Here is a 72,089-nt window from a genome sequence, read left to right as displayed (position 1 = left end):
ACCGCCGAGCATATATTTCAAGGGGTCCATCAGGTGCCCCATGCTGTCAGGGCCACCTGATGGATATGCATTATCAGGAGGCCCGGTCAGCGCTGAGCGCTGGGCGCTTTAACAGCGCGACCGAGCCTCCTGTGATGACATCACTGCTGGGAGGAAGTGACTCCCGGGTCATTCCTCCCAGTTATCAGAGCCCGCCCGGGAGAAAGGAGGAGGGGTTGCCCCCCACTGGACCCCAGGGAAAGTCACAAAAGGTAGGAAACAGGAAACATTTTGTATATGTATGTGTCTGTGTCTCTGTATGTGTGTGTGTCTGTGTCTCTGTAGGCATGTGTGTCTCTGTGTGTGTGTCTCTGTATGTGTCTGTGTCTCTGTATGTGTATGTGTGTGTGTGTGTGTGTCTCTGTATGTGTGTGTGTGGCTGTGTCTCTGTGTGTATGTGTGTGTGTCTCTGTATGTATGTGTGTGTGTCTGTCTCTGTATGTGTCTCTGTATGTGTCTGTGTGTGTGTCTGTGTCTCTATGTATGTATGTGTGTCTCTGTATGTGTGTGTGTCTCTGTATGTATGTGTGTTTGTCTGTGTCAGTGCGTATGTATGTGTCTGTATGTGTGTGTCTCTGTATGTATGTGTCTGTATGTGTGTGTCTATGTGTGTGTATGTGTGTATGTGCTGGGGGGGCAAGGATCGAGGGAGAGAGGGGAAGCGAGGGGAGGCGGGGGGCGGGGGGCACGGATCAGTTTTGCACTGGGGCCCCATGAATTGTGTGTATGCCACTGCACCTGCACAAAGGTAGGCAATCTATTAGAAGCACGCACTGTGCCAAAACAAGACTATGTCATGCCTTGGCATGTTGCTCCTGTATTATCTTTTAATTAATGTGTGTGTGTGTTTTGCTGAATGCTGCTTGTGTTATGTAAGGCTACTGCAGTTGCTTTGTAGGGTTGTATTTATATGTGGCATGCATTTTATGTCTGTATGTATGTGGATTGTGTATCATGCTGTATGTATGCTGTGTATAGGTGGACTGCTTGTAGAATTGTGTAAGTGGGTTATATGTCATATGGAGTGTGTATGTAGAGGGACTGCTTGTGGGGTTGTCTGTATGTTATCAATGTTCGTAAGGGCTGCTAGTGAAGTAGTGTGTGTTTGCTTGTGGACTGTATGCAGGGAGTGTATGCCATCAGGGTCTGACAACCATGATGGTAGTCATGGGCCCGGCGGCCCTGGGGGGCTCGGCCACCTGGGCCCCACATGTAGAGGCGGAACTGCCACCGGTGCAGCTGCAACGGGGCCCGCACACTGATGGGACCCATCGGGTGGCCCAAGCATTTAGGGATACCCGATGGGCCCTATATCTCCTTTTTTGTTATTTTTAAAGGGGCCAGATCGCGCTATTACACGGCCACAATGCTGACCGAATCAGCGCTGTGACCGTGCAACAGTGTGACCGAGCCCCTTTAAAAAAAAAAAAAAAATGCAGTCGCAAGTATTGCTGGGAGGAAGTGACGGCTGGTCACTTCCTCCCAGCTCACTCCGCGTAGGAGGAGAGACAGCCTGGCAGTGAAGTGCCAGCCGACTCCCATCAGCCCCAGACACCCTCCTGCAATGAAAAGGCAAGAATCAGGAGGGTGGCTGAAAAATTGTGTGTGTGTGTGTGTGTGTCAGTATGTATGTATGTTAACATGTATGTCAGTATGCATAATACAAAAAAACGGAGCGTGCTATCAACTGCAATATGTACAGTATTTCCAAGTGTACAATCTGGAATAGATAATAAAAATATATAGTGCATACTATCTGGCAACTCCAAAATAGAGATACAGGAGTGTGTCTGGGAGAGACTTAAAGGGACACTTTGTACCCCTAAAGCACTTTAGCTTGATGTGTAAAGAGTTTACCTTTTTGTTCCATTTTACATAGAAATTTACACTTTTATAGATTAACCTTGTTAAACCCCCCTGGCTGTCAATCAGACAACTGGTCCTGTTACTTCCTGGTTTAATTAGCTCAGTGAAGCTCAGAGCAGCTGCCTTGCAAAGACTTCTAATTGAGCTGCATTGAGAAGTCTGTGATTGGACAGCCACAGAAAGTCTGGGCGGGGTTAGAAGGTCTGCAGACAAGATATTTTTAGTTATAAATTCAATAAAAAATACACAATTGAATGCATGCATGTTTTTCTTGGGGGCTTATTTTCTAAACAGTGATTTTGATTGTGTTTTTTTTTTTTTTTTGCATTTGGGCAGTGGAGTGTCCCTTTAAGCCCTTTCTAAACCCATCCTAAAAACAACCCTAACATTTTCTATAAATTACATTGTGACACCAAATCTTAGATTGAATTTAAAACATTACAAAAATCTACATTTATAAAGACCACACCTGTTGTATTAACAAAGTATGCTGAACTAACCTTTTTTATTATTATTATTATTATTATATATTTTTTTCATGCATGTATTCATTGGGGGTATATCTTAAAAGAGCTTGCAAAAGTTTTGGTTCTTATATAAATAATAAGTCTTTCCCAGACCTCCCCTTTTTTCCTGGGAGAGACTTTCTCTGAAGAGCCTCTGAAATCTTCCTCCGAGCATGCGCGCCTGCTTGTAAGCACGTTTCCAGCATTCTGATCTGAGGTCTGTGGAAGCTGATCTGATGTCTAATCTGGTCAAGCAGAGAGTGCCTGACACTTCTGTTAGCTATATTATATTCCCCCTGGATCGGCACTTTCCATTCATGCGCATAGAACCAAAAGATAGCTCCCTGGCGGCCGTTTGCATGGACCAAAACCGCGAATAGACTTCAGGGGGACTTAGCTGTGAATGCTCTGGAACTATTTTCGGCATGAAAACTTCGCAGTTCCTGGTCAGTCCCCAGCGGCACTTAGCTGCGATTCTATGGAACTATTTTCGGAAATTGAACTATTTTCGGAAATGTTTTGGAAATTTTGTGCTTGGAGATAATTGAGTTTAATACGGTGCTTGACTCAATTATCTTCCAGGCATAGGGGATGGATTGACCTATTTTGTATGGTAGTGTACTGGACCTGAGAGCCAATGTAATTGTGTATATGTGTTTACTGGAGTCTACTCTCAGGTCCAAGGGGGAGTGCCCCTTGCATGGGGACCTGTTTATAAAGCCAGTTGTAGCTGCCATTAAACAGATTCATTTTACCCTTCATGAAGTCTAGGCTCGTGTTAGGGGGATTGGAGAGCTATATTTACTCTGGGGATTGCTATATTCACTATACTCCCTTGGATCACAACTCTTGCTCTTGAGGGAGCAATCTGCTTCGCTCTCTGGACTAGGAGAGGTCTACCCACTGGAAGCTGGATCCTGGTCTTGAGTCGAGGGTGGGTGGGTGGAGGACAGCGAGATCCCAACCAAGCTGCGGTGGTTTGTGGTGTTTACGGTGGTTATTGTTTTCCAGTGCGGTGCTTATGGTGCTCGCAAGTACTAGGAAGCAGCGATTGATGAAGGTACCCAGTCGAGGTGCCAGGCGGTCCGTCACAGTGAGTATTGTGGGAAATTTTCTTTGACCACAGGAAATGGAGCGGACTTAAACTTTGGTCAAAGAAGGTCAATCGTAGGAAAAATACATAAGACAAAGTAGTCTCTACTTAGTTTTAAAGAAAACTAGATCAGATAGGAAAAAAAGAAATACAGATTCTGAGAAAGGAAGAGAAGAGGAATCAATAGTACAAAGGTAAGTTTGGCATGACAGTGCCGCTTTAAAGTAATCTGTAATTAAAAAAACAAATAAAATATCTTTGGTTATTGATTATTAGTTGAGATGTGTATGGAAAAAAAAATTCAGTTTTGTAAAAAAAAAAAAAGTTTGTCTAAAATTTGTTAAATGGCAATTTGGTCAAACAGAAATTCATTAAAAAGTTTTGTTAATTGAAGGAATTTCAGTTGAACCGTGTCTATGGATATAAAGGTGACAGTAACAACAACCACCCCTAAAAAAAAGGGAATATTCCAATTTCTTCAGTTATTCTCAGGTCATTAAGCTTGAGACCCAGCTCTCTTTGTCAACACTTTCCCCGGTTATCTGTATTATACATGATTTTAAATTGAATTCCTTCCTAGTGCTCATATGCAAAGCATTTGATGATTGATTGTCTCAATCACAGTACATATCTTCATTGAAGAGAGACAAACATAGAGAGCTTTGAATATGAGCAGTAGGCAGTAGCAAATGGAATTTGTATTTGATATATAACAGGAAGCCAGTGAAAGCAGGATTGGCAAAGGCTATGCGCGTAGAGTAATAAAGGACAAAGAGATCTATTCGGAACAGTAGCAGACGTCCACCGAATGACCAAGTGCCAGTGAATGAATTTAATTTGGCCACCGTTTCGGTCATTCGTTAATTTATTGACCTATATTTGTTTGCAGATTAAATGAACGTAAACTCACTTTCGTTAATCTTTCCGATTACTCAGGAAATAAATGCACATATCTACTTCTTAGGGTCTATTTGCATGTATAACTTGGAGATAGTCTAATATCCAATATGTAGAAGTTAAGTTTACTAAAATAATATTAACCAGAAATCCCAAAACGTACAACCGGACCTTAGAATGACCGGTTTTAACATTAAAAATAGAAAAGTATAGAAGAAGCTGAGGTCATGGAAATAGATGGTACGTAAACGGTTAGACAAGCCAAAGATCAAGGGATACAGAAGTTAGAATAGTCAAAGTACAGGCCAAGTTCAAAATACACAAGAATAGATACAAAGATACAAATAGCGCTCTCTCGGATAAGCAAATATGAAACTACATCAGGACACTTTGAAATATTCCTTATGAGTTTAAACACCCTGAGAATGGTTCTGATTGGCCAATGGCGGTCAGGTGATGTCGGAATGTGCGTGCATGACGCCCATCTGACAAAGCACAATTGCGACTGGAAATAGGGGCAGAACGTTTGGAGCCATAAAAGGCTCTAACTAGCAGCGACTGATGTCTTTCTGGCTTTCAGAGGCGGCCCCTGTGTAGGTAAGGCTGAGTGGAACTGGTGGCGGTCCCACGGACCTCTAGGGAACACACCACATTGCAGCGCGCCAGTGGGTGCAGTGACCGCCCTGCATCAAGGTGCGTCTGTTGGGCGCCATGACAGAGATCACTGTACCGTCTGAGGGCAACATTGTCTTCATCTATTTCCTCTTGCGGAAGACAATCTTTGAGATTCAAACAAATCAGAGCATTTACCAACTGAACCATTTGATGAGCCTTGTTTGATTTGGCTTGGATAACATTATCCATTGAATAGTACAATATTTTCCCTAGTAACTCGCTGTCGAATAGAGTCACATTCTCTTAGGATTTGTCTTCTTATATTTTTATTTTATAACATTTTTCTGGGAAGCCATCAAATAAATCCATCTTCAGTTCTCCTACATCCATCGGCTTCATAATAAATCCTTTTGTTGTCCCTGAAATCTGATTTTATTCTGCAATAAACTGAATCACGTCATGTGTGTGCAATTTGGATTCCGATTTTAAAGTCCTTAAATGTCCATGCAACTGTTTGCGTATGAAAGTTTAAACTCCAGAATCAATTATGAGTTGACCAAGTTAACCAGGAACTGTGGTTCTATTTGAAACTCAACAAGATATTCGAGATTTTCTAAGGCAAGGCCACCAGTGATGCAATAGGTAGGAGGACAAGATGTAATGAGAATTTGGGAGGCCTTTGTATTTCTACATTCCATGATTAACTACACCTGCTGTTCCTTCGCATTTCAAATGCCAAGTGAAGTGATCAATGTCCGGTTTATTATCCACTAGAGTAGAGTGATTTAATTGAGTTCAGTTGATATGGTATATGGATTTAGAATTGACTGGTAGACTTAAAAATAGAACCAGGTAGACATAGCAAATACTGAATATACCAGCGTCTAATTGTCACATTACCTCTTCTAAACTCGGAACTAAAAAATCCAACACACTATTCTCTGATTAAACGTGTGTCTATGCTTTGCGATTGAACGTATCAAGCATTAGAAAGGTGATAATAAAATGATAAGTGAAGTAGAACGTGTTTCTTCAGGACCATAGCCACGAGCAGACACTATCTTCAATGCTGCTCATTGGTAGACACAAGTTCTTCATAGGAATTTGCCCACCTTCATTGTGTATAATTTGGGTTTTATGCAATTAATATATAATCTATCATTGTTATAAATCATGTAGTTTATGTTTTTAGGAGACGTGAAGTTAATACTTGATTCAGTGGTTTGTCCTCTGTAAGGCATTAAATGAAAGGTGAGAGTTTAAAGGGACACTCCACTGCCCAAATACAAAATAAATAAAAATCACAGTTTAGTAGATATGCTTTCCCAAATTATAAAAACACATGACAAACACATCCTTGCATGCCATAGATGTCCTAAAGATATTATTCATTTTCATTTAATTCACTTATTGTTATTTTTTTAAATCAGATTCTTCTCAAATGGAAGCATTTGCTGTTTGAGAAAACTCACTGGTAGAGAACTATGGTTGACAGCCAGGGGATGTTCCCATCCTGTTTTAAGTGCCTTCTTATCAGTAGCGTAACCAAAGTTACAGTTGCCCGGGGCAGAACAAAATTTTGCATCCCCCCATGTACCATTCAGCCCCCATCAACTCTTTTCCTGTGGTTGTAAGACTAATTCAACACATGTAAAGAGTTTTGTTGATAAGGTGCATTACATTTTATATGGATAAACACTCCTTAATGCAATAGAAGAAAAAAATAACTGATGACAAATGTAAGCATGTTTTGTGTGCAGTGTTGGCATCTGAATGCAGCTATATGTTTGTATGTACTGTTGCTATTTGTAAGCAGTGGTGTAGTCGTGTTTAGTGTTTGAATGTACAGTTGGCGTTTGCTGGGTGCACATACCCTACAACACACACAGATACACACTGACTCATACACACAGACATACACTGAAACATTCAATGACAGATACATTCACTGATTTGAAATGTAATCACTGACAGACACACACTAACAGACACACACACTGATTTAAAACACACTCACTCCATCACCTCCAAATTTCCCCTGCTACCTCTTGCCTCAAATCCCCATTGTATCCTTCAGATTGTAAGCTCACAGGTTATCTAGCTAAGCATTTTGTATAAAAGAGCTCCAATGGCTAGATATCAGCTTACAGACAGGGCTCTCTCTACCTCTTGTATTTGTCTATGTATATTGTACGTTGACCACTAATTGTACAGCGCTGCAGAATCTGTTGGCACTTTATACGTACCAGTAATAAAATAAATAAATACCCTCCAAACAATGCAAAAAAATAATAATAAATGAAATGAGCCGTAGCAAACACACATACACACCGACAGACACACACTCTTACTGATTTGAAACACACTCACTGACAGACACACACACAGACAAACACATTTACACATTCCTGAGCACCCACTCCCAATTTAATGTTATTCTTTATTTTGTTTAGACACCTTCTGACCTCTCTACCTTTGGGAGAGCTGGTGGGGGTCTTCTCCCTGGGGTCCAGTGGGGGTCTTCTTCCGGTGGTCCAGTGGCTCCTGCAATCTTTTAGTTCCTCACTGCTCCCTCACGCACTGTTTAGTGATTTCATATTCCGACTCCCAGCATCACCGCAGGGCGTGATAGGGAGCAGTGACGAACTGGAAGATCATCAGTGCTCCATTGCTGCCGCTGCTACCGACCTACTCCATCCCTGGCATGTTTCAGAGTTGACACTGCCGTCCAGGTAAGCAGGTACCTACTCTGCCTTAGTAAATAAGTGCCAGCTTTAAAAGCACCCTAAGTTGGCCAGCCGGCAACTTTTTAAGACCTTGTGACAGGCCATTGGCCCGCTCATCTCGGCTACCCCCATTCTTTGGTGCCGAGAGGAGCGTGCAGGTCAACCTGTTGGATCCTTGGTCTATGACCAACGGATCGGCAGCTTGCCCTTTATGCTGCCGGGTACATGGCCCCTCCCCTCAGACTGCCTGGGGGAAAGAGCCCATCGCCTCCAGTATGCAGCTCTGTCGGGTACAGAGCTGCAGACCATGTGGTAAGTGTCTTGCGACAAGTTACCACAGCAATGCTCTGACTCTTCTGGAACTTGCCACATGGCCTGCAGCTCTGCACCTGGTGAAGTTGCAGACCAACTATCAAGGCCACTGGGCCACCAGGGAATTGATCACTTAAAAAGAAAATCTGTGTGGGAGGCTGGTCACTGAAACACACCCTCCCTACACATTGTAATATCAACATCCCACCATACACACAGTCACCCTCCCCACCACACACACAATCACCATCCTTCCACACAAACACTGTCAACCTCCCCACACACGCACTGTGAGCCCCCTTCACCAGACCACACTCACTGAAACTTGATTAAACTTTGTTTGTTAATTTTGGGTTAATCTAACACCCCCAGGTTATAGGTGTCTTGACACGGACCAGCTACCAGAGCGAGTGTGCCTCCTGATTTAGTAGGTCGCAGTAGAGATGTTGTATTCCTTTCAAAAGTAGTTTAACATTTCTGTAAATTATTTGTGGGCAGAACATGAGAAGGCAATTCGTCACAGAGAAGAATCTTGTTAGGTGTTTGCTAAGATTGTACCTTTTGCCATTCGTGTCAATCACTCCTTATGCACCAAATTTGGTCCAAATAGGAGAATGACAATCTCAAAGCAGTGGTTAGGGGGGGACTCACTTCTGGATTCAAAGGTTAGTATAATTTGGTTGTATGGAAGTGCCTGTCATCTATATGGCTATAGGAACACTTCAAAGGTTAAAACCGAATATTGTTTTTGTAATGCTTGAGTGTTCCTTGAACTTGTACAGACCATACGCCATTCACCAATCATTCTACAATTCTGCACTTTCAACATACCTCATATTTACATTTTCAATAACTAGTAGTCTGACACCTACCCTACTAGAGAGAAAACAAAAGAAGTCGTAGATACACAGAACTGACACACCGTGCAGGAGTTAAAAAAATAAATAAAAGAATCACACAACATAATAATTAACCATAGAACCTGTGCTATGTATCAAAAGTTAAATAAACTAAGGCTACAGTTACTCTATGCTTAATGAGGTATTTCTTTAAAAAAAAAAAAAAAAACCTCCATATTGACAATTTCCTAATTGATTGGTGTAGACCCTGTCCTTCTGGGGCACAGGATACACACGGAATGCCTTGCATTGATTGCTTGCCTGAGTCAGTAGTGTAAACATATCGTCTACAGATTTTGTAGATCTAATGGGGTGGAAACATGCAGTGGACAGGATGGACGGAAGACTGATGCCGTCACATACCCCTCGGTGAAGCTTTTAGGGAATATTATTTTACTATCAGTGATGAACCTGAGACACCAAGGCTGAAGATAAGGAAAATGTATTTTGGGAGTGTGCCTGAGAAAGTCGATGTGAGTGATGGTGTATGATATATATGTAGGGTCAGAGATTGGAAGAAGTTATCTCAAGTGAAGGGAATGTAGTGAGAGGTTTTGAGAGGAAAAAGGTTGCAGGTACAAGTAGTTAAATAATACAAATTATTTACACAGTTCATTTGTTCCCTTGAGGGACTGAAACAGACATGCACACTGTTTGACAACTTTTAAAGGGACACAGCACTGGCCAAATAAAAATTACAAATACCTGCTTAGTAGATATACCCCATTGTGTGCATATAATTATGCATTTGTTTCCATCGGGGCATATCTAAAAGCAGCTTGCTATAACTGCAGATCTCTTGACTGCTGCCTTTGCAAGCCCTCCCCTTCTAGCCCCGCCCAGACTTTCTGTGGCTGTCCAATCACAGACTTTCCAATGCAGCTCAATGAGAAGTCTTAGCAACGCAGGTGCATTTGGCATTTGCTGCCTCTTGAGTTTAGCTCCACTGAGCTGACCAAAGCAGGAAGTAACAGGACCTGTTCTCTTGCAGCGTAAGGTTGTAGCAAGCTAAAGTGCTTTCACGTTCCTTTAATATTTCTTATAATTGTTGGAACTATTTTTACGAGTACTTCAAGATATGAAGAATTAAATCGTCTGTACCAGGACAACCCCCACCTCCAAAATAAACCCAACATACTCTCTTTTTGTGTAGATATTTTGAAGCAAACTAAGCGTTATAAACACTATTGGTATTTGAATACTATAACTCTGCTCTTTTTCAAACTGCTTGAGTGGCTTGACAAAAATGGAGAGCTATAAGTAACACCCACACTTGATCTCTTTGCAGCATCTCCTGCTGAATTAATGTGAATGATTTGCTCAATCATTATCTGTCCAAAGTGTTCAAACCTTGGAAAGGAATAATGGGTGGGTTAACCCAGCTCTCTTAGCTTATCATTTGGGTGACTTTGGATGTATAACAGAAGTGAATATATTTGTTATTACTAGAGGGGTTGCAAAAGAGCCCTTGGACCTTTGGTGCCAAGGAGAATCGTGGCATTTTTCCAAAATGCTCGGTGATAGTTTATCATAACAAGAAAGGGAGTAGGTAGGTTATGGGAAGCTACCAGTGGTGCTCATTCACAGCTACCAATGACACCAGCAAGTAGCAGGCATCTAAAAAATGTACTTAGTCGGTTTTGGCTATTCAAATTGTGCGTAGACGTAGGAGATACATGCTGTTTCCGACCAAAGCTGCTGTACAGATGGCCATTTCAAAGAGGAAAGGTAATCCAGGAGATGCACTGAAAAGATGGTGCACTGGTAATATTGTTCCCTATGAAAATATGCATGCCATTAAATGTGAACTAATTAAGGTAATTGCATCAAGAAACACAAGTACCCACATGTAATAGAACGAAGATCCACGTGCTTCATTAGCAACCTGATCATGGTTTTAAATTTTAGAATGGGAAGCATCTTTTAGACAACAGTATCATTTGCCTGCATCTTTATATGTAGCTCTTCTCCTGCACTTTGTATTGAGTTTTTGATTTATGTAATTAACGGGCTGTAAGGGATCAAAGATACATGAGATAAAGCATATTCATTAGTAAAGTTATGGAATGGGAGCAATGTAAATAATTTATGAGAGTTTAAAATGGAAATTAACGTGGGTCGATTGTTAACACAATGACGATGAACCCAATTGCCACTTACCACACTCAAAGGTTGAGAGGACATCAACAAGGTTATCTGCTAAAGTGAATTTCAAATTTAAGTGGCACTGTCATGCCGAACGTACCTTTCCCCAATCACTCCCTCTTCTATTCCTCTCTCAGGATCTGTTCTTCTTTTCTGATCTAGTTTTCTTTAAAACATAAGACAAATTATGGACTAGATTGTCTTATGTATTTTTCCTACGTTTGACCATGTTCGATCCAAGGAGGAGGTTAACTCTGCTCCATTTCCTGTGGTCAAATAAAATTTCGCACAATACTCACCCTTCCTCCGTGATCTCGCTTTGCTTCATTCGCTGTTCGAACGTCCTGTAATATAGACAGGACGCCCGTGAAACTACCGAATTTCGTCCTAACAGAATGAGTACAGTTTGTCCATTCATGATAGGACGAAATTCTGTACTTTTTGTTCGGTTTGGAATTTCATTCGAATGAATGAAATTCTGATCCAGTCAGTGCCGCAGCTGCATCTTGCAGCCGCTTAGTAGATAGCTCCTTAATTCCCACGGTATTAGGGAGCCATCTACTAAAAGTCTGAAAGACCAAAATTGGTCTTTCAGTCTACTTTACTAATACTAAGTAAAGATGACTTAGTATTAGTAAATAAGTCTACTAAACAGTGAGAAGCCTGTAGCTGCTCACTGTTGTAAAAAAAAAAAAAAAAAAGACCTCCAACCTCTAATCCAATAAAGTGCCCCATGGTGGGGCATCTATTTTAAATTACTAATGGGGCGGGGACATATTGTCCCCCACGAGCCCTGACCTGTGCCTCGCAAGTGGGAGCTATTCAACGATATGGGGGACAAAGGCTCCCCCTTGGCCCCCACCCATGAGTGGCGGATGGGGGTCCTAAGTTTCAATCGGGAGGGGGACCTATTGTCCCATCCCCCCAGGCTCCCAACCATGAGAGTGTCCAAAGATTGAATGTAGAATTTGTATTAAAAAGTAATAGTTTCCCTTAATTGAATTATGGGATCTTGGGGAAAAAATGAAAAACAAAAATGTTATAATCCGTTGTGATAAGCACACCTCCCCAGTTAAAGGGACACTCCGGGCAGCAATACAACTTTAGTTGCATTTAATAGTTTTTTGCATCACAAGTATGCAATTATTTTTTTGAATGCTCAAATCTTTATAGCTTTTTGTACACACACAAAAAAAAGTATTACAGCATGCGGCTCGTCTGTCTCCTTAGCCACTCCCCCACATGCCAGAAAGACTTCCTTATCACATGTATGCATAGGCCTGTGTCAGGGTACCTGGAGTCTCTACCGTTGAGAGAGGTAGAGACTTAGAAGGTTATCCGTCCGGACGCCATGTCTCCTCGGTCTCCCGCGGTTCACTCGGCCTTGCTAACGCCGGCCGCGAGGGAGTCACTTCCTTTTATAACAGAAGGACCGGAGGTAGACGTCATGACGCTAACCCGAAACATCCTGCCACTCAAATCTCGGGAGACGAATCAGGACTCGCCGGAGGCGTGTCTCCTCTCCCTAGCCAGGATACTTAACGGGGGTTCTCTCATTCACTCATTGCCCTGTCGTGGTTCTAGTCCTTCTAGTCACACAGTGCTTTGTGATTCTCTTGTCTTTTGGTTCTGACCCGGCTTTGTTATTTACTCTCCTGCCTTTCTGTATTCCTTGACCCGGCTTGTCTCTCGCTTACCTGTCTTCTGTTATCCTCGACCTCGGCTTGTCTCTGACCATTCTATTGTAGTTCTACGTTAGTCCGGCCATTCTAAGGACCGGTATACGTATCAGCTACTCTTTGTACTCTGCGTGTTGGATCCCTGACCCGATCCTGACATTACGACAGGGCCATGGATCCTGCAGGTACAAATTGTCAGCTTGGTTCTCCTGATCCTAGGTTTGACGCCATGGATCATAGGATGGATCAGATGGCTCTGGCACTACAGGCGCTGCTGTCTCGCCCTATTAATCCACCTGAGGAGAGGCGTAACACTTCTGCTTCTTCTGTGGGTTCAGGGTTAGAGGTAGCTACTGTAGGTGCTTCTTCCCGAGTTACCCCACCTGTACGTTATGCTGGTTCCCCTGAGAGGTGTCGTGGCTTTTTGAACCAGATCAGTATTCACTTCGAGCTACAGCCCCGTTCATACCCTACTGATAGGGCAAAGGTGGGATTTATTATTACCTTACTCATTGAGAGAGCTCTGAGATGGGCGAATCCGTTGTGGGAGAATGATAATCCATTAGTCTATAACTATAATTCCTTTGTAGCTGCTTTTAAAAGAACTTTTGACCCTCCTGGCAGGAAGGCCAATGCAGCCAGATTACTGTTGCGCCTTAGACAAGACAACCAAACCCTTGTGGATTATGCACTAGAGTTCAGGTCTTTGGCGGCAGAGGTAAAATGGAATGAACAGGCCTATATAGACGTATTCTTAAATGGATTATCTGATGTAATACTTGATGAGGTAGCTACTAGAGAACTTCCCGAGAATCTGGAGGACTTAATTTCCTTTGTCTCCCGTATTGACGAACGCCTAAGGGAGAGACAGAATACTCGAGACAGAACCGCTAAATCTTTCTCTAGACTAGTACCATCATTTCAAGTTGCTGAAACCAAAGATCCACAGGTTTCAGAACCTATGCAGTTAGGCCTTACTCGTCTCTCAGAGGAGGAGAGACAGTACAGGAGAAGAGAGGGACTGTGTATGTATTGTGGGTTCAGAGGTCATGTACGTTTGAGCTGTCCCAGCCGTCCGGGAAACGCTCGCACCTAAGTTTCTCTAGAGGACAGACCTTGGGTGTTTCGATTTTGTCCTCTACTCATAACTACAAAGAACATAGACTCCTTTTACCGGTCTCGTTAACTTGGGAGAAGGGAACTTTAGAAACTATGGCATTGATAGACTCCGGCGCTGCTGAGAGTTTTATCGACCAAAAGTTTCTCACTAAACACACTATCCCATCCCAGTTAAGGAAGACACCCTTGGCTGTTGAAGCCATTGATGGTAGACCTTTAGTTGAGCCTGTGATTTCCCGGGAGACCACACCTCTTTACTTAACTATTGGTATTCTACACAAGGAGGAAATATCCCTACTACTCATTTCATCCCCTTCTGTTCCCATAGTCCTGGGATATTCCTGGCTTAAGAAACATAACCCCGTTATAGATTGGAGATCAGGGGAAATAGTTTCTTGGGGCCAGAATTGTCAAGAGAGTTGTTTAAAGAAAGTGTCACCTCTTTGTAGTGTCAACCCAATTAATAACGCTACTGACTCTACTAAAGTACAGATACCGTCCTTGTATCAAGATTTAAAGGCAGTATTTGACAAAAGAAAGGCTGATACCTTACCACCACATAGGCCTTTTGATTGCAAAATTAATTTACTTTCTGGTACCATGCCCCCCAGGGGTCATGTATATCCTTTGTCCACGAATGAGAACTTAGTTCTAGAGGAGTATATTCGTGAAAACCTAGACAAGGGGTTCATTAGAAGATCCTCCTCCCCTGCTGGGGCTGGATTTTTTTTTGTTAAAAAGAAGGATGGCTCTTTAAGACCTTGCATTGACTACCGAGGCCTTAACAAGATAACCATCAGAAATGTTTATCCGATTCCCTTGATCACCGAGCTTTTTGACCGATTAAAAAGTTCTAAAATTTTCACTAAGTTAGACCTTAGAGGTGCTTATAATTTAGTGAGAATCCACGACGGTGACGAGTGGAAAACTGCATTCAATACTCGATATGGGCACTATGAGTATACGGTAATGCCTTTTGGTCTCTGCAATGCTCCGGCAGTATTTCAGGACCTTATTAATGAGGTTCTTAGGGAGTTTCAAGATGACTGTGTAATTGTATACCTTGATGATATTCTTATACATTCCAGGGATATTGAGACTCACCACAGGCAAGTCAGGAGGGTTTTACACAAACTTCTTCAGCATGGCTTATACTGCAAACTAGAGAAATGCAGCTTTGACCAATCCCAAACTACATTTCTTGGTTATGTGATTTCTGGGGAAGGGTTTGAAATGGATCCGGAGAAGCTCCAATCCATACTAGACTGGCCTTTACCTCAGGGTCTCAAGGCTATCCAGAGATTCATTGGTTTCTCTAATTACTACAGACGTTTCATTAAGGGATACTCCTCTATCATTGCTCCCATCACTAACATGACCAAACAAGGGGCTGAGACTAAGAATTGGTCTACTGAAGCTCTTCGGGCTTTTGAGACACTCAAAGAGCTGTTTGCTTCCGCACCAATTTTAGTTCACCCTGATACTACTCTACCTTTCCTACTCGAAGTAGACGCTTCTGAGACAGGTATAGGTGCTGTTCTGTCCCAAAGGTTGGGTGTAGATAAACCACTACATCCTTGTGGATACTTTTCCAAAAAATTGTCCGGTACTGAAAGCAGATATGACATTGGTGACAGGGAACTACTAGCGGTTATAATGGCCTTGAAGGAGTGGAGACATTTATTGGAGGGTACCTTGCATCCTGTTACTATTTTGACGGATCATAAGAACTTATCCTATATTGGGGAGGCTAAACGACTATCATCTAGACAGGTTCGTTGGTCCATATTTCTCACTCACTTCAACTACGTACTCACATATAGGCCAGGTTCTAAGAATTCTAAAGCCGACGCCTTATCTCGCCAATATGAACCTGCTGCCGTATCTGAGCCGGTTTTGTCCTCTATAGTACCCAAGTGTAACATTATCGCTAACACTACTCTCAAAGTTCATTCCCCGCTACTTGATCAGATAAGGAACTTGCAGCATCTGGCACCTAGACTGACTCCGGTTTCCAGACTTTTCGTTCCCCCTGAACTTCAATTGGAGCTCTTACAGTGTCTTCACGAGAGTAAGGTGGCTGGTCATCCGGGTGTCCGCAAGACGTATTCTTTGATCTCCAAGGATTTCTGGTGGCCGTCGTTACGGAAGGATATTAAGGATTTTATCGGGGTTTGTGTGGTCTGTACTAAAACCAAACTACCGCATTCGCTTCCTTGTGGCCTTCTACAACCGCTGGAGATTCCTGACAAACCTTGGTCCTGTGTGGCTATGGACTTTATTGTGGATCTGCCGGTTTCTAAAAAACACACTGTTATCCTCACCGTAGTCGATAGGTTTACCAAGATGGCACATTTCGTACCTTTGCCTAAACTCCCGACTTCTCCTGAATTGGCAGAGGTCTTTGCTAAAGAGATTTTTCGTTTACATGGGATTCCTTCTGAGATCACTTCTGATAGAGGCTCCCAATTTGTTTCACGTTTTTGGAGGTCGTTCTGCTCTCAATTAGGCATCAAATTGAATTTTTCGTCCGCCTATCACCCTCAGTCTAACGGAGCTGCTGAACGAACTAACCAGAAGATTGAGCAATACTTACGTTGTTTTGTTTCCGAACACCAGGACGATTGGGTCGGTTTGATTCCTTGGGCAGAGTTTGCGCACAACAATCTTGTTTGTGACTCCACGCATTCAAGTCCCTTCTTCATGAACTATGGCTTTCATCCATCTATTCTTCCCCCGGTTTCTCCTTCCCAAGGAGTACCGTCGGTTGATGTCCATGTGGCCAACTTGAGGAAGTTGTGGGATCAGACTCGACAGATTCTTCTACACAATTCTGTACTGGTAAAGAAACATGCTGACAAACGTAGAAGGGCGGCTCCGAATTTTGTTCCAGGCGATAGAGTGTGGTTGAGCACTAGGAATATTCGTCTTAAAGTTCCTTCCATGAAGTTCGCTCCTCGTTATATTGGTCCTTACAGGATCTTGACTCGAATTAACCCAGTGGCATATCGTCTAGCTCTTCCTGCTACTTTACGCATCCCGAACTCCTTTCACGTGTCATTGTTGAAACCTCTAATCTGTAACAGATTCTCCTCCACAATCGCCCCTCCGCGCCCTGTTCAGGTGGAGGGTCAGGAGGAGTATGAGGTTAACTCCATTATTGATTCGCGTATCTCCCGGGGACGAGTACAATATTTAGTTGACTGGAGGGGATATGGTCCTGAGGAGAGGAGTTGGGTACCACAAGAGGATGTTCATGCTCCTCGTCTTCGCAGGGCATTTCACTCCCGCTTTCCATCTCGCCCCGGCTCCTTCCGCCCGGTGGGCGTATCTGAGGGGGGGGGTACTGTCAGGGTACCTGGAGTCTCTACCGTTGAGAGAGGTAGAGACTTAGAAGGTTATCCGTCCGGACGCCATGTCTCCTCGGTCTCCCGCGGTTCACTCGGCCTTGCTAACGCCGGCCGCGAGGGAGTCACTTCCTTTTATAACAGAAGGACCGGAGGTAGACGTCATGACGCTAACCCGAAACATCCTGCCACTCAAATCTCGGGAGACGAATCAGGACTCGCCGGAGGCGTGTCTCCTCTCCCTAGCCAGGATACTTAACGGGGGTTCTCTCATTCACTCATTGCCCTGTCGTGGTTCTAGTCCTTCTAGTCACACAGTGCTTTGTGATTCTCTTGTCTTTTGGTTCTGACCCGGCTTTGTTATTTACTCTCCTGCCTTTCTGTATTCCTTGACCCGGCTTGTCTCTCGCTTACCTGTCTTCTGTTATCCTCGACCTCGGCTTGTCTCTGACCATTCTATTGTAGTTCTACGTTAGTCCGGCCATTCTAAGGACCGGTATACGTATCAGCTACTCTTTGTACTCTGCGTGTTGGATCCCTGACCCGATCCTGACAGCCTGAGAGTGTGGCCCTATGTTAATCTGAACCTAATGACATCATTAATTAAAGGTATATCACTAAGGGAATAGAAGCACACAAGTGTTATACATCACCTTTTAATTCCAAAGCTATATTAACTACATGGATGGGATTTATTTGTTGTAGCTTATACTGAGTCATACAGTATACAAACAATGGTTTCAGGCTGATGATTTGTTACTCAATGCAAACACCAGTCACCCACAACACCTACCTGCCAAGTGTCCCTATTTAGGATCGACAGTCCTTATTATTTAGCCCGAATCCCTCTTTTCTATCCTAGTGTCTCTATTTTCTAGGAGCTCCATATTATTGGCATGTCAGTGTATAACAGAGCTCCACAGCAATAATACTCCCAGTAATGTGTCTTTAAACCACAATAAATGTTTTTAGAAATCAGTCTGTGTAAATAAGTGTGACAAACTCCCCTTCCCACGTGAGTTTGCCACGAGCTCCTGTAGGAGCCTGCTTGCCAGCCTCCTGCCCACATACCATGGGCCCTGCAAGGAAACCTGTAAAAGACTGCCGAAGTTAACCGAACGTTAGCACTGATTTTATGGAACTGTTTTGGGCATAGGACCATGTGCACGGTCGGTCAAAATGATGACTTCCATGGAAATCCCAAACCCCTGAACCGATCTGGGTGATTTTTTGGATATGTTGGTCCCCCAGATCGGGGCTATCATGGGGATATGACTTTTGTGGGATTTCCATGTGTTTTAGGGGTACTTTTGGGGTGTTGTTGTATTGCATGTTTTTTCTGTGCTTGGAGATAATTGGATTAGATTAGTACAGTTCCTGATCCAATTATCTCCCAGACACAGAGGAGGGATTATCTGATTTTCTATGGGAGTGTTCTGGACCTGAGAGCCAATGCAATTTCGTATTTGTTTTTACTGTGGTTTACTCTCAGGTCCAGGGGGTAGTGTCCCTTGCATTGGGACCTGCATATAAGGCCAGTTGTGGCTACCATTAAACAAGTTCCTGCTTACCCTCAAAAGAGAGGGAAACGGCTGTATCTGTCCTGGGGATTGCTATATCACTATACTCCCCTGGGATTATAATCACTTGCTCTTGTAAGAGCAGCCTACTACACTCTCTGGAGTAGGAGAGGTTCACCCACTGGAAGCTGGATCCTGGTCTTGGGTCCAGGGTGGGTGGAGGACGGCGAGTTCCCAGCCAAGCTGTAACGCTGGAAGTGGGGACTACGGTGCAGATGGTGTCTGGTGGAGTGCTTGGAGTACTCGGTGAGCACTAGGAGCAGCGATTAACAGAGGCACACGGTCGGGGTGCCAGGCGGTCCATCACAATAAGATTCTTGCGATACATTACATTTTCATTTCATAAATTGTTAATAGGTCTCTTAAAATTTCTCAAAACAGCTCCGCGCCTGTCCACCTACCCCACTCACACTTCTAAAATTAACGTGTCCCTCTTTGTCTACCTGAAATGTTTAGTGATTTGTAGTATTGTAAGCCATCCGAAATCATCTGCTCAGAGGTCCTGCACCTTCAAACACATTTGCCAAGATGCAGATTAGTACACCTGCAATCCAAGACATACAGGAGGTAATCTATTCTATGGAATAACAAAACACAACGTCCAACATTGGGAAGTATAAGATTGGGATGGGCGGGCAGGTCCAGTGATTAGATTTGTGTCACTGGTGACATCCATAATGGATTTGTGCAGAAAAGTGGTGGGCTTGTCCATTGAATGGGGCTGTCTCCCAACCTACAAGACCTTCCACAGAGCGCAGCTGAATGGACCTCTGTGTAAGGCTACTGGCTTGTTCACAGCGCAAACATGTCTAATGATGTGCTCGCACTGTGCCGCCAGAAACAAAATCTGGACGACAGCACAGGACTCTGGGCCATTGTTGGGCTTGCCAAGAGAACAAGGGTGAAAAACTATGCAAAAAAAATATAACTACTGCCGATCTCTGTAGTGACTATGATGTTAGTGGTACCCTGGTGTCATTCCCCAGGTAAAGGGGCAAATCATTGAAATTAAACCATAGTACACGTTATTATAGTCATGTGTCTTGTAGCAGCATTCCCATAATGCACCTACTGACATAACTGCTTTTTTTCCTTTCACGTGCAGCAGTCATATAACGCATATCACCAAAACTCCACATCAGGGTCTTGAAGGTTCTATATTCCACCAAATCACATGTACTACTCCACCTGAGATCTGTGCTAAAATAATTCCCCTTTCCATGTTGTGGAATGGTAATGCAACATCTCCACCTAGTGGCCCTTGTTGTCTATTAGAAAGTCTGTCCTACAGTCTGTAAGGAGTGTAACACCAATGACAGATATTAGTAAAGTACATTTCTCAGTATGTACCATTAGATAATAAATATTAGTAGAGAAGAAAAACAAGAGATTAAAAATAAGAAAAGGGCATTTAAATCGGCCATATCAGAAGCATCCTATACAGTGGTGTATTTTGGATTTGTGCTGCCATAGGCACGACTAAATTCGGGCACCCCCAATTCATGTCAAGGCCACTTTTTTGATTGACAGACACATACTGACACACCCACTCACTGACAGGCACACACTCTCAGATACACATAAAATGACATACACACATTGACACACACTCACAGGCACACCCAGTCTCACTGAAAGACACACACTGACAGCTAAACTCACTCACTCACAGTAAGGTGGACAGCCCCAGAACACAAGCAAGGCATTTGTCTGGGAGCTTGGGGTGGCATTTTTTGGCACCCCCCCTGAAAGTGCCGCCCTAGGAAAATGCCTTGTTTGCCTTGTGGTAAATACATTCCTGATTCCTATATAAGATATAAGGAAGCCAATAATGCTTGCAAAAAGGCATTTAAAGTGGCTAAATTAGAAAATGAGAAATCAATAGCCAAAGAATGCAAAACCAACCCCAAACTTTTTTTCAAGTACACCAATTAAAAAAAACTAAAAATGAAAGTGTAGGTAAACTGGAAACAGAGATGGGTCTGTTAGCTAATGAAGACCAGGAAAAGGCAGAACTTTTAAATAACTATTTTTCTTCAGTATATATTGAGGGTCATATGGCAAGAGATATGCAAATGATTGCTTCAAAAAACTTGCAGATAACTTGTGATTGGATGACTCGAGACAAGGTGCTACAGCTGTTAAAGAAAATTAATGTAAATAAAGCTCTGGGGCCTGACGATATTCACCCACGAGTACTTAAGGTGCTAAGTGGGGAAATAAGTGATCCTCTGTATTTATTTTTCAAGATTATTTTGTTGCAGGTATTGTACCGGAGGATTGGAGGAAGGCAGATGTCGTTCCTATACTCAAAAAGGGTTCAAAATCCTTGCCTGGAAATTATAGACCTGTGAGCTTAACTTCTGTGACTGGGAAAATATGTGAAAGGCTATTAAGGGATAATATTCAGGAATTCGTTGGGAAGAACTTTGTTATTAGCAATAATCAGCATGGTTTTATGAAACATAGGTCATGTCAAACTAACCTAATTGCATTCTACAAAGAAGTAAGTAGAAGTATAGATCAGGGTGTTGCAGTAGATGTGATCTACTTGGATTTTGCCAAGGCATTTGATACGGTTCCTAACAATAGGTTGGTCTAGATGATTATTCTTGTGTAGAACATTGGCTTAAGGATAGAGTACAACAAGTTGTCATCAATAGTAAATGTTCAGGCTGGACAAAAGTGGTAAGTGGTGTCCCCCAGGGTTCTGTTTTGGGACCGCTTCTATGTAACATATTTATAAATGATCTTGAAACAGGCATTGAAAGCCATATTTCAGTGTTTGCAGATGACACAAAACTTTGTAAAGTAATAAAATGTGAGCAGGATTTTGCTTTGCTGCAGAGGGATTTGGATAGATTGGGCACTAAAATGGCAGATGAAATTCTCGGGATGAAAATATAATTTTGCCTCTTTATAAATCGCTGGTAAGACCAGACCTTGAATATGCTGTGCAATTTTGGGCACCAGTTCTAAAGAAGGATATCATGGCACTAGAAAAAGTGCAGAGACGAGCTACAAAATTGATAAAAAGGACTGGAGCATTTTAGTTACGAAGAAAGGTTAAATGAACACTATAGGTTCAGGAACACAAACCTGTATTCCTGACCCTATGGCCGTCAGAAGTGGAGGCCCGATCCAATCACAGTACTTCTCCATAGGATTGACTAAAATAGTGCCTAGTTTCCCTCTAAACACTTGACAATAAGGGAGGATAAAAAAAAATGCAGACTCTTGTTCAGGAAGTGAATAGGGAGCTGTACGAGTCACACCTAGGCTAGGTGTGGCTAAGACCATATAAACAAAGAATATCCCTGCAGTCTTTTTTTCCCATAGAATACTTAAGTGTTCACAAAGCTTCCTACCAACCCCCTCCTTTGTGCTATTTTATATTGTAACTATTGATGTATTTCATTTACACATAACAGGACCTTAAAGGGACACTATAGCGTTAGGAATACAAATATGTATTCCTAACGCTAGAGCCCTTTCTGTAGCAAATACCGTATATACTCGAGTATAAGCCGACCCGAATATAAGCCGAGGCCCCTAATTTTACCCCAAAAAACTGGGAAAACGTATTGACTCGAGTATAAGACTAGGGTGGGAAATGCAGCAGCTACTGGTAAATTTCTAAATAAAATTAGATCCTAAAAAAAATTATATTAACCCCTTAACACCGCAGCCAAATGTACAAGTTGTGAACGAAACAAAACCTGGCATTTGCGCTATATGTCTGTCCAACCGTAATTCACCTCTTTCATATTAAATGCACCCCCCCTTATTATATATCATTTTATTCAGGGGAAACAGGGCTTTCATTTAATATCAAATATTTAGCTATGAAACATAATTTAATATGAAAAAAATGGGACAAAATAAGATTTTTTTCGTTCTACATGACATTTTAACTGTCAATGTCATAATACTGTTTGCTTTTACTGCAATAAAATACACATATTTGTATTCAGCAAAGTCTCACGTGTAAAACAGTACCCCCTATGTACAGGTTTTATGGTGTTTTGGGAAGTTACAGGGTCAAATATAGCGTGTTACATTTGAAATTGAAATTCGCCAGATTGGTTACGTTGCCTTTGAGACTGTATAGTAGCCCAGGAAATAAATTTACACCCATAATGGCATACCATTTGCAATAGTAGACGACCCAAGGTATTGCAAATAAGCGATGTCCAGTCTTTTTTAGTAGCCATTTGGTCACAAACACTGGCCAAAGTTAGCGTTCGTATTTGTTTGTGTGTGAAAAATGCAAAAAACGCCAATTTTGGCCAGTGTTTGTGACTAAGTGGCTACTAAAAAAGACTGGACATACCCCATTTGCAATACCTTTGGTTGTCTACTATTGCAAATGATATGCCATCATAGGGGTAATTTTCATTCTTGGGCTACCATAGGGTCATAAAGGCAACGTAAGCAATCTGGCGAATTTTAATGTGAAAAAAATTAAACACAAGCCTTATATTTTACGCTGTAATTTTTGAAAACACCATAAAACCTGTACATGAGGGGTACTGTTGTACTCAGGAGACTTCGCTGAACACAAATATTTGTGTTTCAAACAGTAAAAAGTATTGCAGCAATAATATCGTCCCTGTAAGTGCTGTTTGTGCGTGAAAAATGCAAAAAACGTCACTTTTACTGGCGATATCATGGTTGTAATACATTTTACTGTTTTGAAACACTAATATTTGTGTTCAGCGAAGTCTCCCGAGTAAAACAGTACCCCCCATGTACAGGTTTTATGGTGTCTTGGAAAGTTATAGGGTTAAATATAGTGCTAGCAAATTAAATTCCCTATACTTTCGGCATGGGTGGTCAGGCAGGTCCCGCTAATTGTAATTAATTAGGATAACTAATTATGTAAAATTATTACATAAATATATGTGTAGAATTAATATATGTATATATATACATATGTGTATATATACGTATATATATATATATATTTTTTTTAATATTTTTATTTATATATAGGTATATATATATAGTGATATATACGTATATATTTATGTATATAGATATATATTATTTCGTTCTACGTGTATTTTGATATAAATATATATATATTAATATCACAATACAGTTAGAACGAAATAAAACACATCTATATATTTTTTAATATTTTATTTTTAATTATTTATTTTATTTTTTTACGTATTTACATATTTATTTTTTTTATATTATTTATAAATATATATATAACAATAATTATATATATATTTAATCAGTATCAGTCTACGTGTAATTTGATATTAACATTATATAATTATATATATATTAATATTAAAATACACCTAGACGGTGTATGTGTGTGTATGTATATACTTAGATCATATATATATAATATATATATATATGATCTAAGTATACATTTTTTTTTTACACTTTTAACATTATTTTTATTTGATTTTCAGCCAGCAGGGGGACCAACTGTCATTACAGTTGGTCCCCCTGCTGGCAATGCCTGAGCCAGCTATACCGGCCATGTGATTGTGAGGTCCTCGCAAGGACCTCACCCCCACATGACCGGGAGGCACCGGAGGAGGAAGATGTGCCGCGGGGGGGCTCCCTGGGAGTCCCCCCAACCGCGATCGCCGGCGTGGGACCACCGGCGACCGGGTAAGTTACTAAAATGCCGAAGGGCGTACTATTACGTCCGGCGGCGTTTAGAGCCGCATTTAAAAGGACGTAATAGTACGCCCTCCGGACTTAATTGAATATTTATTTACAGTGTGTGTATATATTGAATGCAGTGTGTATATGAGTGCAGTGTGTATAAATGCAGTGTGTGTATAATGAATGCAGTGTATGTGTGCAGTGTGTGTGATTATTATAATTTTTTTATTATTTTTTTTTCGTCCTCCCTCCCTGCTTGTTGGCTGGCTAGGGAGGGGGGCTCTCACTCCCTGGTGGTCCAGTGGATGGGCTGTAGGAGGGGGGCACACAGAGAGCTCATCTTATACTCATGTCAATTGTATTATGGCAATTTATATTGCCATAAAACAGACAAGGACCGGGGGCTGGCAGGAAGCTGTAACTTACCTTCACAGCAGCTCCTGTCAGCTCCCTTCTCTCTCTCCTCTGGTCCGTGCAGCTCCGTCTGAAAGTCTCGCGGCCACGGTAACCCGTGGCAACGCTCTGACCCCGCCGCTCTCGCGAGACTTGCAGAGGGAGCTGAACGGACCGGAGGAGAGAGAAGGGAGCTGTAGGAAAGGTAAGTTACAGCTTCCTGCCAGCCCCCGGTCCTTGTCTGTTTTATGGCAATATAAATTGCCATAATACAATTGACATGAGTATAAGATGAGTGGTGGTTTTTCAGCACAAAAAATGCTGAAAACTCTGCTTATACTCGAGTATATACACGGTAGTTAATGGTTTATTTGCTTACCATAATCCAGTGTGGCCCTCTCAGCACAGGTGGCACCTTCTCCATCGATGTCAGCTCTTGAGTGGAGCCAAATGTGCATGTGCAGCCAGAGGCGTGCACTCAAACCCACCTATGGGAAAGCATTACTCAATGCTTTCCTATAGGGATTTGTTTGGTACTGAACTCAGTGCAAATGTTTTCTCTGTAAAGCGCGGAAGTCTGGATTAACCCTGCAATGTTAACATAGCTAACTGTTTCAGAGAAACTGCTTTCAGCTGCAGGGTTAAAACTAGAAGGACCTGGCAACCATGCCCAAAAAAAACCTACATAAGTTTCAGTTTTGAATTTAATTATCCGATCAGTACATTTCTTGCCTTACATGTATGTATTGATGCACACACCTGGTTGTGTGTTTTCTCCTAATATCAGAGCCCCTCCATGTAAGTATAGAATAGATCATAGCCCTTTATTAGAAAAATACTCCATGGATCAGATGTATTCCTTAACAGGATGCATCAGTTGTATGTTCAGGACCCTAGTGATATCACAAATATGAGGGAGCCTGCAGCACAAGCAATCTTCGTTCACTCTGTCCTTCATTCTCTCAGCTTCCATCAAAACGCATTTGGTTAGAGATACCAGAACTTGCAAGGATGAACTTCTGTGAGAAGCATTTCCCCACTAAAAAGGTGGTTTGAGTTAAGACAGTATTTTAAAATACCACAACTACCTAATGTTCTGGATTAAGAATGTTCAGATACATTTCAGACATGTAAAAGGGAATTGCAACTTATCCACATTCAGCAGAAAGAGACTTTAAAGGACTTCATTGAAAAGTTTTATTTAAATAAAATGTTAAATACACGTACAGCTTTAAAATGGAAACTCAAAAGCATGTTTCTAGCCAGTATACAAAAGTATGTCAGCTTTGCTTCTACATTAGTCCAAAATAAATTGTTTCCCTTGTCATAAGTTTACCCACAAACGGTCCTTCGATGCATCTTCTGATGCTCTGACAAATAGGCTGACAGGCTTAACATCCACTGTCAACGCATAGTGTGACCCACAACACAGCAAAGATTTGTCCCATCTTTAGGCTTGGTTAGAGGTCACCTTACCTCACCACTATGATGCATATACAAGTCACATTTTGTATAGTTATAAACCCTGGCCCACCTAGGCCATAGCACCATGGGACCTGTAACTACACATACAGACTGACATCTAGACATATTCATGCTAGAAAAAGAAACAAAAAACCCTTTGTTAAAACATGGACTTGTCCCCCGAGACAGTATAGAGAGTTAACAAAGTTTATTACAGTCCTTAAAGGGGCAGCATTTCACAAGTCAAGTTTTAAACTTGTGACAAGGGAGGAGCTTGTTTTCTATGCATTGCCAGAGGAGGTTCTTTAACTTTATTTGCAGACATGTTTTGCTGCTTAAAACCCATGGACCTTCAGCTGGTCGTCCTTGGCAAGTCCAACCTGAAATAAAATAAAAATAAATTTGAGATAAATTTCACAACACCACACACGCTGTATGTATTTTGAGAGGTGTAACAAGAAAGCCATTATGTACCTCCACAAGGAATTGACAAGCATTCTTGCGTTGGTCTCCCTGAAGCTGGATCACCTCTCCGTATTCTGGATGCTCAACCACAGTACCATTGCAAGCAAATTTCTGTAACGAGAATTAGAAGATCAAAGTATGTTCAGGGCATCCAATTTTATAGTAACACTCACATGGAGGGACAGTGCACTCCTAGCACCATAATCACTACAGTGCTACTTTAACTTAGTCATACAGAAGACATTACCTTTTTGAAAGCTTTAACTAGTTTTTTCTTGTCGTAGTCATCAGATATCCCTTGGACAGTTGTAAGGGTCTTCCTGCCGTTCCGTTGCTGAATCCTTATATGGATGGAATCCTCTGTCCCAGCTGGGAGCCAGTCATCACCCTTACTTGCATCAGCAAAGGGGTCTGGAAAAAAAAAAATACAAGTAATCATTGTACATGTTAATTGCTGCAAGACCAAAAAAAAAAAAAAGGTAGTCCTGAACACATCAGTTACAGATACAACTCAGTACGTGACATTCTGCCAAGGTGTGCGCAACATAGGTGTTTAGTTACATATATTTACATACAAAAAAAAAAATATATAAATTATATGAGTGAGTGTCACCCAGACCTCAGAGAGGTGGTCTGGATACCTTGTCCCTGTCCTGCAATGACAGACACATCCCCATGACATGAGCCTGATTCATCATAACCCAAGCAGTCTTTAATATCAGTTTCACTAAACCATAAAATCTCCTATAACTAGATAACCGGCTTACAAATAATAGTCCCCTCCCTCCCATTCTGCAAATTAATCTAGCCAGATCTAGAATGCTAATACAAGATCTCTGCAATAGAACTACATCTCTCAGAGGGGCTTTAAACAATCCTTAGTGGCAGAGCATCACGGGAGTTGTAGTTCGATCAATACCATTAAATTACATTAGCGACACTAAGGCAGGGCTCGACTGAATAGCTAGAGGGGGGAGGCCCCGCCCAGTGCGTCACGCTGGGGGAAAGGCGTGGCTATACAGCGAGGACACGCCTGCGTTTGACGTCACGGAAACTACGTCGTAACGAGTTCAAACAGAAGGGAAGATGGCGCCGCCATTTTAATCGCCGATAAGTCTGCCGTTACCTCACACAGTACGTCACCTCCCAGTGAGATCAGATCACCGGACTGATAATAGTGAATAACACGGTATAACGAGCTCGCACCCCTGGCCAGACTCCCCGCACATTAACCCTCTCCCCCCCCCCGGAGACATTACTGACAGGAACCCAGGTCTGAGGTGTAAAATGGCGGCGGGCGGAGCCCTCTGCCCGGCTATGACACGGGTCGCAGTGATCCCCGGGGCTCCCTGATGGCTGAGTGTGATGTGGGGAGGGGCCGGTAATGGCGGAGAGAGAGACTCACCGAAGTGTTGGAGGTTCTGGATAGCTGACATACGATAGGATGGGGTTTCCTCGGTGGGGACGGCAGCAGAGCTGTGGAGGCCGCGCGGAGAGACAGAGAGGAGCTGCTGCTGGTAGCTGTGAGCGTGAGGCAGAGCTGCTGAACACGTACCCGAGGAAATGGCCGCGCGGCTTTATATATGCTAGCAGGCCCCGCCTCCTCCGTGACGTCAGTGCGCAGCAGTGACGCGGCGCCGCCCCCTTCCCCCCGCCTCTCGCAGTGACGTCTTGTTTGGCCCGGATAAGCGTCTCTGGGCGCGGCTGAGGCCACGGCGGCCATCTTGGCAAAAGGCAGACATTGTTGTGGAAAAGAAATAGAGTCGGGTTACGGTTGCCAGGGGCTACAGCCACACTGTGGGAATGGGAGGGGGGAGGGGGTCTACTCCTAGAGCTCTGTATCTGCACATTTATAATAAAGAAAACAGCCCCCCATTCTCAGGCCACAAGGGGCAGACATTGATCTGTCCATCAACCATTATTTTTTCAATTTAAATCCCCCTGTCTCTCTGTTATAATATAGGACCCACCTACATGAGATTGTGCCATCCAGTTCCTGCTCTGCTAATGTTTTAAATATTTAGTAGATCTGCCCCCTCTCCCCCCCCCCGCCTCAGTTTGGACATATGGAGGTTTAAAACCCGCTTATAATAATATTGGGGTTTTAGTGACCCCCTCCCAAAGGATTGCTTTAGCTTTTATTTACTTTTCACTGATGATATCATCGTCATGATATGTTTTACTGCACTAAAACACCAATATTTGTTTTCAGCGGTGTCTTGCAAGTACAACAGTATCTGGCATGTACACGTCTTAAGTGGGGTTTTGGAAAGTTACAGGGGTCAAAGATGAGGCTTGCAAATAAAATGATCTGTACTTTCTGTCTGGGTTGTCAAGCAGGTCCCTCAACAGTGGCTGATCTACCGTGGTCACAGCTGCGGCCAGGCCCGTCAATCCAGGAGGCCCGGCCGCCCTGTGGACCCCTGCGACCGGGTCCATCACTCCAGGGGGCGCGGCTGCTCTGTGGACCCCTGCAACCGAGGTGCCCACCAGCAATGTGTTGCGGCCATGGCCCACGCGGTGTAACCGCCAGGGGTCGCTTGTTCAGGGGCCCATCGCATGGCCCATGTTGTTAGGGCCACCCGATGGAAATATCCAGGGGGGCCCCAGTCAGCGCTGAAGCACTTTAACAACGAGACCTGGCCCCCTGCGATGACATCAGAGTGACAGCCCCGGTCTGACTCCCATTAGCCTGAGCCACTGGACCCCAGGGAAAGTTACCCTCCTGCACCTAAAAGGTAGGAAACAGGAGGGTGACTAAACCATTTTGCATGTGTGTCTGTATGTATGTGTGTCAAAAAAAAAAAATCTCAGACACTCACTGTGATACGTCAAAGCAGCTGTTGACCCATACTCAGTTAGCACCCTGTGATTTTAAGGATTGAGTGCAACCCTTTTTTCTCTTTTGATGTATGTGTGTGTCTGTTTGTTTGTATGTGTGTATGTATAGGTCTCTGTGTGTGTGTGTGTCTACATGTATGTTTATGTCTGCATGTGTGAGGGGAAGTATGGGGAAGACTATGGGGGGCAGGGCAATTTTCACACCGGGGCCCCATGCTTTCTAGATACGCCTCTGTCCCTCAAAATACAGACATCCCAACTCTCCTGGAGATACTGGGAGTCTCTCGCATTTTGAATGCGGCTCCCAACACCCGGAAATCACACACACAGTCTAATGTACAGTTTATGTCAGATTGTGTGTGTGATTTCCAGGATATTGTATATGATTTGCAGGCCCCCTTGGCAAGACTTGTGGCCCTGTTGCGCTCTTAACGGGCTGCGGCACTCAACATGGACCAGGTTAGTTACTGCAGCCCTTTAAGAGCGCAACAGGGCTACTGTAGTATCAGCTAGCGGGGAAGACAGCCTGTCACTTCCTGCCAACTTTGCAGAGCGCAGCAAGGAAGGAATGGAAGGAGGCTGAAGGCAGCATTGAGACAGGAGAGGCTGGGGTGAACTGCTGCATGCTCACTCCCACCATCACCAGGAGTCAAAGCAAGCCACCCTCCTGGGCACAAAAGGTAAGCTATCAGGAGGGTGGCTGCAAATTTAAACATTTTAACATGCTTATACGTTTCTCTGTGTGTATGTGCCAGTGTGTGTGTATGTCAGATTGTGTGTATTTGCCAGTGCATGTATCTGTGTGCCAGTGTTTATATCTGTGTGCCAAGGTGGGTGCGTGTGTACACATTTGTATTCCTGACGCTATTGTGTTAATTTAAATCACTTTGTTTACACAACCCTAGTCACACCTCCCTGCACAGGCTTCCTAAAAAATAACCTAGATGTTATAGGTTCCTTTACTGCTCAGTCTGTTGAATCTAGAACGTGTTGTTTCCTGTCAATAATCTTCAGGAGCCTTCTGTGTGTGATTAAAGTTCAATTTACAGAGCATGGATACAAATGTCTAGAGCAAATTAACACCTGATTGAAAATAAAACTTTTGTTTTTTCATGCAGGCTGTGTTAGTCACAGCCAGGGGAAGTGTGGTTAGGGCTGCATAAACAGAATCTAAAGTGTGTTTTAACTTCTAAATTGAGAGGTGAAACTGCCGGGACATTATCTTTAAATAACCTAAAGTTCTTTGGCTGCCTATCGTGGGTCTATGGCATTTATCTTCCCATTAACGACCTTCAAGATATTTATGGAGGGAGGTGGAAGCTTCCCTTGCAGGTCAGCTCCCAGCGCTGCCTAAAACCTTACATTTGAGCTATAGTTTTTTTTTTTTTTTACATAGTTACATAGGCTGAAAAAGAGAAAAGCGTCCATCAATTCAGCCTCTCGTCTTTTTTTGCTGTTGATCCAAAAGATGGCCAAAAATCCTGTTTGAAGAGTTTTTCAATTTTGCAAGAAACTAAGGGGAAAAAAAATCCTTCTTGACCCCAAAATGGCAGTCAGATCTCCCTTTGTATCAAGAAGCCTTTACACCATCTATTAAACATGATATCCCTGAATATTATGTTTTTGCAACTAAGCATCCAGTTGATGTTTAAACATCTGTACAGACTGAGAAAACCACGTTAAAAATTGGAAAAAAATTAAGTTCCCCACCCCACACATTTTTGCTTATAATAAGCTTTATACATTCAGTGCAGCTTATTAAAAAATAACTAAAAATAAATTCATATATCAGTCCTGTTAAATGTTTACTATGATTAGGATCTAATTTTTTTTATATAGTTAACACAAACCCTATACCAACACCCACACTAATGATATACCAACCATATCCCTTACCATATGCCTAACCTAATATTACCACCCATAACATTACACTCTCTAAAATAGTAGTAACTCATACCCAGCAATCCACATTACCCTACAGGCCTACACTAACCATAATCCCACCGCTCACTCCAAGATGCACTATAACTTCTGATTTTAGAAATGTGTTTACCATTTAACACAATATACGGTATAGTTGTTTGTGACCGCCATCTACTGGCAATTTGTATCATTACACTTACTGTAATTAGGAATGGAGCCCTGTGTCCCAGCAGATAATAGAGAGATCAATGCTGACAAAGCCCAGCACCAGTGACATTTGGCTAGGGACAAGCTGTGAGACCCTGCCAAGGTCTATTCAATCCCCCGGAATGTCTCCCTGAACTAGCCTGCAACCCAGAAAAACTGAGCCGAGCGCGATTGCCCAGCCTCTGTTTTATAAATGATGTTAAAATGCTCTATGTGGTGCTGACTTATGTGGCGCTGCATAGACCTCATCGGTGAGTCTGGGGTCACTAAAAATGACCCAAGCTGACTAACAGGAGCCCCATGTATCCATTTTTACTTGGTGTTAGTGATGTGAGCAGGCATTTAAATGCCTATTTAAAGAACTACTTGCGACACTGCAAGCAGCTCATCACAAAGTCTAGGGCCCCTAAAAATTGCCCCACGGGGACCCCAACGTATCCATTCATACTTTGTGCTCCCTTGTGAGAGTTTAAATGCCTATTTAAAGAACTACTTGCGACACTGCAAGCAGCTCATAACAAAGTCTAGGGCCACTAAAAATTGCCCCACGGGGAACCCAAGGTATCCATTCATACTCCCTTGTGAGTTGATATTTAACCCTGCTCACACCAAAGCCAACTCTGTGTAAGACATCATGAATTCTCATATCAGGAAGGGGTAAATCACTTTTGTTTCCGTTTAGGACGCCCTAGACACACCTCAGGGGATGTCTGTGATTGGCCAAGGATGTCAGCGGACTGCTTTTATCCTATAACAAAACTTATTGCTGGTCTGACTAGAAGGAAGTTTATAGTCGCTGCCTTATCCATAGCTCCAGTAAAGTCTGGGCTGGTGGAGGCCAGGGACCCTTATTTAGTGCTAAAGCAGCACTGTCACTACCCATGAAAAATGAGTATTTCATAAAGATGTAATCTTTATGAAATACTCACGACTGTGTTGGAATTTCACTGAAATTTCAACCCAGTCAAGAGATAAACAGAGACAAATAGGGTCTACTTTATCTTTATATTTCTCCTCCACCTGACTCTACTTGACACAAGGTTGAGCCTAAGTGTTAATGCCTGGAGCCGACATCAGTGACGGCTGAGGGCATTGACTTGTCTATAGAGGATACCATAGTCCTCAATGCTGTCCTCTTGCCAGTGCAGAGGAGAACCACACTGGACCAAGATGGTGGCACTCATGAGGGACAGGTTCAGGTAACTAAACTCACCTTTACCTTCCTTCCCTCCCGGGCCACGAGACCCCCAGCAATGCTGTCATCACTGGGGACTTTGCCAAAATGGTGACAGTGCCACTTTAAACGGCTTGAAAATGGTTTAACACTGGGGTCTCCAGCACTATTATCAATTAATTGTTATATAGTGCTTACAGTACCACTATAAGCACACTTTGCAAGAAGACAAAAAAAAAAATACAGGCTCTTTTTTCAGAAAGTGTGTAGGAAGATGTGAGCGCCACAGCTAGGTGAGGTTTGGCCAGAGATCTATACACAATGCATACCTTCCCAATATCCCTATTTAGGATGCACAGTACCCAAATCCATAGCTCCCTATATTTTTTCTACTGTAATGTACCTCATGTGCCTCTTTTCTAGGTGCATAGTATCCCTTTCTGAGAGCTCTCCTGCCTTCTCAACAAGTGTTAACCCAGCTTGCTGACCTCTTTTTCAGTTTCCCCATACACCTATTCTCTGCCCTTATCCCCCACCATTAAAAACAACCTATATAAACTGTACAATAAATCAGTGTAAATATTAGTCGAGGCTTTGTGAAGTGCCATTTTATATTCTATTTATATTGTTCTGCTTCTCTCAAACCTAGTAGAAACACTTCTGATGTTAACTCCTTCAGGGACAGACTCAGTCACAGTAGAAGTGTGGCCACACTTGCTGCAAACTAAACAGCTGTTTTATTTATTATTGCTATTTATAAAGCGCCAACAGATTCCGCAGCGCTGTGCAATTAGTGGAGAAACGTACAATATACACAGACAAATACAAGAGGTAGAGAGCCCTGCCCGTAAGCTGATATCTAGCCATTGGAGCTCTTTTATACAAAGTGCTTGGCTAGATGGCCCGTGAGCTTACAATATAAAGGAAACCATGGGGATTTGAGACAAGATGTAGCAGGGGAAGTTTGGAGGTGATGGCTGAACGAGTTAACAGAGAAGCAGCTATTGGTAAGATGTTAGGGGAATGAAGAGGTAATTGGGTGAGAATCTCAAACAGCTGGAGGAGCATGCTATATATTTAGGGGGACTCTCAGTCTTTCACTGAGTTGAGTGAGGCCTGAATAACAGAGAATAAGATTGAACAGTTATATGGAAGTATTTACAACTGGGGAGGAGAAAAGAGTGGGGGGGGGGGGGGGGAGGGGAGAGGGGTAGAGTATCCATGTGTTCTATACTATCGAAAAGTTTAGCAAACAAATTCTATCACCCAAAATATTAATAACTGTCTACATGAAATATTGGTCAGAAACATTAAATGACTATAATACATACTGCATGAACAGAATATTACAAACTACAGGTAAAATGGTTACAAATCTATAGTAATACATGAGAATGTTAGCAATCCAGGAATACAGGAGGTGGAATATCTTCCAGCTTCAGTCAGTACCTGTTGACAAAAGGACTGTAGCAGGCCCTAAGAATTCCAGGTTTAAATGCCATCATCCATGTATCTTTTCCAGCAGCTGCTTGTGTCTCACTATCTCCATCCCATTTGTGCCTGTGTCTTTCCAATACCTTAGAGGCCTCTCCCCCTACCCCCAGATCCCAGGTAAGTTGTGAGTGTTCTTAAACCGTAAACTTAATTTAGAGAATGCAAGGGCACTCTTGGTACTATACATGACAACAGCAGACTTTAGTGGTTACAGTGTGCCTTTATATCTCCCACCTTTGGTCCACAGCCATCACCAAAACCCATCTTTTATTTACCTGCAGAACATACATTGTTTTATTCTGTCCTTCCTTCTCATAGTTTACATCTCTCTCGACTTAAAGGACCACTCTAGACACCCAGACCACTTCAGCTTAATGAAGTGGTCTTGGTGCCTGGTCCAGCTAGGGTTAACAACCCCCCTCTCCCCCCCCCCACCCCACCGTCGGAAGCCAAGTTATGTATCAAGTCAGCTTTTGCAAGTAAAACAAAAATGACACCATAGTGCTTATACAACATCCAAGTTGTGTGATAGATTAGCAGTGCTCGATAAATTGAATCCAGACATATCAGTGAATTGTTACTTATTTACCTTTACCAGAAAGAGACTTAAAATGCTTAAATTGAAAAAAGTTTATTTAACCAAGATACTGAATACATTTACAGCTTCAAAACTGAAAACTCAAAAGCCTGTTTCGAGACAGTCTACAGGAGTAGGTCAGCTTTGCTTCTACATCAGTCCAAAACAAATTGCTTCCCTTGCTCCAAATTGGTCCTTCTAAACAGCAAACTGTTCAAATGAGACAATCAGAGCGGCATATTACCCCCATCTTCTCTCTTAATGATAGTCCCCTACCATTACAACCTGTGTAGCCTTTGTTACATTCTCAACACCACTCACACTAGAAGGACTGTTTCCTTATAATTAAAATGTACAGCTTCCTCCAGTACAACTGCTCCCAACATCTTCTCTGAAACAGGAAAATCTGTTAGTTTGCACAAGGTCAGGGCTAGCTAAACCTTTCCCTCCCACTGTTGCCAGGTCATGTTATCCAGCTATGTGCCTGCCTTATCTCCCCTCTCTTCTTATCTCCCCCCCCCCCGTAAGTTAGCAGCAGCCCCATTTCAAGATTATCAATCTGACTCATGTTGCAATTTCTCCAGATTGCCAATATGAGCTTCTAGAGAAGCCATTCTCTTACATCTACCACAGGAGGTATGGACCCTGGATGGATTCATCCACATATGCATACATTTAGCAAGATGTGCACAGAGTTAAATCTTCAATCTTACCAACACCCATTTTCAAAGTTATCAAAAGCAATACATACAGAAAAACAAAATATTTACCTTGTTGGTTTAAACGCCTGTTTAAGTCATACGTAAAAGACTATTTCCAAGCAACTCCAAGTGAGCATGTTGACAGGCTTACCATTCAGTCAGACCCACTTTACAGCAGAGATTCATCCCATCTTTAGGCATGCTTAGAGGTCACATTACCTCACCACTAAGATGCACATACAAGCAATATTTTGTATATTTATAAATCCTTACCCACCTAGGCCATAGCACAATGGGACCTGTAACTGAAGGTACAGACTGACAAGACAAAAAAATTATATACTTTTGTATATGGTCTCCAGGACAAGTTCATGTTTTAACAAAGTTACCCAAGTTTTTTTACAGTCCTCAAAGGGGCAGCATTTCAATAGCCAAGTTTTAAACTTGAGACAAGAAGGGTTTGTTTTTTATGCCAGAGGAAGTGCTTTAATTTTAGATGCAGACAATAGGTTTTGCAGCTTAAGACTCAACAACATTCAATTGGTCATCCTTGGCAAGTCCAATCTAAACAAAAGAAAAGGAAAAGGGTTAAGGTACATTGTATAACACAATTAGCAACACAGCTTAAAAATTGTACTGAAATCCTGCAAGTTTCTGTATATATTGTTACAATTAATGAGACCTGTGTGTCTCATTAATTGCTATGCTGTTCACTTTTGACCTAAAGGGACACTAGTCATCAGAACTACTACAGCTAGTTGTAGTTGTTCTGGTGAGTATAGTCAGTCCCTGCAGGCTTTTTAAAGCGGCACTGTCATGCCGAATCCCGTTTTTTTTTTTAAACCCCCTCCCGATTCCACTACATCCACTCGACCCCCTAGTCACCCCCAAATGCCCCTAAGTCCCCCACATTACCTCTTTTTAATTCTTTATCTTCTGCCCGGATCTATATTCAGGGCGCCGCCATCTTTGTGTGGGTAGGTGAAGTCCCTATGGGACATCTACCCACACTACACAGACTGAGATTCCCGCACATGCCCAGTGAAACACCTGGACATGCGAACGGGAATTTCATCTATTCATTCATTCATTCATTCATCAGACAGACGAATGAATGAATAGAAAAAAAATCAGATGAACAAACTAACACTGAGTATCAGTGTTCGTTCAGTTTATTACAAGGAGGAAGCTACCGGCGTGCAGCTGCCTCCTTGTAATATGTAACTATACAAGCTGCAGGGAGCAGAGCTCCCCACCACTTCATAAGCCCCCCAGGTCCCCCCGTCACTCTATGGGGGTCAATATGACCCCCATAATAGCATAAAATCTCCCCATGTCCACTAAACAGTGAGCAGCCTGTGGCTGCTCACTGTAAAAAAACAAAATGGTAATAAGTGTGGGGGGGGAGCCAATGTCCTCCCCCCCCCGGCCCCCACCCTGCGCGGTGGGTGGGGGCCCTAAATGACCCCCCCCCCCCCCCCCCATCAAGGTGACTAGGGGTCCCAAGCCCCTAGTCACCCCCCCCCACCCAAAACATTCTATCCCCTACCTACCCCTCTCACCCTAAAAATATTGAGGGGGGAATAAAATAACTAACCTGTAAAAAAAAAAAAAATAATAATAATTAAACTTACCATTTGACGTCTTCTTTTTTCTAAATTCTTCTTTCTTCAGCCCCCCAAAAGGCCAAATAAAAATCCATCATACCCGTCGCACTTGACACAGAGCATGTGATTGGATGGATTTCAAGCCATTCAATCACAGTGCTCTGTGTCATTTTACAAGCGTGGGAAAATTCCAAAGAACTTTCCCACGCTTGTAAAATGACACAGAGCACTGTGATTGGATGGCTTTAAAACCATCCAATCACAGTGATCTGTCATTTTACACAGCGTGGGAAAGTTCTTTTGAATTTTCCCACGCTGTGTAAAATGACACAGAGCACTCTGATTGGCTTAAACCAACCAATCATTGTGTTCTAAGCCTAATTGCAGGGCGGGGCAAGGCTTTATAAGCCTTGGCCCGCCCTGCGGAGCTCAGTACGCGGCGTGCCCTCCATGGGTGAAGATGGATTAATTTTTGTTTGCGCTCGTTTTTTGTTTTTTTTTGCGACGGGTATGATGGATTTTTATTTGGCCTTTTGGGGGGCTGAAGAAAGAAGAATTTAGAAAAAAGAAGACGTCAAATGGTAAGTTTAATTTTTTTTTTACAGGTTAGTTATTTTATTCCCCCCTCGCTATTTTTAGGGTGAGGGGGGTAGGTAGGGGATAGAATGTTTTGGGTGGGGTGGGTGACTGGGGGCTTGGGACCCCTAGTCACCTTGATGGGGGGGGGGGGGGGTTCATTTAGGGGGCCGGGGGGAGGACAATAGGTCCCCCCCCCCCCCAATTGTTTTATTAGGGCCCCCACCCACCGGGCAGGGGTGGGGGCCAGGGGGGAGGACAGTAGGCCCCCCCCCCCTAATTGTTTTATTAGGGCCCCCACCCACCGCGCAGGGGTGGGGGCCAGGTGGGAGGACAGTAGGCCCCCCATCTTTAACCCCGTGGGGGGGGGGGGGGGGGGGGGGGGAGTGTTTATTAGTTTTTTTTGTTTTGTTTTTTACAGTGAGCAGCCACAGGCTGCTCACTGCTTACTAGACATGCCCCTACTCGCGGTATAGCGAGTAGGGGCATATTATTTACTAATACTAAGTAATCTTTACTTAGTATTAGTAAAGTTGGCTGAAAGACCAATTCAGGTCTTTCAGCCTTTTAGTAGATAGCTCCCTGATACCGTGGGAATTAGGGAGTTATCTACTAAGCGGCTGCAAGATGCAGCCGCGTCAATTAATAGGATCGGAGTTTCATTCATTAGAATGAAATCCCGATACAAACAAAGTACCGAATTGCATCCCAACACCAATGGAGAAACTCTTCTCATTCTGTTAGGATGCAATTCGGCAGTTTTGCCGGCGTTCTGTCTAAGTGACAGGACGTTTGGCAATACTGACAGGAAGCATTGTGGGAACAGGGAGGAAAGCTAGGGATCATGGGAAAATTGCTCTGACCAGCGGAAATGAAGCACACTTTGCTCCTCCGCTGGTCTGAGCTGGTCAAGCGGAGAAATCCCATAAGACAAAGAGTCCCTACTTTGTCTTATGATTTTAAAGAAAACTAAAGAAGACAGGAAGAAAAGAATATATACACATAGAGTAGGGGAATATCTGCTAAATACAGACAATAGAGAAACATAGCGTTTAACTGTGTGTGGGACAGATATTAGTATGTAATCACAATTGGTCACTCACAAATTTGTAGAATTAAAACAGCCTTAAGCAGTATCTTTTCTTTCAGTGTCCAATGTGGTGTTGTCCCTCCTCACACGTTCATCACAAAGTAGATGTATGTATCTCAAAAGAGAAAGATATATACAAAGATGTAGTGCACTTCCAGAGTAAAGTAAAAAAGTATTTAATGACTTACATTGAAATATAAAAACAAACAGCTTGTCACCATACGTCCTATGCGTTTCGTCCCAAGTCTGGACTTCCTCAGGGACTTGGTGCAGTAAAGTGCAATGAAAAATAGCAGCATAAAATACAATCCCCCCTCCCAGTCCTTATATACACCCCCTTTGAATGGTGAACGTCCATCAGCTGGCTTTCAATTCACTTTTTCGCGGCAAGGAACCCGGTGACGTCATCGCGTACGTTACGCTGTTGAACCTGGTGACGTCATCGCGTCCGACGTGTGCGTTTCATTTTGCGTTCCACCGACCCGGAAATGGGTCCCGGCCGTTAGCTAGTCGTTCTTGCGATGATGTGTTAGCTCAAAACATATGGGTAAAGGAAACCGGGGGGAGAGGAGAACAATTAAAAAAAAAAAACTCTGGATGGCACTACTTGCAAGAGATGTGGAAATAACCTCTATATTTACAATATGGTCTATGTTTATAATACAGTCGATATTTACAAATCTTACAGATACATTTGTTTTAATGATGAGATCTGTATAGGGACATATGTTATCCGTTCTGCATACATTTCATACATGTTTCATTTGATGGGAAAAAGTCAGTATTTACAAGATAGGAGAAAAGAATGCAAAACAGAGGTCTATATTGCCACTATTAGATGTAGTGTCCATCTGTAATGCAGTATCCATACATATAAATATTAATGTACATACATATAAATATTGATGTGGCTGGTGAAACCCATTTATATTGCACTTCTGTCTCTTTCTACTTAAAAGGTGAATAAAAGCCTTTTGTATTTTCCGATCAGATGATTTATTGAATATCACATTACCTATAATTAGAATTTTATGGAGAAAAGGGGGGTTTTATTAAAATAAAAAAATATAAAATATAAAAAAATATATAGAAATAGACTTAAAAATAAAATAAAAATAAAATAAAATAAATCAAAGTAAAAATAAAAATAAAAATGAAAAATTGAAATAAAAATAAAAATAAATATGAAAATAAAAATAAAAATGGAAAAATAAATAAAGAAATGAAAATTTTTTTTAAGTCTATTTCTATATATTTTTTTATATTTTTTTATTTTAATAAAACCCCCCTTTTCTCCATAAAATTCTAAATATAGGTAATGTGATATTCAATAAATCATCTGATCGGAAAATACAAAAGGCTTTTATTCACCTTTAAGTAGAAAGAGACAGAAGTGCAATATAAATGGGTTTCACCAGCCACATCAATATTTATATGTATGTATGGATACTGCATTACAGATGGATACTATATTTAATAGTGGCAATATAGACATCTGTTTTGCATTCTTTTCTCCTATCTTGTAAATACTGACTTTTCCCCATCAAATGAAACATGTATGAAATGTATGCAGAACGGATAACATATGCCCCTATACAGATCTCATCATTAAAACAAATGTATCTGTAAGATTTGTAAATATCGACTGTATTATAAACATAGACCATATTGTAAATATAGAGGTTATTTCCACATCTCTTGCAAGTAGTGCCATCCAGAGTTTTTTTTTTGTTTTTTGTTTTTTTTAATTGTTCTCCTCTCCCCCCGGTTTCCTTTACCCATATGTTTTGAGCTAACACATCATCGCAAGAACGACTAGCTAACGGCCGGGACCCATTTCCGGGTCGGTGGAACGCAAAATGAAACGCACACGTCGGACGCGATGACGTCACCAGGTTCAACAGCGTAACGTACGCGATGACGTCACCGGGTTCCTTGCCGCGAAAAAGTGAATTGAAAGCCAGCTGATGGACGTTTACAATTCAAAGGGGGTGTATATAAGGACTGGGAGGGGGGATTGTATTTTATGCTGCTATTTTTCATTGCACTTTACTGCACCAAGTCCCTGAGGAAGTCCAGACTTGGGACGAAACGCGTAGGACGTATGGTGACAAGCTGTTTGTTTTTATATTTCAATGTAAGTCATTAAATACTTTTTTACTTTACTCTGGAAGTGCACTACATCTTTGTATATATCTTTCTCTTTTGAGATACATACATCTACTTTATGATGAACGTGTGAGGAGGGACAACACCACATTGGACACTGAAAGAAAAGATACTGCTTAAGGCTGTTTTAATTCTACGAATTTGTGAGTGACCAATTGTGATTACATACTAATATCTGTCCCACACACAGTTAAACGCTATGTTTCTCTATTGTGTCTGTATTTAGCAGATATTCCCCTACTCTATGTGTATATATCTATTGAAGACAAGAGGAAGTCTTCGGGGATCTACCGGGAAAACTTCACCTAAAAAATATTAAGGGAAGTCCTGGTTTGTTTTGAACTATTCATTTTTTTCACTGGGTTGTGTTCACATATATTGTTGTTTTTGTTAGGAAGAAAAGAATAACAGATCCCGAGAGAGGGGGAGAAGAGGAAGAGATTGAGGAAAGGTAAGTTCGGCATGACAGTGCCGCTTTAATGTAAAACACTTTCTTTTAAGAGAAAAGGCAGGGTTTACATTGTTCCCTAGGGACACCTCCAGTGGCCACTCTTCAGACAGCCACTAGAGGTGCTTCCTGGGGCAGTGCTGCACAATGGTCAGAGTCTCCAGGCTTTAATACTATAGGCAGGGATGTATTTACCACAAGGCAAACAAGGCATTTGCCTAGGGCGGCACTTTTATGGGGGGCGCCAAAAAATGCCACCCCAAGCTCCCAGACAAATGCCTTGTTTGCCTTGTGTTCTGGGGCTGTCCACCTTACTGTGAGTGTAGCTATCAGTGTGTGTCTGTGAGTGAGAATGGGTGTGCCTGTGAGTGTGTGTATGTCATTTTATGTGTATCTGAGAGTGTGTGCCTGTCAGTGAGTGGGTGTGTCAGTGTGTGTCTGTCAGTGAAAGTGTGTGTTGGTTAAACAGTGTGTGCCAATGACTGTATGTGTGCCAATGACTGTATCTGTCAGTGAGTGTATATCAGTGCATGTATCAATGAGGGCATGTGTCTGTCAGTCAAAAAAATGGCCCTGACACGAATTGGTGGGGGGGGGGGGGGGGGGGCAAACTTAGATTTTGGGGGTGCCCGAATTTAGTCATGCCTAGGGCAGCACAAATCCAAAATACACCACTGACTATAGGGTCAGGAATACATGTTTGTTCTCCTGACCCTATAGTGTTCCTTTGTACTCGGAAAGCTGGAATTTACAGAAAATTGTAGTATTAAGTACAATTTGCAACAAGAAAGCCAATATGTACCTCTACAAGGAACTGGCAAGCATTCTTGCGTTGATCTCCCGGAAGCTGGATCATCTCTCCAAATATTGGATGTTCAACCACAGCACCGTCACAAGCAAATTTCTGTAGCAAGAATTAGATAGTTAAAGCAGAAAATCAAAGTACGTTCTGGGCATCCAATTTTAAAGGAACACTCCAAGCACTGCACTAAAACTGCAACTACTTAAAATGGCACCATAATCATTACATTGCTTTGAGTGTTCCTTTAACTTCACCATATAGAATAAAAATGTTTTTAAATAAAGGTACATTACCTCTTTGAATGCTTGAACTAGTTTTTTCTTATCGTGTTCATCAGGAATCCCTTGAATATTTGTAAGAGTTTTCCTGCCGTTCCTTTGTTGAAGCTTTACACTGATCACCGGTTGTACGTCCTTGCGCCCCTTTTGGAAGTTACTAATCACTGTATGCTTGGAACACCCCACAAGACTTGCCGTCCTGGAGACACTCAGACCCAGCCGTCTAGCCATCTCTATTTGGCCCTTGTCAAAGTCACTCAGTTCTTTTTTCTTCTCCATTTTTACTGCTTCCATGAAATTCAAGAACTGCCTAATATATCCCACACCTTGACAGGTGGGATTGTAACAATATAATCAATGTTTTTCACTTCACCTGTCAGTGTTTTTATTGTTGTGGCTGATCAGTGTATGTGGATAGAATCATCTGTTAGCAGACGGGTCTGGAAGAAAGTCAACATTGAACATGTCAATTGCTGCAAGACCCAATGTATTCCTGGGCACAAATTATACACACTATGCATTATATGAAGTTCTGCACAGCATACGTTTTTAGTTACATATTAGGCAAGAAAAAAAAATAAACACACACACCTAAGTGATACATTTAACAGGACACTATAGTCACGTGATCCACTTTATATTAATGAAGTGGTGTCTGGGTGCAGTGTCCCTGTCCTTTTAACCTTCCAATGAAGACACTGCATTTTTTGTAAATAAACTGCGGTTCTTTACATTAAAGGGTAAAGTCCACTGCAAGTTACACTTTAGGTGCTTCTGCAGCACTGACTTGAGCGCAGGACCACGTTTAAAAAGCACCAGGTGTGGTGCCACACATGTCCAGGGCTTTACTAACTTTCTTTTTGGTTAGCGGTCTAGTAACACTGGTGGTCCTGCGGTCAGGTTTTGTATTCTTTATATTTGGAGTTATTCATACTTTTTAATCTTTTCATGTCCATATGATTGGACCAGTACAGCAGTGTTTTGCCATATGTATTTATATTTTTTTGATTTCAATAAATGTGAATTTTCTCTACAATGTCTTTTTTTTTTTAAATGTATTTTTGGGCATTATCCATAAATGCAGACCAACAAATTTGTTCTGTGTGAAGTATCTTTCAAGACCCTTCTTCATCCTTAAAATGATTTTATAACAGAATTAATATACGCAAACTCCCTCACTTCCATACTAGTCTTAAAGTGGCAGGGTCACCATCTGGTACGTTGCACAATTTGGGGGGGGGGGGGTGGGGGGGGTGGATGGAAGAGAGTGTCAAAGGTGACTTTATACCTGAACCTGTCCATCATGGGCACCACCATCTTCTCCTGACGGGTCCTCTTCAGACACCGGGGCAGACGTCACTGCTGAACTCCCGTGCATGCGTGAGAGTACAGCACTGAGGTCTGTGGAGGATCCCGCCAAGCCCTACTAATCTGAACCTGTCCCTCACGGGTGCCTGGCATGTCCTGTTCACCCAGCGCCAGGCGCTAACATCACTGATGGAATCTCGAGAACGCGTGACACTGCAGCTTTAACAGTGGCAAAGCATCACGGGAGTTGTAGTTCGGTATTTATGTGGGGGTGTATACCTTTAAGCCGACACATTCCATCAGTGACGTCAAAAGGAGAAACTGAAACCACCCAACTTGTTAAACAAAACATTAGCAGCAGAGAATGAAGAGAGGCCACGCCCACTGCGTCACTGGGAGGCGCGGTCATACGAGGGCACGCCTTCTGCGTCTGACGTCACGCCGACGTAATGAAAACTACATACAACGTAACAAGGCTACACCAACGATACAGCGATATCACCCGATAACCGATATCCACAGAAACCGAGATCTGGGGGTAAAATGGCGCCGGCCGGGTGTGCGCTCAGATCAAACAGTTGTTATTACAGAATGTTATTAATGGCGGAGGGAGAGACTCACCGCTGGGCTGGCGGTTTCCTCGCTGTGGGGGCGGGGCGGCAGCCGAGCTGGGAATGCCGCAAAGGGCCCTGTTTATTAGCGCAGCCTAGTCCGTGACGTCAGCCCGCCAACGTTGACGCTTGTTTGCCTCTGGTAAACGTCTCTTGCTTTACGGCTGAGGCCATGGCGGCCATCTTGGGAAAAGGCAGATCTGGTTTATAGAGAACTGGCAGGATGTCCTGCCACATTCAGATTCCTATAAGAACGTGAGAGACTGGATCCAGGTCTCCCAGGTCCATAGGCAGGGTGCCAGTGTTTGAGGGCATGTCTCTGGCAATGTGTGCCAGAATATCCCTGTGTGTGGGAAGCTGCTTGTGGTTTTTGTATGTCGTGATTATGGTGCAGCAGTGTTTGGTGTGTAGAAGGTGATTGTGTAGGTGACTATTCGGTGACTATTCCGTACCTCCTATCCATTACGATGAGCCAGTCCTGATTTTCTGGTCCTGTCCCGCTTTTGGGGACACTGTCCCCAAAGCATAGCTCAAGCTCGTCAGTGCTACAGAATTTGCTGGCGCTATATAAATAATAAGGCTTGAAACCCATCCAATCACAGTGCTCTGTGTCATTTTACAAGCGTGGGGAAATTCCAAAGAACTTTCCCACGCTTGTAAAATGACAAAGAGCACTGTGATTGGATGGCTTGAAATCCATCCAATCACAGTGCTCTGTGTCATTTTACAAGCGTGGGAAAATTCCAAAGAACTTTCCCACGCTTGTAAAATGACACAGAGCACTGTGATTGGATGGCTTGAAATCCATCCAATCACAGTGCTCTGTGTCATTTTACAAGCGTGGGAAAATTCCAAAGAACTTTCCCACGCTTGTAAAATGACACAGAGCACTGTGATTGGATGGCTTGAAATCCATCCAATCACAGTGCTCTGTGTCATTTTACAAGCGTGGGAAAATTCCAAAGAACTTTCCCACGCTTGTAAAATGACAAAGAGCACTCTGATTGGCTCAAACCCACCAATCAGAGTGTTCTTAGCCTAATTGCAGGGCGGGGCAAGGCTTTATAAGCCTTCCCCACCCTGCGGAGCTCAGTCTGCGCGGAGCCCTCCATGGGTGAAGATGGATTTTTTTTTTTGCGCTCGTTTTTTTTTTTTTTTTTTTAATTGCGTCGGTTATTATGGATTTTTATTTGGCCTTTTTTGGGGCTGAAGAAAGAAGATTTTAGAAGAAAGAAAACATCGAATGGTAAGTTGATTTTATCTCATATTTTCTTTTTTACAGGTTTTTAGTTAATGGTCCCCCCTCATTATTTTTAGGGTGAGGGGGGTAGGTAGGGAGATATTTTTTTTTGGGGGGGGGAGAGGGTTAACTAGGGTCCCCCCCCCCTTTGTATTTAGGGCCCCCACCCACCGCTCAGGGGTGGGTGCCGGGGGGGACAATAGGTCCCCCCCCTTATTGATAATTTTAGGGCCCCCACCCGCCGCACAGGGGTGGGGGCCGGGGGGACAATAGGTCCCCCCCCTTATTGATCATTTTAGGGCCCCCACCCGCCGCTCAGGGGTGGGGGCCGGGGGGGGGACAGTAGGTCCCCCCCTCATTGATAATTTTAGGGCCCCCACCCGCCGCACAGGGGTGGGGGCCGGGGGGGGACAGTAGGTCCCCCCCTTATTGATAATTGTAGGGCCCCCACCCGCCGCTCAGGGGTGGGGGCCGGGGGGGGGACAGTAGGTCCCCCCCCTTATTGATAATTTTAGGGCCCCCACCCGCCGCACAGGGGTGGGGGCCGGGGGGGGACAGTAGGTCCCCCCCCTTATTGATAATTGTAGGGCCCCCACCCGCCGCTCAGGGGTGGGGGCCGGGGGGGGACAGTAGGTCCCCCCCTTATTGATAATTTTAGGGCCCCCACCCGCCGCTCAGGGGTGGGGGCCGGGGGGGGCAGTAGGTCCCCCCCCTCATTGATAATTTTAGGGCCCCCACCCGCCGCACAGGGGTGGGGGCCGGGGGGGGACAGTAGGTCCCCCCCCTTATTGATAATTTTAGAAAGCGAGCTGAGCTGTCAGTCAGACAGCTCAGCTCGCGAACGCGCATTCCGCGCACATGCGCGGTAAAGTGCTCAGGTTCTTCATAGGGCGGCATTCAATGCCGCTCTATGAAGAACGCGATTGGTCCAGCGCGAAGCCGTCCCATTGGGCCCCGCGATTTCGTCATTTTGACGAAAAAGGGGGCGCGGCCTAGCGGGGAGCTCGGCGCTGGAACGGAGGTAAGTTTTTAATATAAAAACACCGAATTTTTTTTTTTTAATTAATGAAAGTTCATATAAAAGCAAGAAGGAAGGCTGGGGGACCTGTCTTTCTTGCTTTTATATGGTGACTATAGAGTCCCTTTAAAGGAGCACTATATGGTCAGGCAGTGGCATACACACAACCCATGGGAACCTGGTGCGAAAACTGATCCGTGGGCCATTGCATGCAGATACACATACACTTAAACAGACACCCAGCTCACATGACAGTCCCTTGGCAACTATACCTGGCCACCCCGTCCCCTATCCCACTGGGAAGTCCGTGGTCCCAGATTCCTCCCCCCCCTCATTTCCCTCCCTTATGCCCGAGACACGCCACGACTGACCGAGGCCTGTGCTCTGACAACACTCCAGGTCGAGAACCTTCTCTCCACATAAGGTGACCACCCCCCGACAAACTTTGACGCACGGCCACACCCCCCTGTTCACCACAGACCAGCCTACTCCATGTGTCACTCACGTTAACCACAACCCAGGCCTCCAACGGAGATCCGCCCACGCGGACTAACTGCAAGCTGACTGCTCATAAGCCATAATTGTATTACCGTAATCGCTTCCGACCTCCTATTGAGTTAGACACACTGTTAATGCATATACTGGGGCACTCATAGATTATTTAAAGAAACAATTCAGGCACAATAACCACTACAGCTCTCTAGTGGTTTTGGTGCCAGGAGTGCCGTGGCGCCCTCCCAGAGTAAATAGTCAAACTTTTTAAGAACAGTTTGACAATTTACCTGGGGTCTGCCATGATAGGGGCTTTAGTAGGGGATAGGGCCTCTGGTAATGTGTGTGTGTGTGTGTGTTTGTGTGTGTATGTGAGGCACTGAGTGTGTGAGGGATGCAGGGTGGGTATGGGAGGCAGTGTGTGAGGGGTGCAGAGTGTGTGTGTGTGGGAGGCAGTGCATGTGGGACAGTGTGTGTATGGGGGTGCAGTGGAAGCTCTTTGTGTAGGAGGCAGTGTGTGTTTATGTGAGGGGTGTAGTGTGTGCATGGGAGTGCAGTGGGTATACGTGGAGTGCTGTGGGAGCACTGTGTGTGTATGGGCCCAGTGTGTGTATGAGGGTGTAGTGGGGGCAGTGTGTGTATGGGAGTGCAGTTGGGGAAGTGTGTGTATTGGGGTGCAGTGTTTGTGTGGGGCAGATGTGTTTGGGGAGCACTGTGTGTGGGGGTGCAGTGTTTGTGTGGGGGGGCACTCTGTGTATGGGGGTGCAGTGTGGCAGATGTGTGTGGGGGTGCAGTGTTTGTGTGGGGGAGCAGTGTGTGTGTGTGGGAGATGTGTGTGGGGGTGCAGCGTTTGTGTGGGGGAGCACTGTGTGTATGGAGGAGAAGTGTGTGTGTGGTGCAGTGTGTATGGAGGATAAGTGTGTGTGGGGGGGCTGTTGCCCTGTTGCCCCCCCCCCCCCGGATCCGCCACTGCCTCATGCCTCCCTAAATATAATAAATCTCACTTGTATTCAAGCCTGAAGCTGCTGTCTTTGTCACGGTTTCCTTTTGACCTGCCCACTGCCTGCTGACATCATCAGAAGTGGTAGCCTGATCCAATCACAATGCTTCCCCATAGAATGACAAAGATGCAGATCAGGGGCAGAGCCAGCATGATTCAAACACAGCCCTGGCCAATCAGCATTTCCTCATAGAGATGAATTAAATCAATGAATCTCTATGAGGAAAACTCAGTGTCTGCATGCAGAGGGAGGAGATACTGAATGTTTGGATGCATTTTAGGCAGCCATGACCCAGGAAGGATTTGTAACAGCTATCTGAGGAGTGGCCAGTGAAGTTATCACTAGGCTGTAATGTAAACACTGCATTTTCTCTGAAAAGGCAGTGTTTACAGCAAAAATCCTGAAGGTAATGATTTGACTCACCAGATCAAATTCAATAAGCTGTAGTTGTTCTGGTGACTATAGTGTCCCTTTAACTTATCATACGCAATCTTTTAATCTGTTTTAAACATGGAACATTTGTTCCCAGTAACCTAGTTTGAATTGCAAACAGCATTATCAAACAGCATAATCACATTTTAAATGTCCTGCCTATTTCTATCGGTTTCTAACTTAGGTATTGGCTCCAACAAAGCAGGCGTATCGAGTATCAGGTCTTTGTTATAGGAATCTTTTTTTTTGTTTTTTTTTAAAGAATGTGTTAAAATGACACTATAGTCACCCAGACCACTTCAGCTCAATGAAGGGGTCTGGGTGTCAGGTCCCTCTAGGGTTAACCCTGCCTGATGTAAACATAGCAGTTTCTGAGAAACTGCTATGTTTACATCTGGGGTTAAGCCAGCCTCTAGTGGCTGTCTTCCGGACAGCCACTAGAGGCGCATCGGCAATGATCACGCAGAGCGTCCATAGGAAAGCATTGAAATATGCTTTCCTACGGACACTTTGAATGCGCGCGGCAGTGCGGCGCATGCGCATTCGGCGCCTGTGACGTCAGACAAGGATGCTGACGTCGGCGGGGGAGGAGAGGTAAGGGAGCCCGGCGGGGGGAAAGGGTGAGTAGCTGAAGGGGTTTTAACCCCTTCAGCGCCGCGGGAGGGGGACCCTGAGGGTGGGGGCACCCTCAGGGTACCATAGTGTCAGGAAAACCAAGCGGTTTTCCTGACACTATAGTGTCCCTTTAATTTCATATATTTCAATATTATATGTTTAAATATTAAACTTAAAGTAAACTTATTTTTTTTAAGACTAGAATTTCACAAATTTTCATTGAGCTGTAACCTACACTAATTAATGTCCTCAATAAATCACACACACACAAACAAAACTTGCTTTTGTGTTTATTGATTCTTGTGTGTTGTACCTATCCGTGAGATGTTTATTAGGAAACACTGATAAACAAAGAATATACTGGTTAAGCCAGTTCTTTAGGAGCACCCTGACCTGTTTACACTCGTCCAAGCATTATCTGGGTAGGGTCACAAACTAACTGACCTGTGTCTTTATCTTTCATCTCTGCATCCCTGCCCTGTTATGGTGTCCCTCCCAAATTGTTAACAGATTTCACCCATTGTTGAGATCAATGCTAGGAATGATAAGTGAACCAGCATCCCACTTGCTTTGTGACATTCTTCTTACCTAGACATTTGTATAGACAAAAGCAAATTATAGGTTTTGTTTAAATTGTACTCCTATACAGGGGGCAAGGTTATCAGATTAAATGTGAACTGTCACATTTCATTTTTTTCTGGTTTTATGTTAAACTTGTCTCTATACTTAGCAAATATGTATTTGCAAGGTGTGAAAAAGTACATTAAATGTAGAAATCCACACCTCTCTATCCTGCAACTGGGCATCTCCATCTTAGCTCCCTGTCAATCATTGTTATAAGCTCTGTCCTTTGCATCCGGCAGTCAGCAGAGAAAGAAAAAATAAAGGATCACTATAGTGTCAGGAAAACAAAGCGGTTTTCCTGACACTATAGTGCTCTGAAGGTGCCCCCACCCTCAGGGTCCCCCTCCCGTGGCGCTGAAGGGGTTAAAACTCAGCTGGAAACAGAATCCTGACCAATAGGGAGAGTCAGAGGTGTGTGCCACAGAGGAGCGAAGCGTGCAATGCATGGCTGCGTCCCAGCTGATGGCACAGCGCAAATTTATGGCAGCCAATGCAGGGACGTTTTAGCCGCAAGGCTAACAAGGCATTTGCCTTGTGCGGCAATTTCCAGGGGGTGGCATAAAAAGCCGCCCCCAAATGCCCAGGGAAAATGTCTTGTTAGCCTTGCGGCTAACTGACATGCTGGGCTGGGCGGGCGGCTTGCGAGGGAGCACTTCCTCTGAGCTGTCTGCTCAGCTCCCTTGCTATTCCGGCTCCCAGCCTCACTCTGCGACGCGCGAGGGAGGTGAGCAGACAGCTCAGAGGAAGTGTTCCCTCGCCAGCCACCCACCAGCGCCGCCCGCCCAGCCCAGCATGTCAGTTAGCCGCAAGGCTAACAAGACATTTGCCCTGGGCATTTGGGGCGGCTTTTTTTTGCCGCCCCCTGGAAAATGCCGCCCAAGGCAAATGCCTTGTTAGCCTTGCGGCTAAAACGTCCCTGCATTGGCTGCCATAGAGAACCCCCCCCCCCCCAGCATTTCCAAAGGTAAGGAGGCTGGGGGGTTACATTTAAAAAACAAATATGTGTTAAATATGTGAGTGAGTGAGTGTGTGTGTATGTCTGTTAGTGTGTGTGTGTCTGTTAGTGTGTGTGTGTGTCTGTTAGTGTGAGTGTGTCTGTTAGTGTGTGTGTTTCTGTTAGCTAGTGTATGCGTATCTATCAGTGAATGTGTGTGTGTGTATTTAGAAGGCGGGGGAAGGGTTGGGTGGGGGTGGCGCGGGCGGGAGGGGGGCGTCTGAGAGAGATACACCACTGAGCCAATGGTGACCGGGCCTGCGGGCAGGCAGGGGGTTTGTTTGGTGAAATTATGGAGCAGATCCCAGGTAACTGTGAGGAGCCTCCGGTGGTCAGTGAGTGCTGGAAACTGGTCTCCACCACCCCTATCACACTAAAGCAACAAGTCTCGTACAGGAGGGCTCTAGCCAGTGTGACAAGGTGTCACAACTTTTTTTTATTTCCAAAATCTGGTGACCCTGCTTGTAACGATGTAATGAATGTTATTCACTTCACCTGTCAGTGATTTTAATGTTGTGGTTGATCAGTGTTTATTACCTTTTTAGTACTTTTAATGCACTTGTTGAAATGCTTTGGACATCACATATCATTATTTAACCTTCAGAGAAGCTCTAATGCATTTATGATTGTGACTAAACTGCGAGTCCTTTGGAAAATCTGATAATTGTCTTTTGTTTTCCCTATGCTGAGAACTTTTTTTGCTATGGTAACACTAAGTACATGTATTTCTTTCACTAACACTGGGTGTTTCACAGACAAAAAACTGTACAGACAAAATAAATAAATCAAATAAACAAAACACTTCCAAGGCTATTATTATTTTTAAAGCTTGTTTCTTTAACATATCCTATGGGCTTAGAAATAGGTGATTTACTGTCTATTTCCTGTTTTCATTTTAAAAATGTGTTACCTTTCCTCTTATCGACACTCTGACAGTGGGTGAGTGACACTGAGCACGTTCAATATTTCCTAGTAAATTGCCTGTGGCTTGTGACATTCCACAAAATTAGTGTTAGCGGTATTCACGTGAAAGGTTGACACCTGAAGGCAAAATCGCACAAATGAGTATATGGCCACTGGTGTGGGTGGACCTATTCATTTAGCTCCCAACTTTTAAAATGAGCCCCTTTAATCTTAGTGGTGCGAGTGGGGGTTTTGCAAGGGCAGGGGGTTTTGCAACTAAAATGGAATTTAGCACAAAACAAAGTATCTAATTTACACAGACTGATTTCTAAGCGTTAGGAATACAAAACTGTATATAGTGTCCCTCTCCCTATAACTAAATGGAATATTGGAAAGTATGCAGATATATGATCTATAATAGTATAATACTGTAATATAATATTACACACAAATTCAAACAGTCTCCTACCATAGGCAAGAAATAAACCCATTTTACATTTAACATGACACGTCTGGTGCAAGCTATGTTGATGTCTTCGACTGAAACCTCCATGTCAATTTAGCTTCCCTTGATTGGGATACCTCCACATCCTTTCCCCCTACTAAAGAGGGTAGGACTTATACACTTAAATTCTCCTCGTCCAATAATTTATAAATATATTAATATTATATATCATCTTCATCCATACACAGTTGCTACATAATATATAATGCAACAGATATCACATATCAGAATTAACTTAAAGGGACACTCCAAGCAGATTTCAATAGAAATTGACACTTTTATATATGAACCTTGTTACACTTACCCCCTGCCGCCCCCCCCCCCCCCCCCCCCCCCCCCATATTGCCAGGCAACACGTCCTGTTTCTTCTTGGTTTGTTTAGCTCAGTGGAGATTAATGTAAGAGGCAGCAATAGCCCAGAGTAATTGCAAAGACGTCTCATTGGACATCCACAGAAAGTCTGGATTCTAGATTGTTAGATGCTTCAGATGCAACCTTAACAACGACTTCCAATTATGGCCTTCTAAGCTTCCCATTAGATTGGGACAATCAAATTAAAGGCCTTGTGGCTTAGTCATAGATATTTTTGACATGTCCTAACTGAATTGTTTGCTTTACTCAGTCAATAAATATCTTTTGTCATTCTTGTCTTTAATCGTCATTTAAATCCTTTTACCAGGTGTATCCCTCCCCAATTTTTATGCTGTAAAATGGGATTGATCTCTCCCAGCTCTTCAACTTCAAATGAGTCCAGATAGAAACTGACCTTCTACATTGTTTAGGGAGCTGCTTGGGCGATATTTGTCATTTAAACAAAGCACGAACTGCCCTGAATTATACAATATGACCAGATAGGGTACATTGAAAACTAAATAAGTCCAGATTTTCCCTGGTGTATAACTAAGGAACTAAGACAACATTTTAGCAACAGCACAATTGTATCTGACATCACACTATCTGCTATATTTACAGGCTGTCTGTTAGCATGTTACATCATACCGTGTCATTTATTACACAGACAAGCTCTAAACATAATATAACAACTCCACATTGCACTTCTGTAGTTATTGCAGTATGTACTGCAGTATGGTCCATGACATTCCCGGATTATTGCCAATATTACATCCTATCACAATGTCCCTCTTTACCAGACTCTCCATGTTTTTATTGTGTCTTAGTGTATAACAGAGCTCCACAGCAATAATACTCACAGTAATGTGTCTTTAAAGAAATATTATAAAGTTAGAAACGGTATTCTTAATGCTACGGTACGCCCTGGGCCCTGTCACTAACTTTAGGTCTCCATCCAGTGGGCATGAAATGGTTAAAAAAAACAAAACATTTTTAGTTGCAGAGTAAAGAAGACGGGCACTTCGCCCAGACCACTTCAATGAGCTGAAGTGGTCTTGCTGCCTATAGTGTCCCTTTAACCTACAATAAATGTGTTTAGATATGTCTGTGTAAGTAACATGCGTTGTTCTTGTGCTAAGTTGTCTAATCATTTATGTTGCGTAATTTATCAGTAAGTCACCTCAATTTTTTTAGGACAGCGCAACCCTGGCCCGGCCACACTCTTCCTCACACCCCTAAAATGAAAGTGTCCCTCTTTTACCATTTGAAATGTTGGGAGGTATCGCTATGTATGTGTGTTTATGTGTGTTGTGCAGGAATGCTATACGCAGTGTGGGAATAGTGTATGAGTAGTGTGTGAATGCTGTGTGTGTGTGAGATCAGGTCAGGGTGGGTAGTGTATGAAAACTATGGCATTACGCGAACATTGTAGGCAGTGTGTGAATGCTGTATACAGAGCGTGTAGCATGAGTAGTGTGTGCATTGTGTGGATGATGCTTGATCATTGTACTCTGTAGGCCAGGAGTGGCCAAAAGGTAGTCCCCACATAGTTATAATACTACAAGTACCATGATGGTATGCTAGCTTTAAAGGCCAGAAAAGTATGGTGGTGATCCTGCTTCTACTACACCTGGGTCAACTCCTTTTTGGATACCACTGCTAGAAGCAGCCTCTTTTTCCCTCTTTACAATGCTTACACATGTTTTTTTTAGGTCCAACATATCTACCCCAATTCTCTAATACCCTAGTGCCCCATGCTCTTTCTGTCTATCTCTCTCTCTATCCCATTATTCACCTATCTACTAACTCATAATCTCTCCGTGCTCCACAGCGGTTTGTCTCCACCTTAACCTCGTGTTTTACCTCTCTTCTCATCTAACCCGTACCCTCTCTGTCCTCCCCAGCTGTCTGCCTGTCAAATATAAGTTGTGACGGGGGCATCATTGGTATCTAGTGGAGAGAGGGAGAGTCTCTGTCTTTTCCAGAAGCAGAGACAGCTTTCACAGCACCCCTCACAAAACGCAACACAGTTCAAATAACAGCTGAGTGAGATTAAACCTTTCAAAAAATCCATGAAGAATTTTCATGTGGTTACATAAAAAAAATGTAAAGGAGTACTCCAAGCACCAAAACCACTACAGCTTGCACCAGGTACGCTATAGCGCCATTCTAGTTTAATTTATCAAACCATTTTGGGTTCTCGCCAGGCGCCTGTGACTGTATACCCTGCTTCTTGTCTTCTCCTTTAGGAGAATCTGGTTAAGGTAAATTCTCAACCGCACTGAAATGGTTTGGCAAAGTACACTGGGACAGGCAATAGTGTCTATGGTGCTTGGAGTATTGTTTTAATAGCAATCTAATCTGCCTTTTTCCTTCCCCGCGCTTTTATAAAAAATCACCATGAAGGATATTACAGATCTTAATTTAGTCTTATATGATAGACTTTCCATAAACATCTTCAGGTCTTAGAGAATGTAGTCACCATTCTATATCCGCTTCTAGGAAGGAAAAGCATATAGATATACTCCAGGACATACTACTTAATCTGGATAATCTGGTTTATACTGAGTCACCGTAGAGATTCATCGGACTTAAGGCAACCAAGTGGGTTGACCAGTAGATACAGCTATTACCTGCTAATCACGATTTTCTAGCTTTGCTAACATCACTAATTCATCCGAGGCTGCAAAACTCCCTGGAGTAAAAACAGGTTACAGAATGAGGTTAATTAAAAGGCTAGCAATGGATGGTATTTTCCCTTAATAACTGGTTTGCCAAACCATCCCCGAGCTCTTTAATACTTTGATTAAAATATCAAAATAACCACAACCACTGTAGACAAATTATGCTAAACTATCTTGCAAGTTGAGATAATATAGTTGATAATATAGAGCAAAACTGATCAATATAATGGAGTTTAAAGTTGGTAACTTAAGACAACATACCATATTTTAATTAGATGGGGAGTGGAGTGTTTGTAAACAGCATAAAACGGATCTGAAAGCAAGAGATGAGGGGGGTTGGGAATAGCCTCAATGAAACAGGCAGGATAGGGGTCTAGTAAACTGAATGAAAGCAGAGATTAACATCCAATTATACATCTACATTATATGTCTAGTAAGGGGTAGAAGCATTTAAAGGCATACAGATTTCAACCTATTTGAACAAGCACTAGCGGATTATAGCATATAGATGTAGACTACATAAAATTCTGGTAAGGAGATTAAAAAAAAAAAAAATCAGAATCCACACATAGTCAGAGCTGTCATAACTCATGGGCACGCTGAGCAGGTACCCGGGGGCCCCACGGGCACAGGGGCCTCCTAGGTTTGCCAATTTTTTCAGAAATTCATTCAGAACCTTCAAACCCTCTTGATTAGGTGAGCTAATCACCTCAGTACCAGCTGCATCACATCTGTACATGTGATCATGCGACTATCTTTTTTTTTTGAAAACTGCTAAAAAAAAAAAATCAGCTTTGCAGCAAAATAGGGCAGCGTTTGGACTGGCTTTCACTCGTGTATGGAAAATGACATCTCAAAGATCACTGATTTCAAACCAATATTAAACCAATTCTCTGCAAAGTAATGACCCAGAACCTTATCTCAGGAGGGGTACTGGTAGATTATTTAAAGAAACAATCCTGGCACAGTAACAGTACAGAGAGCTGTAGTGGTTATGGTTCCAGAAGTGCGGTGGAGCCCTCCCAGAGTAAGCATTCAAACCGTTTAAGAACAGTTTGACAACTTACCTAGGGTCTGCTGGGATAGATACACTAGTAGGGTATGGGGCCTGTAGTAGGGGATAAGGGCAGTAGTGTGTGGTGCGATGTGTGTGAGGGGTGCAATGTGTGCGTGAGGGATGCAGTGTGTGCGTGCGTGAGGGGTGCAATGTGTGTAAGATGGGTGTAGTGGGTGTGTGTATGGGAAGCAGGGTGTATGTCAAGGGTGCCATGTGTGTGCGCCAGGGATGCAGTGTGTGTGTACGTGGGACAGTGTGTGTTTGGGGCAGTAATGGGTGCAGTGTGTGTTTGAGGCAGTGTGTATAGGGGGCAGTGGGTGTGTAGGGGGCAGTTTGTGTGTGTGGGGGCAGTGTGTGTTTGGGGAAGTTTGTGTATGAGGCAGTGTGAGTATAGGGGGCAGTGTGTGTGTGGTGCAGTGTGTATATGGGGGACAGTGTGTGTATGATACAGTGTGTGTATGGGGGCAGGGCTGTCTTTAATATTCTTTAATATTGATTGGACCCTGGGCTAGAATTTACTTGGGCCCCCTGGATCCTGCCCTCCCACTCCCTAGCATTCCTGGCATGCACCCCCTTCTCCCCCCTGTTTTGGTGCCTAAAATATTCCTTTAGATTAAGTATACTCTGGTAGTCTTGTTTTAAGGACTAGTAGGATCATTTGATAAATTGCCAGCTTCAAAACAGAGGTAAACTGATTTTCAGGATTTTCATGATATTCTATAAAATAGACGCCACATTGATAACTAAGTGGAAAAATATGAGTGAGCCGGAGGAACGTGATTTTCCTATTCAGACCCACTTTGCATTTTCAGGCATGCTCTTCACGACTATGGTAGGACATCGGAGGGATACATGTCATGGAGAAGAAGCCTCTGCTGTCTGCACAGAGTCTCTCATCAATCAAATCACACTTTGAGTTTGGACTTACTTTTCCTACTGTCTATCAATGACTGATGAGTTTCGGAAATCAATGACTTTGCACAGTAAGATTGGAAGTCACTAATCTACCTTTCCGCTATGAATCCATATTGGATCTAATATGGAAATAGTTTTTTTAGGCCAACTAAAATCCAAATCAATTACTTTCTAGATAAATCGTTTGAACAGGAAGGGAAAACATATCAATTATGCCTTGAGTTGACAGTAATGAGATACATTGGGAACGATTATATTGCTTTGACACTGAATGCAACACATTCAGCCCTTTTTAATTTCAGCTTCCTGGGTTTCTTGGCTGTGACAGTGGTTATTAATTCAAATGCAACCAACATTTGCCAATTATGGTATAATTAGTTCATCCAAAAATACCAAAAATAAAGATAGAAAATGATAGAGAAAAATAATAAACATACACAATAATAAAATAAATGCAATATAATAGTTTGAAACAATTACATGTAACACAAGAATGGGTTTACAGTTCGTCTTTATAATACTTATTTATAAACCAATTCATATTCCGATCTATAAATAAATCTAACACACACATGTACGTTCTGGGAGGAGACTAATGTCGCTGCGCTATGACTCGGGCCTCACCCTAGCGTTGTCATGACTCAGTCTCCGCGTGACATCATGGAACGCGCGTATGCTACAGGAGAGGTCTCGAGGAGGACCAAGAAAGTCCGTCACTATGCGGCGATGCCCGCATAGTGAATGTGTAGGGGGTTTTTGTGTGTTGGGGGGTGATTAAAAAAAAAAATGTTACAAAAAAATAAAATAACTGTGGTTTATATCCCCCCTCCCTTCTTACCTTTGCCCAGGGAGGGGGGATATCGATTGTGCTCGGATAGCGATGGCCCTGAATGACCTGCAGTTGCCCCCCTTCCCCGAATCCACCACTGTGTCCAATTGGGGGTGCAACAATATCAGTTTCCTTGTGGTTCTTGATAGAATGGTTATGTAGGTTCATCATTTAGTAAGGATTCCCCAAAGTACGATTCTTTGTGGCGTCATATATAACTCAATGTATATACAGTATAAGCAATGTATACAGGAAAATGTGACAGCATAAAGGGGTAATGTTGGGAGCAATATATGCCTATGTATCGAAGGGGAAAATATGGGAGTAATATGACAAGATATGGAGCATGTGGGAGACAGTATCCCTACATATGGCGCAATTATGGGGCAATGTGACAATAAATCAGGCAATGTGACAAAAAAAAGGACATATTGAGCAATACATATGGGACAATGCGACAACATGTAGGGGTAATGTAGAGGTCAAAGTGACTATATTCTGGGGGCTGTACGACAATATATAAGGCAATGGAACAATATGAGGAATGTTGCAATATGGAAGCAATATGGTGCTGAATGATTGCATTGGGAAAACATTTTAAAAAAAAAAGCATCAATCTTTGCATTGTGGCTAAACCATGCGTTGTCTTTCTGACAGCCACTAGATGCACGGCCTCCTTAAGCCCTTTAATTTCAAGAGTCTTCACCCTCTGTATCATCATGTTGATTGCCATTAAGCTAAGCTTTGCAATGCAGGGCTAGTTCATCGACAGAGGGCTGACACCAAATTAGAAAAAGGGGAATTGGGGGCACACCCGGAACATGCATTCTAAGCTGTGGTCCTAGTGTTAAGACAAAAATATATACAAAATACAAATTAGGGAACAGTGCACACACCCCAGAAAAATACAGTTTCATATTTTACAAAGCTTTTTAAAAATCACATATCTTAGGAAACAAATATGGGGATTCAGTTACACCACCATATGGTCATATTGTGAATTGTGATAAGCCCACCACTGTGTCGCAGTACCTTCATATAAATGATGTCATAGTACACCAATATAAAGCAAATCCGCTCTAAAATAGTTTAACTTCTTACAAAGTGAAAGGGGGTACATGGCACTTTAAATATATACTTATTTTTAACAGCAGAGTATTTATTTTTAACGTTAGGGTGTTCCTTTGATCCTCAGCTTTTGCTGAACATATAAGCTCCCCCTTTTTTAAAACATTCGATAAAGTGTAAATTAGTAAATGATTGGTACAAATATTCCTTTTTCAAAATAAAACTTTTTTTCTTTTTTTTTTTTGTAAATTCTTTATTTTGACGTTCAGGTGAGTACAGAAAAACAATACATACACCACAACAGCGTACATGCGCGTAGTAACAAGTCAAATAATGGTACTGATAATAAGCATAATTGTCTTTTGACCATCTGACATCAAGCATCAAGCATCATTACAGCAGTCCATCCATAGGAGATAGACAAGTTTAGCAATTTTAGGTGAGTGCATACTTTGAAGCAAAAGCAATATCAATAACTCTAATAATAATAACAGGTTGAATACAAGCGAGGGGTCATTTCCGGACCCTACCCGAAGGTTCTTCTGGAGAGTTAAGCGTACAGATCTGACGGTAAAAAAACAAAAACAAGGTAGTAGCTTCAATATCAAAATCAAAAAATATGTGACATGTAGAGCAGAAAAGCATTCGCATCCATAAGCAGAGAAATATAAAACTTTTTTACACAGCACCCATATGGTTACCCTAATGTACGAATTGCATAGAAAATATAACAGCAACTTAATTTTGCCTCTTTCTAACAAACTCCCACCAGCCTGTCTTACTCCTAAATTACAGTAACACAGGTCAAATAAACTGACAGATTCCAATGGGTGCATTCCACACCTGATCAGGTATAAGGATTAGGCTTCTGGTTAATCAGGAATTCCCATCAGATAAGAATTCTCATGCACAATTACATTGAGGAATTCTCTTTTGTATAAACAGTGATTGTGTTATGTGGGCTTTCCCTCTGTAGATAAAGTTACACATGCAGATCCTCCCACTAGAAAGGGTATATAAACCAAAGCAAAATGGGCTGAGGGTCCCAGCTCAACCTCCAGCAGACAACACTTCTGTTCTAGAACCCTCAGCATCACGGCAGAACCAAAATGAGCTTCTCAAGCCGCAGCGTTTCCCAGTACTCTCGTTTTGGAGTGGCATCACCTATGGTGCACAGAGCCGGCAGTATAGCTGGAGGCGCTGGGAGTTACAGAATTTCCTCCTCTAGTGCCCCTTTAGTTAGCTCGGGCATTGCCTCAGGATTTAATGCTCATGAGAGTATCGGCCTCCAGAACAATGGCAAAGAGACCATGCAGAACTTGAATGATCGATTGGGCAACTACCTGGACAGAGTAAGTATAAATGCAAGATTTGGGATTTCATTGCCCACTGAATTATGGAAAGGTCTTTTAGAAATATTTGCTTATTACATTAATGTTTTATTTATTACTCAATTTAACCTCTCTCTACAACTCCTTATATTACTCCATATAACCTCTCCCTATATCTCATGCTATTACTCCATATAACCTCTCCCTATAACTCCCCCTATTACTCCATATAACCTCTCTCTATAACTCCTCTTATTACTCCATATAACCTCTCTCTATAACTCCTCCTATTACTCCATATAACCTCTCCCTCTAACTCCTCCTATTACTCCATATAACCTCTCCCTATACCTCCTCCTATTACTCTATATAACCTCTCCCTATAACTCCTCCTATTACTCCATATAAACTCTCTATAACTCCACCTATTACTCCTTATAACCTCTCCCTATAACTCCTCCTATTACTTCATATAACCTCTCCCTATAACTCCTCCTATTACTCCATATAACCTCTCCCTATAACTCCTCCTATTACTCCATATAACCTCTCCCTATAACTCCTCCTATTACTCCATATAACCTCTCCCTATAACTCCTCCTATTACTCCATATAACCTCTCCCTATGACTCCTCCTATTACTCCATATAACCTCTCCCTATTACTCCTCCTATTACTCCATATAACCTCTCCCTATAACTCCTCCTATTACTCCATATAACCTCTCCCTATAACTCCTCCTATTACTCCATATAGCCTCTCCCTATAACTCCTCCTATTACTCCATATAACCTCTCCCTATAACTCTCCCTATTACTCCATATAACCTCTCCCTATAACTCCTCCTATTACTCCATATAACCTCTCCCTATAACTCCTCCTATTACTCCATATAACCTCTCCCTATAACTCCTCCTATTGCTCCATATAACCTCTCTCTATAACTCCTCCTATTACTCCATATAACCTCTCCCTATAACGCCTCCTATTACTCCATATAACCTCTCCCTATAACTACTACTATTACTCCATATAACCTCTCCCTATAACGCCTCCTATTACTCCATATAACCTCTCCCTATAACTACTACTATTACTCCATATAACCTCTCCCTATAACTCCTCCTATTACTCCATATAACCTCTCCCTATAACTCCTCCTATTACTCCATATAACTTCCTCCTATAACTCCTCCTATTACTCCATATAACCTCTCCCTATAACTACTCCTATTACTCCATATAACCTCTCTCTATTACTCCTCCTATTACTCCATATAACCTCTCCCTATAACTCCTCCTATTACTCCATATAACCTCTCCCTATAACTCCTCCTATTACTCCATATAACCTCTCCCTATAACTCCTCCTATTACTCCATATACCCTCTCCCTATTACTCCTCCTATTATTCCATATAACCTCTCCCTATAACTCCTCCTATTACTCTATATAAACTCTCTCTATAACTCCTCCTGTTATTCCATATAACCTCTCCCTATAACTCCTCCTATTACTCTATATAAACTCTCCCTATAACTCCTCCTATTACTCCATATAGCCTCTCCCTATAACTCCTCCTATTACTCCATATAACTTCCTCCTATAACTCCTCCTATTACTCCATATAGCCTCTCTCTATAACTCCTATCACTCCATTACCACTGGGATACATCCTTTCAGTTTGACACCGATATATTTTAACCGATTGATGTTAATGGACTAATGTCTTCCATATTCTTTTACATTAGGTGCGTTCTCTGGAGAAAGCCAACAGTGATCTGGAATATAAAATCAGGCAGTTTTATGAGACGAAAGCATCCACTGGCGACCATGATTATAGCCACTACTATGATACCATTAACAAACTGCGCTCCCAGGTAAGCCGGTCGCCGATTTCTCCTTTTACCATTTTATTCTCTTGCAATATATTTATCCTGAGATTTAAAGATCATTAAAAAAAATCGCCATCAGTTATTACTATCCATGCAACATTGCTAGCAGTTCTCATCATTATTGGGAAATATTAAGGGAAAATGGGGACATTTCAGTTTTTAGTTAATAAACTGCAGTGTGCCCAGTATTGTTCTTAAATTTGAAATTCACTTTAAATTCACTTGGGATTCTCTAAAATTCTACCTTTATTGAATCACCCTGTTTGCATGCACATTATAGATACAAATATTCTCTTCTTCACATTCTAAAATGTGTAGCGTTAGTGTTCGGGAGGGCTTAGGGTTATGGGTACAGATTCAAGGCCAAAGTAGCCGAACCGGAAGCATAACTGACTGGGAGAATTTTTCCGCTTCAAATATTTTGATCTTAAATTAGAAATCCAATTTAAATTCCCTGCAAAATCTCACTTTATTGAATAGCACTGCCATTTTTTTTTTTTTTTTTTAAATATTGGCAATAAAATTTCTGTTTTTAAATAGCCAACGTAGAAAACTTATGTAGCCTAATAAAAAGTGCAAATTTGACTGAAATAAACAAATTAGATTTTTGTGAATAGCTGAATGGATTCACTTTGCACACTTTCTGTAGAAACAGCCGAATTTGAACAGTCAAACACCATTCAGCTGCCTGTCAGCTGCCTCAGTAAATAGAAGATGCCAGTTTTGTTCTGTTCTTTGGAAGCCTTTCTTTGGTTGACTTTTTATGTTGCCAATCACTTGCTAGGACTGTTGCAAAATGCAGGCAGACTATGGGAAGAGCTTTTTAGCAGTAATCTAAATCCTCTCTAATCTCGTCCATATTCACAAACACATACAGACACACAGATACAGCAGACATTCTCACACACACACACACTGTTAAAAGTTTTAGTCACCCTCCTGTTTCCTACCTTTAGGTGCAGGAGGGTGACTTCCCTGGGGTCCAGTGGCTACCTTCGGCTGATAGGAGTCAGAGCTCTCACTCTGTCTCCCTCCTCTGCTCCCCGGCGCTTTCCACCCACGCGGCTCTTTTAGCTGGGAGGAAATGACGACTTCCTCCCAGCGGGCACTGTGACGTCATCACTGGGGCCGGTCGCGCTCTTAACCCCTTAAGGACACATGACATGTGTGACATGTCATGATTCGCTTTTATTCCAGAAGTTTGGTCCTTAAGGGGTTAAAGCGCCCCAGCGATGGCCAGACCCCAGGTAATTCATTGCCATCGTGTGGCCCCAAGATCACGGGTCACCCGGTGGGCCCCTTCAATGAGGCCCCGGGGGTTGTTCGGAGTGGCCGGGGCCGAACTGAATTGCACCACAACCCTGGTCACAGGGGTCGGCAGGGCGGCCAGGCCCCCTGGAGTCATGGGCCCGGTCGCAGCTACGACCCCTGCGACCGCGGAAGTCCTGTCACTGCTTAAGGCACCAGTACCCCTTCATCTAATTGGAGTGGCCTAGGTGCAGTACCCCTGTCCACTTAACCCGGCAATTTAAAACATTGTAGTTTAATAGACACTGCAAAGTTTACATTGCAAAGTTAAGACAAACTCTGGTGGCTGTCTTCGAGACAGCCACTAGAGGCGCTTCCTGGCATTTAATGGAGTTTAACTCGGTGAAACGACTTTGGACCATCGGCATGACGATAGCAGCATTGTCCATTTGCATGATGTCTTGGAATACAAAACTGAATTCCTAACACTATAGTGTCCCTCTGTCTTTTCCTTTAGATCCCCCATGTCCCGCGATTTAAGGGTTAAACCCCCATTTTTCACTTACCTGTTTCCAGCGCTTAGGTTGCTGTACAAATTACTAAATTGCCGCATTTCGTCTTCCTAAAAGTAAATTATGTTCCACTTTATACTAAATATTGTACAATAATTGCTTCTAATGGCCGTAAGACCTTTTATATTATTTGCCATATGCTAGGCTGATGTGTGTATTATAAAAATAATCAAACTGGGTTTTGAATCTTTTGGATGCTGTCTGGGTGTTCAGTAACAAAGACATTAAAAATTACTTCAATAATATATTCTTATTTTCCTATTTTTCTTTTATCCTTAGATCGAGGGTGCTACAATCAATAACACCAAAATACTCCTGCAGATTGATAATGCCAAACTTGCCGCCGATGACTTTAAAAATAAGTAAGTAACTTCTGAATTGATCGAATTATTAAGAATTAAGAATTATTACAAAATATATTTAAATGGTCTATTGCATGGATAGGCAACCTTTGGCACTCCAGATGTTGTAGACTACATCCCCCATAATGCTATTACACCCATAATGCTGGCAAAGCAGCATGGGAGGTATAGTCCAAAACATCTGGAGAGCCGAAGGTTGCCTATGCCTGGTCTATTGCGTTCTAAAATGATATACTAAACAATATTGCATATGCTAGATTGCAGAATGTGTAGTAAATATAAGTAGCACGTAATGTTGGGTGGTTGCTATTAAATCTATTTACATTATCTAGAACTGCTGCCAAATGCTCAATTATATATCCCCGATAAACAGGGGTTTGTGGGTTATGTTCAATTATCCCATTAATATTAATGGTATGCTTACGATTGACTGACTAGTGTCAGCTACTTCCTGATCTGGGAAGATCTCACAAGAGCAAGATTCTAATCTCTTAAATAAATAATACAATTCATGATATTGTCATTTTTTTGCAGGTTTGAGGCAGAGTTGGTCATCAGGGTTGGAGTGGACAATGACATCTCCGGACTGCGAAGGGTCCTGGACGACCTCACTATTAAAAAGTCTGACTTGGAGCTTGATATTGAAGGCTTGAAAGAAGAACTGATCTTCTTGAAGAAGAACCACGAAGAGGTAAAATGTTGTTATATATATTATCTTAGTTCATCTCAGTTAATTCCTGTAAATTAAAATGTCTTCATAGGAAGTATTTGTTTTTTTGTTCCTGTGTATTTTTTAAGGGTCGTCATCATCTTTTTTCCCCCCACAGGAAATCTCAGTTCTAAAAGGACAGGCTGGAGGCACGGTCAATGTAGAACTGGATTCTGCCCCACCAGTAGACCTATCAAAGATTCTGGCAGAAGTACGAGAGCAGTATGAGTCCATGATTGAAAAGAACCGCCAAGAAGTGGAGGCTTGGCACAGTGAAAAGGTAAACAAGCACCAAGTGTTAACATCTTAAGAGCCACCTTTAAACCATGTCCTTATTATAATGCAGTGCTTAAATGGACACTCTACTGCCCAAATGAAAAAACAAAACTAAAACCCCCCAATTAATTATGCATGGTTTTATTGGGGTTATATCTAAAAAAAAAAACATCTTGCAAAAGCTGCAGATTTATTGTCTGAAGCCTCAGTGTAAGCTGATCTATTGATCTGACTCTGTACCACAACCTGTTACTGTGCTCTAATTATCCGCTAAGTATTTCAAAGTCAAGTTACGGGGGCAAAAGCTGTTAATAAGTGGACAGTTATTGGTAGCAATAAGGTAGTTACTTTGTGAAAAGAGAAAGCATGGCTGAAGTGGAAGGATTATATAGTTGAAAGCTGAAAATGTGTAGAATATGAAATATGAAGTCAAATACACACTTAGGTTAAGGTGGTGCCAAAGCGTACCTGGGGTATCCAATTGACATCTTCCGAGGTAGTAAATCATTATATCAAGAATAGTAAGAGGAACTTACTGTTCTTAAGGGCAATAATTTTATATAAAGGATTAAAAACATTATTATATTGATTAATGAAGGTTAGATAAACTAATCCTGTATAACTGTGTTGAAGTTAATCTCTTGTTAAACATTTGGTTAATCTACCTCAAAATAATGCAAACAGTCATGTTGATATATTATTTTGATGATGGGAATTGTCAAGCAATTGGTTGCCCATTTCATTGCTTTTTAATGTGCGTGTCCTTTCACCTTCTTTTGTAGTGTGACAGTCTGAAGCAGGAAGTCGCCGTGAACGATTTTGCTCTTAAGAGTTCAAAATCAGAGATCACTGAGCTGAGACGCACTGTACAGAGTCTGGAAATCGAGCTGCAATCTCTGCTGAACATGGTCAGTATCTATCCATCCATCCACTCACCCATCCATCCACCCACCCACCCACCAATTCATTCATCCATCCACTAACCTACCCACCCACCTATCCATCCACCCACCCACCCAAGACCCACCCACAAATTCATCCATCCACCCATCCATCCACTTGCCCTTCCAAGACTCACCCACCAATCCATCCATCCACTCAATCACCTACCCATTCATCTATCCACCCACCCTATCCATCCATCCATCCACCCACCCACCAATCCATCCAACCATCTATCCACCCACCCACCAATCCATCCATCATCCCACCCACCCGCCCACCCGCCCACCAATCCATTTATCCATCCATCCACCCAACTATCCATCCATCCATCCACCCACCCACCCACCCAAGACCCACCCACCTACCAATCCATCCACCCATCCATCCATCAAAATACATATTCAATCTTCCTGGAATTTACGTTTATTTGGTACTAATCAGTCATCTTAATTTATTATAGAAAGTTGCTCTGGAGGGAACGTTATCTGAGACAGAGGCTCGGTATGGAGCTGAACTAGAGCAACTCCAAGTTTTAGTCTCTCAAGTGGAGATTGATCTTCAAAATGTGCGGTCTGATTCAGAACGCCACTCTCTGGAATACAGACGTTTGGTCGATATTAAAACCAGACTGGAAATGGAGATCGCCACCTACAGACGCCTGCTGGATGGAGAAGCTAACAGGTAATGTCTATGACGTAGCAGTTTCACTTTGTACCAAACCATCAGCAATGAGATCAGTAATTCTTTGTATTAATTTCAAGTGGACAGTCTTGTTTATGGAACTTTTTGTACTTGTATCTCTGTGTAGCTTTGGCTGTGGGAGTCTTAATAAGATAATTGATATTGACATTAATTTAATATCAATACAATATTTATTAAATTATGTATTTTATAATATATTAATATTTTTTATATTTTATTTTTTAGCTATTCAACAGTAGAGACCACACATGGTAAGTAATATATCCTTAAAATTATGACAGCATTAACATTATCAATGTTATAAAGTGTTCAGAACTCTAATGGGATATTTATCATATTTATCCACGTTTAATGTTCAAATCATCTAATACCAGATCATTAGTAGCAAAGATGTCCCCTAGGCAAGAATATTGACTACTAAAATACATTTGATTCTTCAGTTTAGCAGCTTTTTTTGGGAGCTCTTTGCTTTCTGTTTCTCTCTGTGAAGCTGCGTTATCCATTTAACCCTTTAAGGACACATGACGGAAATATTCCGTCACGATTCCCTTTTATTCCAGAAGTTGTGTCCTTAAGGGGTTAAATCTACCCGGCTGTTAATAATATTGCGTTATTTCACAGTAAGAAAATGTCTGCAATTATTCTTCACACTTTGTATTGAATGCACCCGAAACAATCGCAGTTTCCTTAATCTATGTTTCATCTCTTGATCTCTTCCAGCCGTACATAAACCAGAAATCACATCTTCCACCACTGTCAAAAAAGTTACTGTTGTTGAAGAAATTGTAAATGGACAAAAACTGTCTTCAAAGGTCGAGGAAGTTGTTCAGAAATCCTAATCAATTCAAGCCGGAGGGATCCAGAAAAAGTTTGAAACAGAAAAACTCAGAAGAAACCACACAATTGTAAAATTGTTTGTCTAAATAAACACCAGGCACTGCCTCAGTTGAAATTTAACAGCACAAAAAAAGCAATTGGCATATTAACTCAATGCCCTAGCAATTAGCTGCAAAATATGTAAAAATAATTAACGAGTGTTTTGTGCCTTGAAACTAAAGTTCCAGTGCTGAAGTAAAATGAAATTCTTAACTTAAACCTATCTGGGCTCGTTTTTTAAAAACAATGTTTTTGTAGTGCATTGACAAAATCACAGACAGGTACAGAGAGGTCACCTTGAAACAGAGAAAAGGTATCAGGGAAAAAGCAAAAAACATGTCAGAATATCAGCACGATTTTAGAATTATAATAAGATGAAGCTTATCCACATACAGTAAGAAATGAAGTGGCATATCACAGATACGTTCATGCTTGTAACTGTAAATCACCAAGAAAAACAAACCAGCAAAACATACACTGTATCGTACAAACCTGGATCATTTTATCTCTAACCAAGTAAAGATGGCTGGGCATGAAAGCTTAGTATCATCCGAACCCCCAAGCTTGTACGGCTGCTGTAGTGAAAAGGAAACAGCTTCGTTTGGTATGGTAGTATCCCAAAACTCCACCTCTCTAGGCCCAGGCCAGGGTGAGATCCCACACCCAAACTCCACCAACCCCTCCACTTGTGTGAGTGGTCCAGGTACTGAGAGTCCTCCACATAGATCCTCCTGGGGTTGTAAGTGATATACAGCAAGCATGTGAAACTCAAAGGCGAATACGGGCCAAATAAACAAGGTTTAAGTTTATGTGGGCATCAAAAAAATGTAGTTTGACCTACACCAACACAAACTAAAATTACTTGTATTATTCTCGTGCAAACAATATGTAATCCTGGGTACATATATATAATTTACTCAAAAGCTTCACATTATGTTACTTACTATGCCCCCCACTCTAATACACTTTCCCCTCTCCCCAATTTAATACACTGCCCCCTCCTCCCCCAATTAAATACACTAGACTACAGGAAGGTTTCCCCAAGCCCCTCTTCCCTTACCTGAAGCCATGTTCCAGTCCAGCCCTGCACAATCTTCTTTGCTCAAGCAGGCCACACGCTCCTCTGGAACTGCGAGCGGCAGGGAAGGGAGAGTGGCTGGCCTGCTCTGCACGCATCTAGCCAGCCTGTGAACTGTCGTGCCGCAGCGCAGCAGCCGGATATGACTCCATACATTGTATGCGCATATAAGATGGCCGGCGTGAAAGAATACTTTGTGCTCTTGTGGGTCGCAGAAGCACGTGATCAGCCGCAGCCAGCAGAAGGGCCACAGCACAAAGTGGCACCAGGGCAGGCGGCCTACCAGGAAAAAAATTCTGGTATCCCAGTAGGCCAGTCCGGCCCTAGGCCGCAAAGATACTCATTGTGGGCCACATGTTTGACATGCTTGATGTACATGGTTAGAACCCTTCTGGGTTCCTGGCCCAGAGGGAGAAAAATGGACTGAGACGTCACCTAAAGCCAACTTACCAGCAGTTAAGGTTAAGTTACCCAGGATATACTTGAAAATGAGAGAAATCTTAATGAATCTTTCCTGGTAAAATATTTTATAAATAAATAAATAAGGTGAATACAAAAATTAAGGGAATGAGGGAGAAGCATTCCTAGACAGAAAGCAAATCCCATCAAGACCAGTACCCCCAATAGAGCACTATATATAGACCTTGTAAAAAGACTGTATAACAAGGTGCAAACAAAAACAAATAATAATAACGTTTTAATGGTAATTAGTTAAAAAGTCAGCACCAAGTGTCTAAAATACACCAGACTGTTTAGCCAATCAATATGGAAGAAAATTAAGGAATATACTCCAGCTTAATTGAACATACACTGAGTTGTGATAAAGATTGATACTTTGCAAGTAAATCACTCAAAGTAGCAGAGTGGCTAAAAAAATAACAACATAAGTGGCAAAAATATCAATTTATCGTATGTAGGAGAATAGCTGAAATATATCCAGATTATTCCAGATAAATAGAATCATAGACATACAAGAACCCATAGATCTCCTATATAACCAAATTCTATAGTATAAATCAAAGTCCTATTACCTAATAAACTCACTCGGACTAAACTAGCCCTATAAGTATCGCAAAAGATGAGTAAATCGAAAGGACAGAGAGGAGTAGGTAAATGAAAAAAAGGTAAGAAATATAAGGGTTCTTATTGCTCCATATAGACTGTGTGGAGCAGAGAGCAGAGATTCAGCCGGCAAAAAAAGAGAATCCCTGCCTAAATGTAGCGTGTTAAGTAAAAACAGGCTACATGGAAACAGTCTGTAACAATGTGAACAAACACACCCATAGCCCAACGCGCGTTTCGGCGATAATATTCGCCTTTCTCGAGGGCACAAGTACACAGGGATGATCCACTTATCCCCCTTCTCCTTATGTAGACCTACATGCCAAAAAACACTTTCAATTAGTGGGCTGGGACATTGTTTCAACCGCCAATGCGGTTCAGCAGTGGGAGGTCCCAAAGATCGGCACTCAGCCAGATCACAGAAGAGGTTGCGCATGCGTGTAAGAATATCACCACGCATGCGCCCAACACCTTCAAACCGACAGTGTGACTACATCATCAGTTTGATCTCTCAGGCGCCCCCTTAGGGGGAGATTGTTAAACTGCATAGCACTTCAGATTTCAAATGTAATAAACTCCCAATGTCATAGACTTTTAATGCAGTAAAAAAAAATCAATTGACAATGTAGGAGTAGTGTGAATAGTCAGAAGTGGCAAATAACCCAGAGAGAAAAATGGAGAGGGGAAAGAAAAGGGACAAAGGTAATAAAGTAATAAAGTGATAGACAGGCAGGTAAAATTAAAATTAAAATTATATCAATCAAAAAAACAACAACAAACAAACCAAGAAAGACAAAATAGAATAGGATAAAATTAGAATAAATTAAATTAAATGATCACATTGATCCCGATTGTCTTGCAAGATCCATTAGTGGTGGCTACTATAGTGTTATTTAAATAAATATATAAAAACCTCCTGAGAGCAAAAAGTCACAATTATGCTTTAAATTAAATTGAATAGAGTAAATTGAATTAGATGAAAGGGGCAAAAGAAAACCCCTCGTTGAGACCAAGAGGTTGTGATGTTTTAAGCCTAAAAATCCATCTAGACTCCCTCTGTCTTAGTAGTCGATCATAGTCTCCACGTCTCGGATGTCTCTTGACCCACTCCAGGCCACAAAACTTCAAATTACTAGGATCACCCTGATGATGTTTTGAGATGGGTGTCTCAAGGCGATTTTTAGGAGATCTTACGTGCTCCATAATCCTTTCTTTAAAGGCTCTGAATGTCTTACCTACGTATTTTTGTCCGCAGGAACAAGATAATAAGTATACCAGGCCCTTTGTGTTGCAATTGAAGAAGTTTTTAATTTTTATTGAGCCCTGGCCTGTGCTGTCACTCACTATTTTGGATTCTTTAGAGATGTATTTACAGGCCACGCACCTGCCACAGCCATAGGAGCTACATGGTGGACTGCCCAACCAAGTATCTTTCAACTGTGGTTTTATGGACAGATGGCTGGGCACTAGCAGGTTGTGAATATTGCGCCCTCTTCTAGCAGTGATGTTGATGCGTGGACCTAAGACCTCTTTTAGATGTACATCGTTCAAAAGAATCGGCCAGAATCTATTGAGACACTTCCTCATTTCAGACCATCCCGTATCATATGTAGCAATCATACGAATATTACCTCTATTCTTTGACTCTCTGTTAGTAGGATGGTCACAGAGAAGTTCATTTCTTTCAGTTTCAAGAGCTCTCTTATATGCCTTT

The 72,089-nt window shown here is 42.5% G+C and overlaps 3 protein-coding genes across 5 annotated transcripts; 1 reads left to right on the top strand and 2 right to left on the bottom strand.

Moving 5' to 3' along the window:
* Positions 1–26,508: 26,508 nt before the first annotated feature.
* Positions 26,509–28,316, bottom strand: LOC134565852 (eukaryotic translation initiation factor 1-like). Its single transcript, XM_063425522.1, has 4 exons — positions 28,188–28,316; positions 27,030–27,193; positions 26,792–26,893; positions 26,509–26,697 (listed from the first exon to the last, which is right to left on the bottom strand). The coding sequence occupies exons 1-4, from the start codon at positions 28,216–28,218 to the stop codon at positions 26,653–26,655; spliced, it is 342 nt and encodes a 113-aa protein (XP_063281592.1). The 5' UTR covers positions 28,219–28,316; the 3' UTR covers positions 26,509–26,652.
* Positions 28,317–36,102: 7,786 nt separating this feature from the next.
* LOC134565851 (eukaryotic translation initiation factor 1-like) lies at positions 36,103–44,640 on the bottom strand. Of its 3 annotated transcripts, none has more exons than XM_063425520.1 (4): positions 44,602–44,640; positions 42,688–43,112; positions 42,395–42,496; positions 36,103–36,266 (listed from the first exon to the last, which is right to left on the bottom strand). In XM_063425520.1, the coding sequence occupies exons 2-4, from the start codon at positions 42,964–42,966 to the stop codon at positions 36,222–36,224; spliced, it is 426 nt and encodes a 141-aa protein (XP_063281590.1). In that variant the 5' UTR covers positions 42,967–43,112; positions 44,602–44,640; the 3' UTR covers positions 36,103–36,221. The 3 variants fall into 3 exon arrangements, with proteins under 3 accessions (XP_063281590.1, XP_063281591.1, XP_063281589.1); XM_063425521.1 differs by lacking the exon at positions 44,602–44,640 and adding an exon at positions 44,260–44,307; XM_063425519.1 differs by lacking the exon at positions 44,602–44,640 and adding an exon at positions 43,961–44,166.
* A 15,705-nt stretch (positions 44,641–60,345) lies between these two features.
* LOC134565850 (keratin, type I cytoskeletal 47 kDa-like) lies at positions 60,346–68,454 on the top strand. Its single transcript, XM_063425518.1, has 9 exons — positions 60,346–60,671; positions 62,402–62,530; positions 64,645–64,727; positions 65,262–65,418; positions 65,555–65,716; positions 66,495–66,620; positions 67,118–67,338; positions 67,585–67,610; positions 68,080–68,454. The coding sequence occupies exons 1-9, from the start codon at positions 60,429–60,431 to the stop codon at positions 68,196–68,198; spliced, it is 1,266 nt and encodes a 421-aa protein (XP_063281588.1). The 5' UTR covers positions 60,346–60,428; the 3' UTR covers positions 68,199–68,454.
* The last annotated feature ends 3,635 nt before the right edge of the window (positions 68,455–72,089 follow it).

The sequence above is a fragment of the Pelobates fuscus genome, chromosome 6 (assembly GCF_036172605.1).
Source record: "Pelobates fuscus isolate aPelFus1 chromosome 6, aPelFus1.pri, whole genome shotgun sequence".
Lineage (NCBI taxonomy): Eukaryota > Metazoa > Chordata > Amphibia > Anura > Pelobatidae > Pelobates > Pelobates fuscus.
The sequence above is the reverse complement of the archived record's forward strand: the minus strand, read 5'-3'. Positions and strand labels throughout refer to the sequence as shown.

What these genes read in the sequence shown, in the direction of transcription:
- LOC134565852 (XM_063425522.1), bottom strand. Translation starts at nt 28,218, where the DNA reads ATGTCAGCTATCCAGAACCTCCAACACTTCG. An exon ending in TAGTTAAAGCTTTCAAAAAG is followed by an intron (nt 26,894 to 27,029) that starts GTAATGTCTTCT and finishes TTCTCGTTACAG; the next exon opens with AAATTTGCTTGCAATGGTAC. An exon ending in CTTGTCAATTCCTTGTGGAG is followed by an intron (nt 26,698 to 26,791) that starts GTACATAATGGC and finishes ATTTTATTTCAG; the next exon opens with GTTGGACTTGCCAAGGACGA.
- LOC134565851 (XM_063425520.1), bottom strand. Translation starts at nt 42,966, where the DNA reads ATGGAAGCAGTAAAAATGGAGAAGAAAAAAGAACTGAGTGACTTTGAC. An exon ending in TAGTTCAAGCATTCAAAGAG is followed by an intron (nt 42,497 to 42,687) that starts GTAATGTACCTT and finishes TTCTTGCTACAG; the next exon opens with AAATTTGCTTGTGACGGTGC. An exon ending in CTTGCCAGTTCCTTGTAGAG is followed by an intron (nt 36,267 to 42,394) that starts GTACATATTGGC and finishes TCTTTTGTTTAG; the next exon opens with ATTGGACTTGCCAAGGATGA.
- LOC134565850 (XM_063425518.1), top strand. Translation starts at nt 60,429, where the DNA reads ATGAGCTTCTCAAGCCGCAGCGTTTCCCAGTACTCTCGTTTTGGAGTG. An exon ending in TGGGCAACTACCTGGACAGA is followed by an intron (nt 60,672 to 62,401) that starts GTAAGTATAAAT and finishes CTTTTACATTAG; the next exon opens with GTGCGTTCTCTGGAGAAAGC. An exon ending in TGAAGAAGAACCACGAAGAG is followed by an intron (nt 65,419 to 65,554) that starts GTAAAATGTTGT and finishes TTCCCCCCACAG; the next exon opens with GAAATCTCAGTTCTAAAAGG.